The sequence below is a fragment of the Prunus mume genome, linkage group LG2 (genome assembly GCF_029339155.1).
Source record: "Prunus mume cultivar Tortuosa linkage group LG2, ASM2933915v1, whole genome shotgun sequence".
NCBI lineage: Eukaryota > Viridiplantae > Streptophyta > Magnoliopsida > Rosales > Rosaceae > Prunus > Prunus mume.
In genome coordinates, this window is record NC_142699.1 from 44,414,094 (window position 1) to 44,482,086 (window position 67,993).

General features: G+C 38.3%; 3 protein-coding genes across 8 annotated transcripts; 1 reads left to right on the forward strand and 2 right to left on the reverse strand.

Annotated features, from left to right (window-relative positions):
* Positions 1–26,362: 26,362 nt before the first annotated feature.
* Positions 26,363–38,471, forward strand: ETFQO (electron-transfer flavoprotein:ubiquinone oxidoreductase). 5 transcript variants are annotated; one of them, XM_089045648.1, is made up of 18 exons: positions 26,363–26,984; positions 27,234–27,310; positions 27,890–27,996; positions 28,640–28,721; positions 28,800–28,986; positions 29,351–29,397; positions 29,503–29,577; positions 30,472–30,588; positions 30,727–30,795; positions 31,342–31,434; positions 33,456–33,558; positions 34,398–34,522; positions 34,893–34,942; positions 35,044–35,110; positions 35,878–35,957; positions 37,115–37,243; positions 37,330–37,396; positions 38,231–38,471. In XM_089045648.1, the coding sequence occupies exons 1-18, from the start codon at positions 26,489–26,491 to the stop codon at positions 38,312–38,314; spliced, it is 2,055 nt and encodes a 684-aa protein (XP_088901774.1). In that variant the 5' UTR covers positions 26,363–26,488; the 3' UTR covers positions 38,315–38,471. The 5 variants fall into 5 exon arrangements, 2 of the variants coding, with proteins under 2 accessions (XP_088901774.1, XP_088901775.1); XM_089045649.1 differs by having other exon boundaries at positions 28,800–28,908; XR_016124002.1 differs by lacking the exon at positions 34,893–34,942.
* Positions 38,472–39,307: 836 nt separating this feature from the next.
* Positions 39,308–42,565, reverse strand: LOC148920494 (uncharacterized). 2 transcript variants are annotated; one of them, XM_008224375.3, is made up of 2 exons: positions 42,325–42,565; positions 39,308–42,200 (listed from the first exon to the last, which is right to left on the reverse strand). In XM_008224375.3, exon 2 carries the CDS (start codon positions 41,774–41,776, stop codon positions 39,698–39,700), a length of 2,079 nt encoding a protein of 692 aa, XP_008222597.2. In that variant the 5' UTR covers positions 41,777–42,200; positions 42,325–42,565; the 3' UTR covers positions 39,308–39,697. The 2 variants fall into 2 exon arrangements, with proteins under 2 accessions (XP_008222597.2, XP_088902859.1); XM_089046733.1 differs by lacking the exon at positions 42,325–42,565 and having other exon boundaries at positions 39,308–41,717; positions 41,937–42,063.
* A 2,350-nt stretch (positions 42,566–44,915) lies between these two features.
* On the reverse strand, positions 44,916–49,832 carry LOC103322460 (Basic-leucine zipper (bZIP) transcription factor family protein). Its single transcript, XM_008224373.2, has 4 exons — positions 48,364–49,832; positions 47,025–47,157; positions 46,785–46,869; positions 44,916–45,648 (listed from the first exon to the last, which is right to left on the reverse strand). The coding sequence occupies exons 1-4, from the start codon at positions 49,065–49,067 to the stop codon at positions 45,164–45,166; spliced, it is 1,407 nt and encodes a 468-aa protein (XP_008222595.2). The 5' UTR covers positions 49,068–49,832; the 3' UTR covers positions 44,916–45,163.
* Positions 49,833–67,993: the final 18,161 nt, after the last annotated feature.

Genomic DNA, 67,993 nt, shown 5'->3' on the forward strand with positions numbered 1-67,993 from the left:
AGAAAAGTCCACTCACAAGTAGTCCCACACACTTGACCCTTAGAAGGTCCTACTGCATGTATCTTTGGGGTCTGAGTACCTGATCTGTAATACGAAAAATCGATGAACGCTGCTTCAAAATGTAACATTAAAATAAAACCCTAGATTCCCGGGAGTTCCTATAGGTTTTACGAGGTCTAGGATACACGCCCCTGTCGCTTGGTCCAAACGGACGGCGGTTTAGACCGCCACGATCGCACAATTGACTCGCCATCAAAACCTCACCCTAGGGTTAGCATTTCCGAGTATCCGGGACTCCGCTTTACGATCCGTCGAATCCTACACCATCCTAAGGGTATCTAGAGGAACATACTTCAGTTTGAAAAGGATCCAACGGTCGAACATATCGAACCGAATAACGCACGATATGCGATAATTCGTTCGATTGTCAAAGCGACTCGAATCGAGATCCGCAAATCCTACGCGCGTGACAACCTAAGGATCACACTCGAATGATTTACAGCTCCACCACACTTGCCGCACGCCGCCACACGCGCGGCAAGAAGCGAGTGTGTGCAGAGAAATTCCGCTACATGTCCTACTCCAACTAGGGAGCACTTCATTCAACTACGGAAAGGTCAATTCACGAATTGGCTGAAATTCAATTGAAAACCGCCAAACCTAGGTTTTGAAATTCACTTCCAACGTAAAATCGATCCAATCGTACTCAAAAGCCTAGAACAGATAAAAGGAAGAAACCTCACCCAATCACCGGAATGGATTACCGAGTGGTGGCGCAAGGATCAAAACCTCCGATTCGAACCAGGCGCAACGCCCACAAATTTTGAGTTTTCCAGCGGGAAACCGTAAGTCTTGACCAGGACGCCGAGACGGGCTAAGGGGGATGCGTGCCAAGGTGGGTGGCGGATGTGGTGGTGGCGTGATGATTTCGCTCGGGTGAAAAGCTAGAGGGAGAGTTCGTAGGAGAGAAAGAGAACGCATACGGGAGAGAGAGAGAAAGAATAAACTGAAAATGAAAAATAAATACCCTTTTCAAATTATTTACGATTTTGCCACCGAAAGAAATTTCATCGCCAAAACCTCAAGTTATAACTCCGATTCAAGCCTACCGCCTGTCCACGAATTCCTCTCAGAACCACCCACGCAACCAAACCACTTGTGGTCCCAAAATCCTTCCGGACAAGAAAATGACCGAAAGACCCTACCCCAAGGGTAGTTTCGTAATTTCACATTTAATTTAGTTTTACCTTTTGCATTGGAAATTAAATAGAGTCGGGGTGTTACACTTGTCTAGTGACTTCCATAAAGCTTTGGCAGTCTGAATTGGACTATACACATTGTATAGTGCATCACTTAAACCATTTAGGATGTAGTTCCTGCAAAGGAAATCCGACTGGTTCCATGCATCGTAACCACTGCTTTCTATTGTATCACCAGCAGGAGGATCTGCTGGATATAAGCCAAATTCAATATGGTGATGTAAAACAACATCTTTTGTTGTCATCTCTTAAAATCTATCCTATTAAATTTTTCAGCTTCTCTGCATAATTATGGGATGAAGGCAACACAACAAAGAGGTAACTTGTCTTCACTGTATGACCCACTTTCTCAGATCTCATTCGACATTTTCCTTAAGAGTGAACAATCTTAATGTCAATAAACAAATATTTGGCAGTCTTTAATAAATAAATAATGAATCGCAATAGTGTGTTACAACAAAACACAACCTAAAAATTAATAATACAATACTAATAAAAAGTATAGCAAACGCAATATGCAATTATTCAAGGTAACAGTAATAGATAATACAGTAATACATGTCTGAATGCTATAATTCACAGGTACAGTGAAATTAATGTATATGGATAAATATAATTAGAATTTTATAAACAGAATAATAAAATGATGCCAAACAGAAAACATATTCCAAATATTAAAAAAAACGATGTTGTATAAGTAGACTTTGTCTAACAATAGAAACAAAAGGCAATCAATGTTTGTGGCAAACTTTATTGAAAGGTCCCGATTATTATGACTTAGATTTGTTTAACTTTGAATTGTATAAAACAAAAGAAACTAACAGGAAACCAATTCAATAGAATAGACAACTAATTAAAAAATGTTTTGCTGTTTGTACAAAATCAAATCTTTTGCAACGTTAACATTTAAATGCACAAACACAGATTAATGCATATGGCAATTAAACATAGATTAATGTATATAGCAATTAACACATATAATTTGTCTTAAGATTGTAGGAGATGTGAGTGCTAAATTGCTATAAAATAAATAAATAAACACTATAAACAAAACAGATTTTTACAACAACAGAATGGAATTAAAAGAACCTTAATTGAGTCGAGGCAAGTGTTGACACTCTGACCTTAAGACGAATTACGCCCCATACTGGTGCTTGTGGTTCCTAGCTTTCGCCTCCCAGGATACAACGACTCTCCTCCTTATGAAAGAAGCACTACAATTCACAAGGAACTTTGAACCAAAATTATGTAGGAAACTCTATTTATGAAACTCTAATGCTCTATATGTTTGAAAGTATGTATGTAGAGAATTGATTGAATGATTAAAACTGCAGGAGGATTGGTCTATTTATAGATGATGAAATACCTTTTCCAAAAGGTATCCCAATCTGAAAAGGCAAACAATACATCCCTTGGTCTTGAAGAGTTATCACCCCAAACAATGTATTCCTTAGTTCGAAGAGTTGTCACCCCCCAATTGAAGATGTCTTTAACCCAAGGGTCATGTCCTTAACCCAATGGATTTTATTAATTTCCATTCAAATAGAAAATTAATATTAAATTTCTAAGGAAACATATGTTTTTGCATTTCTCTATTTATGTCTGCACCTCTGAGTTTGAAATTGATGGCTTAGGTTCAATGGACACCAAACTGTTGGAGACTTTGTACTGGAAAGGTGTTCCAGTATTTGATATGGGCAACCATATGAGCACAATAAATGTTGGATGGTGATCACCAACATTCCACAAGATGGGGAGAGAATCAATCGGCCATTCATCTTGCTTCTTATCCAGTCTTTAGTGCAAGAACCAAACATGTCGAAGTTGATTATCATTTCACTATAGAATTGGTTCAACACGGCTTCTTACAAATTGATTTGTTTCTCTGCAAATCAGCTTGCAGACATTTTCAATAAACCCTTATCTACTACCAGACATGTTTTTCTTCGAGACAAGCTTTCACAGATGCTAATTGGGTAGGGTGTCCCATTGATCGAAGGTCTACCAGTGGCTGGTGTATCTATCTTGGTTCAAATTTAATCTCCTGGTCGCCTAAGAAACAACCAATCTGTGGTCTCGCAGCTTCATCAAGCCGAGTATCGTGGTCTTGCTATGATCGCAATGAGTTACTCTATTTGTCCAAGTTATTCAAAGACATTGGCTTTGATTACCTTCTCCTCCTCTTCGCTGGTGTGACAATCAATCGCCATTCATCTTGCTTCCAATCTAGTGTTTAATGCCAGAACAAAACATGTGGAAGTTGATTATCACTTTACAAGGGAGTTGGCTCAACAAGGGTTTTTGTCTACTAAATTTGTTTCTTCTGAATGTCAGCTTGCTGATATCTTTACCAAACCCTTATCTACTGCCAAACATTTTCTTCAATGTCACTCTTGTCGATATTTTTACCAAACCCTTATCTACTGCCGGACATTCTTTTCTTCACACCATGCTTACAGTGTGTTCTCCTCACTTCAGCTTGAGGGGGGCTAAAGGCAGTAAATAATTAGTTTGTTACAGTAAACCGTTTGTTAGTTAATCTTAGTTAATCATGTCAGTAACTAATCTAATACAGCTGTATTTGACAGCTATCGTTGTATTTTAATATAAAGCTTATACAAACCATTCTTTTAGTTAATGAGAATATCAATTCCTTCAGATATCATTAGCTAGGACCTGACACCTAAAGCTTAAAACCTTGTGGGCCACCTGGGAAGAGCTTTTCCACCACACTGCAATTTTCCAAGAAGCTCTCTCGTTTTCTCTTTATTCCATTATTGCCTTTGCTAAAACCTCTTCTCCACTAATAACACTATAGCATCTTCTTCTCATTGTTTTTAGTTCCTTTCTTTTTCTATTTATGTTCCTCCGTTTTCTCAGTAACCAGACATAGGTATTTATGTCTCAAAGAAAAGCACTTGCTTTTTAGCAGTGGCAATTGAGAGAGCAACAACTGGTTTCCTGATTTGCAATCTCATCTTGGAGCTAATTTACAAAGCTAAAAAGGAAAGAGTTGTCGACCACTCACCGCAAGGGCAAGAGAGGCTAGGGCTCATGCCCGAAACAAAGTTTATCTTACCAAAGGGGCACCATTATGACGATGTTGAATGTCAGGCACATCTCCAAATGCAGCTATTACCCTCGCATCAACCCCAGGAGCGAAGTGGCTTGAGGAGATGGGGAATGCTCTGGGGTTTTATCATCCACCTTCTCGACATACGCTATTTGGTACTCTTCTTGACATTTATGGACTAGTTGTTGGCATCTCACAGTGCATTTGCTCTATAGTTCAGTATGTTTACTGCCTTCGGCATGCTGATAATCCTATCAAAGCATCAATTTTGCCTGCCATATTTCTCCTGTGTGTTAGGTGGTTCAAAACTAAGTAAGAACCGTAGGAACACCAAGAGCTTGTTTTTCCAAAACCAGCAACGTGGGATCCTAGGGGCATAACTGCTCTCCAGAAGATTTCTCCTTTTTCAAAGCTCTTGTTTTTAACCCTTTTTATTTTAAGCTCTTGCCACATCCTCTTTTCCTGCCAAGAGCTTGTTGAGAGTATTAATTCTGCTTGTATCTAGTCCCTCTAATTCTAGTACCATTGCTTATGTATAGTCTTCTATGACTAAATTATGTTGCTGACTGATGGATTGGGCTGTGATTGCCATGGGCAGAATTGCGTCATGGCCATAGGTTAAAGCATATGGGGTCATACCAGTTGCCTCTCTCTTTAAAGTTCTATAAGCCCACAAAGTTTCTGATAACTTTTCATGTCATTACTTTGGATTTTCTTGAAACATTTTCCTGATGATATTGATGATTACTTTGTTACTTGATTCTGCTTGTCCATTAGCTTGAGCATAGTAAGGAGTTGACCGGAGTAGCTTAATCTTGAGCCTACTCGCCATGTCCTACATTTCCTTGGATATGAAAGAAGTTCCTCTGTCAGTTGTGATTAATTCTGGTATGCCAAACCTGTGTACAATCTATTCTTCAATGAAAGTAATGATCGCTTGAGACATCATAGATTTGACTGGCTTAGCTTCCACCCATTTGGTATAAAATAATCCGTAGCAAAAATGATGAAGCAATGATGTTTGCTACTGGCTGGATAGATTTTACCAATAAGGTCCATTGCCCATCCTCTGAATGGCCATGGCTTAACCACTAGATTCATGGGAACTGAGGGAGCTTGTTAGATTCGTCCATGCCTTTGACAAGCTTCGCATCCTTTGGAGTATTCTATGCAGTCTTTCATCATAGTATGCCAGAAATAATAGTATCTTCTGACTAGCCAACACATTTTCCTTCCACTTTGATGCGCTCCACAAATTCCCTCATGGGCTTCTCCCATGACTTTCATGTATTCTTCCTTCCCTAAGCATTACAAGAGTAGTTCTCTTTGCTTTTTCTAACCAGATCTCCATTCCACATGAGTAATTCAGGGCCATTATTCTTGTTTTCTTCTCAGAAGGAAGGGTCAGATGCTGCAGATAATTAGCTATAGGCAATCTCCAATCCTCCTCAATCATTATGGCTGAATTGATGTCTATCTCCATTCCTCTAGTTAGAATAGATGGTAGGCGTTTCTTCCCTACTTTGAGGATTCTTTAGACATAGTCCTCAGGCATCTACACTCTCGTTGCTAATGAACCATTTTGTTCGCTGCAAAATTTTCTTCCCTCAGAATATATTTGACAGAACCCACCTCAAATTCCTTGGAACCCGGGATGAATCCTGTGAAAAATCCGACATCACACCGATGTCGGGCCCACTCGCTAAAACTATAGCCTCCTTTTCCAAAAAGGAATAAGGGCACGAGACTTTCGACGGAAATTTCGGCAGAGTCTCCCCTGTAAATTGAACATTACCCAAATTTCAACCTGCACAAAATTCACAATTTAATATCCCAACAGGCAGCATGCACAATCTAATTTCATGCAATTCATATAATCGACCTCCGGCCTTCACATAGTTAGAAACAGAACCGCCAGCAGTGTTCTTAAATCAAAGTGATGCATTAAACAATGCAGATAATAAACTTAAACTTATTTATAAATGCCCACTGCAAATAACATAAATTAACTTCCCAAATTTTTAATCATACACAAGTAGCTTAAGGCATCTTAGCCCAAATCATACGACCATACAAAACGGGTCTTATACTTGTTTTGACCAGAACACATTTACACAACCCTCCCTTAGCCAAACGGGAGTATGAACAACTATTCAATCGCTCCTCGGTTTCAGCCAAATCTCAATAATACAGCATGAGTAAAGTTTAGCCCACGGCTGCACCTAGGCACTACCCTAGGCTGCCTACGTACCCTTACTAAGGGATCAAGCCACACTTAGTTCTTTCTACAAACATCCTAGTCCCAACAACATACAATCAATTACAGTAATACGAAATGATAGACTCTAGAATTTATCCCTTTCCCTTTTCTTTAAAATCACAACTCACCAAACAATCTTTTTCAAACATCTTTCTTTCCCAACTTAGTATAACAACCCTTAATTCATCTCCCTAATAATCACATAATCTTCCCATACGCCAGAAAATCCAACGTCACGTATGGGGTCTATCAACACGCCGAAAAATCCTACGCCACGTGTGACCTAACCATCACATATCACATAATCTCCCCATACCCCAAAAAATCCAACACCACATATGAGGTTTGTCAACACGCCGAAAAATCCTACGCCACGTGTGACCTAACCATCACATATCACATAATCTCCTCATATGCCGAAAAATCCAACCCCACGTATGGGGTCTGTCAACACGCTGAAAAATCCTACGCCACGTGTGACCTAACAATCATATATACTTTCCCACAATAATCATAATATTTATTTCCGATTTCCCCTAGTTTAAAACAATAAACTAATATCCTATTCCCGCATAATCCACAGAACTCAACTAATGATCAAAACTTGTCTCTACAGTCATTTTAATCATCCTGGGAAGGTGAAACTACCCCAAACTTGGTCAAATGGGCCCACAGGGCCCACGACCTCCAAATTCCGATCTGAAAGTTCCTATGTGTTCTACAAGGCTTAGGACACACGTCTTGCAAGTTTGGTCCAGATCGAACCGTCAGATCGTTCACGATTGCACGATCGGACGGTTATTGTAAACCTAGCCTAAGGGTTGGCATTTTCAAAGTATCCAGGACTCTGTTTTACGATCCGTCGAATCGTACACGATCCTAAGGATGTCCAGATTAACATATAATGAATTCAAGACCATCCAACAGTTCAAACCTATCGAACCCAGATAACGAGCAATAGGCGATATTCGTTCGAGACTCAAACGGTATCCAAATTGAAATCTGAGCACACCTACGCACTCGTGAGGATCAGAGATTGTGTCGGGACATAATGCCCTTTTTCTACAGTGCCCACGCGCCGCCACACGCACCGACAGCAAGTGGGTGTTCAAAGCGATAACCACCAGAAAATCTCAAAATCACGGCTCAAGACTCCTACCCTGGGTAATACACCCTATTTGGAACCACTTTTGTTCTTGGACCTACCCCAAAAACCCAGAACGGCCGAAATCACAATCCTAAAGACGATCGAATTTCAATTCGAAAATTGAACTCAACACTTAAAATTAGCAAAATCCTACCCAACCAACAGCTAGATCATGGAAAATAGGTGAGAAATCATACCTCACTCGTCAGAAATGGTGGCCGGATGAGGGAGAATAAGCGGCTGGAATTTTCCTCCTAAAAAGCGGTGGATTTTACGCAAAATTCGCCATTTCGCTGCCGTCGGCATTGGAGAACAGTGGGAAGGATGGCAGAGTTTGGCTGGTCATTTTAGGGCCGGTCCTGGCCCGAATGGTGGCTGGACGTGGCGGTGGCAGCCTGGAACACGCAATTGCTACAATGGGGAGGGTTTTGAGAAAGAGAGAGAGATAGAGATAGAGAGAGAGAGAGAGAGAGAGAGAGAGAGAGAGAGAGAGAGAGAGAGAGAGAGAGAGAGAAATGAGGGTTTTTCTGACTTTTATCAAACCCTTTTCCCAAAAATTACGATTATGCCACTAAGGGTATTTTGATCATTTCTTTTTCGTTTCAACTCCGATTTGAGCCCACTACGTGTCTACGGACTCATCTCGCCGTGCTCTAGGCAACGGTACAGTCAACATTCCCAAATTCCTTCCCGGTCAAAAGTTAACTTTAAACCCAATAAAATAGTCTAGGGGTAAAATGGTCTTTTACCTAAATAAATTAACAAATAAAAATTTATTTAGGACCGGGTCATTACAATGTTCCCAAGTGACTTCCCTGAATTCTACCAAGAGATTCCTTACTGCCACCAAATAAACAGTTAGAGAAGGATTTAAGCACTTGTATTCTCCTGCAATTTGCTTCAGAACAAGCATGAAATCTCCCAGGATTTCCACAAATTAGACTCCTATATCCATCAACATTTCGAGGCCAATGATCAAGGCTTCGTACTCTGCTCTGTTGTTGGTGCATTGAAAATCTAACTGAAATGAATAGCAGTGTTTGATTCCCTTTAGATCTTCTAAAACAATTCCTGCCCTAGAGGCTAGGTCAGTTTTAGATCCATCAAAATATAGTTTCCATGGAGTAAGATGGTAAGATGGATTGAGTATATGAGATTATTGAGATAGGTGTGACCTCTATTCAATAGATCTGCATTGGCTATATCCATGGAATCCATGTTCTCAATTTCTTCTTCTAGATGATTTGTCAAGAAATCTGCTACAACTTGACCTTTGATAGCTTTATGAGGAACATAGCGAAAGGCGAATTCTGATAAAACCAGAGTCCATCTACCAATTCTGCCTCTTAATATTGGTCTTGTCAGCATGTACCTAATTAAGTATGAGTTTCACAACAATGAAGTATAAAGCCAGACATAACCTTTCAATTGCAGAATATCTTCTTTCCACTTCTGTCAAAGTTCTGCTCAGGTAGTAAACTACTTGTTCCTTCCCCTCCTTGTTGTCTTGAACCAAAAGGCTCCCAATAGAGACTTTTGATGTAGAAACGTATAATTTGAGTGGCCTACCTTTCTTTGGTGGGGACAGAACTGGTGGATTTGATAGATAACACCTGATTTCTTCAAAGGCCTGTTGATAAGGCTCTTCCCACTTGAAAATCTATTCTTGCTTTAATTTTAACAAAGGTGAGAATGGCTAGATTTTTCCGGTAGAATTGGATATGAATCTTCAAAGAAAGTTGATCTTTCCTAAGAGACTTTGCAAATCTTTCTTGTTTCGAGGTGGCAAAGTTTCTATGATGGATTTGGCTTTGTTCTTTTCTATCTCTATGCCTCTTTGATGGGCCAAGAAACCTAGGAAAGTGCCTGCTTGAACCCCAAATACTCATTTTTTGGGATTCATTTTCAATTTGTGTTGTCTCATTCTTAGGAAAGCTTTCTTTATATCAGATACATGTTTAATCTTTTCTGAAGACTTAATCACCACATTATCTATGTACACCTCCAGGGAATGACCTATCATGTCGTGGAATATAGAGTTCATTACTCTTTGATAAGTAGCTCCAGCATTTCTTAAACCAAAAGGCATTACAACATATTCAAAAGCACCTATATGTCTGGGGCACATAAAAGCGGTCTTGTGAATATTTTCTTCTACCACCATTATCTGGTTATAACTTGCATTGCCATTCATGAATGATAGGATTTGATTATGAGAGGCTCCATCTACCAACATATCTACCATTGGCATGGGATACTCATATTTGGGAGTTGCCTCGTTCAGGTTCCTGTAATCTACACAGACTCTGACTGCTCCTGTCTTTCTTTTGAAAACTAGTAAGCATAATGGCTAGCCTAATATAAACTGCTTTAACCAATCTCTCAATTTCCTCTTTGACCTTTAATTCTGTTTCCATGGACATTCTCCTTCTAGCCTGCTTTACTGGCAAATAACCCTATTTTATTGGCAACTTGTGCTCTACCAATTTTTATCCAGTCCAGGCATTTCATGATAATGTCATGCGAAACAGTCTCTGAAATCATGTAGAAGTGCAATGATTTTGCTCTTTAATGGCTCATCTGGTAATGTACTAATCAAAGTTGGTCTGGGATAATCTTCTATTCCCAAGTTTATTTTTTGTAAGGGATGTTCTACCTCTAGCAAATAGTCATCTAATGCTGCTGGTGCAAATTCCAAACTCTTTTTCCTACAAACTCTCTTCTTGCTTTTCCAAACTTTCATGCATGAAGTTTTCCATGTTAAAGGCTAGATTTTGCATAGAAAGTTTCTTTCCTGCCTAATATACCAATAATCTATTCTTAATAGATCGGATTGTTACAGCTCGATCCTTTTCTTGTTAGTTTGTGCTAGACATCATAAGTTTGGAGGTTTAGGACAAAAGGTCTATTCCAGTCATCTAGAGAACCAGCCAGACCTTCTTCAATGAGTCTTTGGGCCGTGAAACCATGGGGGCGGCCGTTCTAATTGACTTCAAAGAAAGTAAAAGGGCTAAGATCGTCATGATAATATTTGGCTTCAAAACATAAGGCAAATGGTAGAAATGACCGTGGATCGGTCTCTACTATCTCTAAAAAACCTTCTTCATGCCAGAGGGCCAGTTGATGGAGAGTGAAAGGAACACATAAGCTCTGGTGGATCCAGTCCCTTCCAGCAGCGCATTGTAAGTGGTGGAAGTGGTATCTACCACAAAGGAAGCAATCTAGAGCTTCTTAGTTCCTACTATGACATCCACATCGAGTATTCTATGGGTCTAGGTGATGCCCCCAATGAAATTAGTGACTGTAAGACACGTCAGGATTAAATCATTCTCTGTTTTGCTCGGTTTAGCCAAAAGCCTGTAAGGGAGTAGATTGATCTGCAGCTACTTTCCGGCAGTTTTGTTTATTCAGTAGTTTTGTTCTGCTGTTATGCTGTTTTGATACTTTATGTTCTGTTTGAATAACCTTCTCTGGATTATTCTCAGCTTCAGCAGAATTGATTTCTGTAGACACTTGCATGATAACTTTATTCTTGAGGAAGGTGCAATACTGTCTCTGGATTCTCCTTCTTTGTGTTCTGGATAGCTCGAGAGTTGGCTTGCCATTTTTCCTCATAGAATACCACTTGGCGTCTATTATAGTTGCCAGTGGTCTGTCATTTCTTAGGATTTTAATCGGCACTTCTTTCTTTGGTTGCTCAGTTACTTTTTTAGGCAGGTTTTTGATAGGTTCTCTATCTGACTGTATTCTGGACAGATTTGGAACTATAGTCTGCTGTTGCGGTGCTTCGATTATGTCAAAAACACTTGTTGTAGGTCGATTCTGCTCATCCAAAGCTATTTCTAGCTCGCATTCACACTTGCATTTGCTGCATAGAACTACCCCAGCCGAGATAGTAGCCTTTGGTTTTCAATTCACCATCTTTGTGACTCTCTGCATGTGCTAGGGCCAATTTCCACTACAAGCTTGCCTTTTCCCTGTTCTAGCCAGTTCAGATTGACCATGTTCACTTAAGGTTGAGGGAAAGAATCTGTTGTAACTGTGGGAGGTTTCTCGGCTAACTTGAACTTTCCTGCTGTTATCCCTTCTTATATAATGTCTCTAAAAACAATGCAACTGTTAGTGGAGTGATTCTAGGAGTTATGCCATTTGCAATATTGCCTGCCTTTGAGCTCTTTTGGTTTGGGTAATCTGTGAGGAATCTCTATAACTTTCTGTAAGATCATCTTGTCAAATAGAGCATCTACTTTTGTTAACTCAAAAGAGTAGACTTTGTTCTTGTTCACCCGTTTTGATTTTGATCATGTGATGGTAGGGTATAGTTCCCCATTGGCTTGAAAACCATTGGTGGTCAACAAGTCAACTTTCTTTTGTGTATGAGCGTGCCACTGCTAGCAATAAAAACCCGAGCAGACTTCTTTAAAATAGATAACTTGCACCCCAAGTTATTGATTTCTAAATAAGCGATTGTGAATTTGGGTGAGGAATATCTCCCAAGTAAGTTCTTTTCTTGCCTCAGAATGGTGAGGACTTCACAATTTTTCACAATACAAAAAATGGTAGTTCTGGCCAGAATAAAAGAAAAAAAAGTAAATTGTTTTAGGCAGAACTGCCTATTACAGGGCTCAAAAATGAAATGACAACTCTATAACAAGACAACAGGATGGACTTCGATTTTTGCCTGGATAGCTGCCTCTGAACCGGGCTGGATTGGATGTGTCTATGCTGGATTGGCTCGTAAACACCTTCAATTGATGAGTTTCAGCTGGAAATCGATACCGACATTTGAGTTTGGTAGAGCTTCAATTTATTTCAGGCTATGGAATGCTTGCTAAATGGGCAGAATTGAGGCCTCTTCAGTTTGGAGAGGGCAAAAGTGGCTGGATTGATGATCACTGAGCTGGAGCTGCGCCATGGTGCCTGTTGAGCTTGACCAAGGCTCTCTGTAAATTTGTTGTGGTTTTCATATTTGTGAAAAACCCTAACTCTGTTTGACTTGGCTTTATGCAGAACCAAATTTGTAACGAGAGAAATCTCGCTTTGTAGAACTATTTCTCTAAACTGAATAGAACTGAAATTAGAAATTTTGAATTATAGCTGACTTGTTTCTTATGGCTCAATGAGCTTTGGTTGCTTTAGTGTTTGAAGGCTTTTGAGATCAGTGATCACTTTGAGTTTGTCAACTGCGACTTTGAGAGTTTTGTTTTGATTGATTTTTTGGCGGTCCTTTGATCTGTTCATCTCCTCTCATATTTATAGAAAATGCTAGAGTGGGGGTTTTTAATCTTTAAATAATGGGCGGCAAATATTTTCAAAAGATCTTTCTTTTTAAATGCCATTAAAAAAAAGGGAAGTTATCTATTCTGGCATAAAAGCTATCAACAGTTAGTTCTTATGGTGATCATTTCCCTGCTTTTCCTGAAAGAAACCCTAATCCCTTCTTACCGCCCTTTGTAAGAATGCAATCTGCCATGATGGTTAGTTTGCTTTTCCTCCCTGCTCCTTACTTATCTCCTTAGAAAATGTAGTCTGCTTATCCTTTGGAAATCACACCTGCTCTGGTGCAGAATTTCTCTATATATAGAAAGGGATTTTCATCTTTTGGCCGCAAAGATTCAGAGAAGTGTCCCTATAAGACCTGCCTTGATTAACTTCCTATCAACTCCTCTGTAATAGTTGAAAATTTTGACTTTTCAAAGTTAGGTAGTCACGTGGGGCTTTTCTAAAAAAAAAACCCTTTTTTTAGTAAGAAAAGATCTGCTAACTTGCTGAGATCAAGTGGTGAGAATTCTTTAGAAGCTGAGCCTTTATCCAAAACTGTGTATCAGTTTTTTAATTGCAAATAATTGTTTTTATTCTTTTCATATCATGGCTACTTTTGTAATTTGTTCAAAAGGGTCTAGGCTCTTCTACTATCTTGGGTTTTTTCCTTCTATTTCCTGTAGATGAAAGCCCAAATGTTTGGTTCATGGGCCTCTCGACAAAAAATGGGCTGACATGCAGAGTTTTGGCCCAAACACAAGGTAAACTTTGGTGGCTGTTAAAAATGGCATGGGCTTCTCTAATTTTGGGCTAGGCGTGCCAAATTAGGCCCAAACAAGTTCTGTTCTGGTTTGTTCGGGACAAATCCACCTGTGAATGGTGGTGGCTTTTGATCTTTCGGCGGCTTTGTTAGAGCCTTGCAACTGATACAATGTTTTAACTTTGCCATTTCTGCTACTGCCACCTCCATCTCTTCTGTATTCTCTTGACCATCTTCTAATTCTAGTATGTTCAGGAACAGCAACAGGGTGTTCTGCCTCCACTTCAGGCTCTGGAACAGCAGCATAATGTTCTACCCCCGCATTATCAAATAAGGCCAATTCTGAGCTAGTGGGTTTTGTCCTTTGAGCTTCTTGGCGTTGCTTGGCTAGTGCAATACTCTCTGCTATTACTTCAGCAAGAATCTTGATAGGATTTTTAGTACCTGTGCAAACAGGGTTAAAATAACGTAAAATACTTGCAAGAATACAAGGCTATTGTAGTATAGATGCTCATGCAAGGTCGTTCTCCTTAAGAACTATTTAGCAATCTATGTGAAAACAATTTCTAATTAACTACCTAAAATTAAAAGTAGAGAAATGAATATGGACTTGTGTGATACTAAAAACAAATTTTAAACAGAAACAAATGCGATTGGAAGAAAGATTTTTGAATATCAATGTATGAAAGCACTGGGGTTTCACCATCACCTAGCAATCCTATGAATTTTTACCAATTATTTATGATTCGCACATGCCACTTTGAAGGTTAGGTTTTCCTAATTTATATTCTACTTGGAACCTCCAACATAGAACGTATATCTAATATGCAATCCATCCGGATGTTCGGATCAAATCTAAACATGAAAGACTCATTAAGTTATGTGAAAACCCTTTGAAAAACCATGCAACCCTTAAGACATGGTGTTCATCTTAAGTGAAATTACAATTATTAATCACAAGAAGCTAGTGTCAACTTCAGGGAACCTTCCGACCAAAATTGCATCAAATTACTTTTCTAAAGATCCTAATGGTGATCAGGCATTAAGACAATTAGATAGTTTAAAACAGTGATTAACAATTCAAAGCATGCATGCACTCAATCATAAGCAATTAAATAAAAATCACATATTCATGCTAAGGGTCAAGGTTTCACCCTAGCAAAAGAAATTTAGTTACGCATATTCATAATTGAAATCCAAGAAAATATCATTCGAATGAATAAGAATGAAAACACTTGAAAGTCGCGAAAATCCAAAACCCTAGCAATTGCTCCAAAAGCCAAAAAGAAGTCTAAAAGGGAGTCCCAAGATTTCTGTGAAAATGAGCTTAAATATCTCCTAAAACCTAGCTGCCCAATCCCCACAAGGAAATTAAGTTAAAATAAAATAATACTAGGAAATAAAGTCCAACTTGGATTAAGAGAATCTGCCCACAATCTGGTCAGCCACGTTTCGGCCTCACATCTCCTCCAAATATGGCCCAAGATAGCTTGTTTTAAAGATAAAAATATTCCAAACACTTCTCCTGAAGGCCACGAACCCATCCGAGATCATCTTAGGCTCCAAAAACGCAATACAAGCCCAAAACGTCACTATTCCCGCACTGCACATCGCTCCTTCATTTAGTCACCAGGAAATCATCGCTTAGTGGAAAAGTCTGATATTTTGATAAGATCAAGCTAAGCGACTCACATACGTCCTCCAACTGGAATTACTCCAAAATTCATCCATTTGATTATGTTTTGCTCCAGAGGAAGTCCAAAGTCCTATATTGAAAATATAATTCAAAGTATCAAAATTCTTCCAAAATATTAACCAAAATATATTAAGAATAGGTTAAATATATAATATAAAATATCCCCATCAAATCTCCTCCTACAGATGGACAGAAGTCAGAACAGAAGAACAAATACAAGACAAATATGTTTAAGTAGTTGGAGAAAGGGGTTCACCTCTTCTTCCACTTCTTTAGTTTTCTCTTGAGGACCCTCCACGATCTCTTTCTCTTGCTCTACAACCTCAAAAGTCTCTCTCAACTCCTCATTAGTTCCAGAGGTAGTTGTAGTATGTACCTTTGGAAGAATTTATTTTCTGAGACTGAGGAAGATGGTGTTTTGTAGTATGTACCTTTGGAAGAATTTCTTTTCTACTGCTCTTCCCTTAACAACTCTTCATATTTGGAGTCCTCGTGTTGCCAGTTTTGCCAAATCTTCAAACAGAATTCCATCAAATCTTTTCCTCAAAGAAATTTTGAGAGACGTTTGAGCCATCTCGATGAAATGTCTTCCATGGGGATCCTGCATTTCATTTTGAGCTTTCTGAACCTGTGATGAAATCTTGAGTAGGTTTTTCCGTTTTAGAGTAGCAAGATCACTAATGGTGACTTCTGGCTGACTTCGGGCCCAAGCCATGCTTGTCATGGCCCCAAAGCCGAGACCGTGGCTCCACCTTCCTACACCGTGGCCACGAATGCCGCTGCAACCCGTGCTATCTACCACCACAAGCTGCAGTCACCGTAGGCCTTGCGCCGCCGCAAAGCTCCGTAACCAAAACCACTGCTCAACCTCACTGCATCGTGGCTGCAGTAACCTTGCAACCTGAAGGCCAAACTCGACGTCCCTTAAATGGCGCCACCGCAATCCGTAGTGGAATCTCCTCCCAAGGCTATTCCATCACCGCCATGAGTCATGGCTTGATCTTGGAGCAAGTGCTTCAGTTTCCCCCTTTGCCTCCACACTTGACGTATGCTCCCGCACATATCTCTAGCGAAACCCTAGCCAGTGTGCAATTGGGCTCAACACAAGTTTCTCCTCTTGATCCACAAAGTTAAGGAGACCTCAGTCTTATAGTTGACCAGCTGACTCAAAGAGTAGACGACCAAAACAACTTGGTTGGACAGCTCCTCATCCAGATTAACTTGGTCAAAGACCTTGGCCTTGTACCACAAGGTGAAAAGGATGGACGAGCACACCCATAGGCAGTTCAAGAGTTCTTGCTTACCCGTTTTGATTTAGTTATTGTGGTGGTAAGGTAAAGTTCCCCATTGACCCTAAAACCATTGATGGTCAACAAGCCAACTTTCTTTTATGACTGAGCATGCCACTGTTGACTGTTAAAAAACCCTAACAGACTATGAAATATATTAACTTGCACCCCAAGCCATCGACTTTGATCAAGTGATTGTGAATTGGGGTGAGGAATATCTCCTAAGAAAGTTCTTTTCTTGCCTTAGATGGGTGAGGACTTTTTAATTTCCCACAATAAAATTAGCAAGCCTAACCAAATAAGTGTTTGAAAATAAAATGAACTGGTTCAAAGAGAACTGCTTATTTATATAATTGAACAAAAGAGACTGCCAAGACTAGAAAGACATCAAAACATTGGGCTTCAATTTCTACTTAGATCAAGCTGGATTGGATATATCTATACTGGAATTTGCATGGCAGCTCCTTCAACTAATGGAGAACGGTTGGAAATCGATACCAATGTCAAGATTGGTAGAGCTATAATCAATTTGAGCCATGGAGAGGCCTGTCGCATGGGCAGAATTGGGATCTCTCCGACCTAGATTGGATTGGAAGTGGCTGGATTGGCAATTACTTACTTGAAATCGCACTTTAGTACCTGTTCTTTTGGCTAGGGTTTACTTGAGACTATTCTGGTGATTTCAGGACACCAAAGTGTCTCTGAAAATTTGTTGAGGTTTTCATATTATGAAAAACTTGAGCTCCACTCGATTCACCTGTTCTGAACCAAATTTCGGTCGAGAGAAGTCTCGTTTCCTTTGTGTACAACTTTTTTGAAGTGGATTAAAGTCAGAAATATGAGTTTTGCCTGTTTTGTTAGAAGCTGGATGGCCTTTGCAAACTAGATGGCCTAATTGCTTTTGAGTTTGAAGATTTTTAGGATAGTATGATCTTGCTTGAATTTGTCAATATGACTTAGAGTTTTTGTCTTCATTGGATTTTTTGTTGTCAGCGCTAGTTCACATCTCCTTATACTTATAGAAAATCTGCATAAATGACGATTCCTTAATATCTTGAGGAAATTTTCTGAGAAGTATTTGCTCTAGCAAATAAGGGACTAACAATTATTCTGACAAGAAAAGCCTACATCAAGAGTCAATTATGACGATCAGTTTTGACTTTTTGACAACCAACTCCCTTGCTTCTTGTCCGTCCTTTGCAAATTGGAATTGTACTGACGAAATCTTCATGGGTATGGAAAGGAAACTCGGCCTGTTTTCTTAGAATTTAATGGTTATGGGGAGTGGTTTCTGATCTCACCCTTTCACCAACTCCCCTGAATGTCCTTTATCTGCTCCCTGTTGATGTCTTGTCGTTGGAATCATGTGGGTATTGTGAAAAGAAACTTCATCTCTCTAGCTCTAGAACTGCTTATCTGGCTTTGAATTGATAACCAACAGTGATGATCAAACCTCAAGTCTTTGAAAATGTAATCTGGAAACTGGGTAAAAATTAAACCAATTAAATCCAGTATTTTTAGATTAAATCACCATTGATGGTAATTAACCTTTATTTTGTGAAGATTAATTCATGTAATTGGTTTCATTCTATCTCCCCTCTTTTGAGATGACCTGGGCTGAATTTCAATTTCGATAAAATAGAGCCCAAGCCTATGTCGTTAATATATCGCAATAGCCAGATGGCGCAAAAATTAGGCCCAAACAATTCCCATACATGTTGAGTAGGAGCAAGCAGACAAGGAGAAGAACATAAGCGTGCTGCTTAGCACATCGGCATGTCACAAGAATCCGCGAGCCTCTCTTAAAATGGATCGAGTCTCCAATCAATATTAAGTCCAAGGGTCAATGTGCACGAGAGGTTGGGCCCACAATCCGAATTTTATGCTCGCCTGGGCCCTCAAAGAGGAGTTCACGCGAGACTAGGCCCCAAATGAGATCAACCTCACGATCATCCCCATGAAGTACGAGAAGAAAGACGCTCACCTGCTCGGTTCAGAAGAGCCAATTGAGGACAACAAGTTGTAGAATGTTCCTCACAAGCTTAGTCCACCAAAGGCCCGCAGGCAGGATAGTTGAGGGGATCTGCTCCTTAGAGACAACGAGGAGATAAACCAATGACACTTGCATCATGGAAGACAACGACGTGAACTGCATACCACATGGGAAGAAGATGTCAAGAAGCTCGTGAATAACCGACTTTAAGACTTGAAGATTGGAGTGGATTTCAAAGATGCTCTACGCACAGAGGTAGACCAAGTGAACTCCTCACTGTTCACGACTGAGATTAAGCAAGTGGCTCCACCAAAGCGATTCTCAATGCCTTCTTTCACACACTTCAAAGGGTATTCCGATCCCGAGAGCCATTTGAAGCACTTCAAAAGTGTTATGATTCTCTACAAGGCCAAAGATGCGCTGATGTGCAAGGCGTTTGCAATGACCTTATGAGGAGTAGCCCAGGATTGGTTCCATATTGTGCCATCCAGGTTGATCAATAGCTTCAAGAAGCTAACTTCCGTCTTCCCTTTGTTAGACTGCTTGTCCCTTGTCACATGTATATTGAGGATTCTGCCATGTGACAAGGGACAACTAGTCTAATAGGGTGACTATTGCTCCCTAGACCTGCACGGTAGAATCCTCAATACACGTGCAGCTGAATCCCATCTTATGCACGCAGACACCCATGTCAAGAGCTCTACAGCACACCCGTCAAAGGTGCCCAGATCTGAACATATCTCCAAAGAGTTACTGCGTGTTCGATAACTCATGTAACAAGAACCAAAGGGGGGTACATATCATGGTGTAATCCAAAACCAATATTCCAATATTCATATCAGAAATTCATATTTTCCAATTCACAATACTCACAACCACACATATCCTGATAATATCATAATCCAAAACTCAAAGTCCATATACTCTATAACTAACAATAAGTTCTAATAATCGCATAAGATACTGTAAAGCCATAGATAAAACATATATCAAATCCCATAATCCCAATAAACCAAGTTCTCAATCAAATCTCATTTATGCATGCATTTTCATTTTGAAAAACAATGATGATTTAAAAAGAGTCCAAAGCTGTGTAACCCTGCGAGGGTCCCGCTTCCTGGTTACGTAGAGCTCGAGTACCTATATCCCCTGAATTGGTAAGAAATTTGCAATTCATCTCCCAAGGAGAACAACCACCAAAACAACACTTGGAAACAAGAATCTTATTTCAGTTTGTACCACTTCCGAGAGGACTAAACTTGCTGCATGACTACCAAATGTGGATATGTTGTAAAGAATAGAATGCTCAACAACTTTCGTCAAGGAACCTTTCTCATCTGAGCAAGGGAATTCGGCATGCAAGACAGTATCCAAGCCCACATCAACACAGCAGACAAGGATGAACAGGTTTACACTCCTAGAGAATGTTGGGATGGTTATACTTTTTGAATGAAGCTTCCATTTTGATATATTATAGCCAAGACATAGATACACAACTTTCATGAAGGGAAATATGTCATTAGATCACGGTAAAGCAACATGCAAGAGTGACTAATTTGACACTGGTGTGGAAACAGCAGACATAAAGCAAGAGATGACTAGTCTCACCTTGAACACGATCTCAGATGGTTAGAGAACCCCAATGGTTTTTCCGTTTGGATATGTTGTAGATCTCGATCTTAGAAACAACTTTTGTGAAGGAAAATAGGTGAAAAGAGCAATCGAAACTCGCATGCAAAGCCAAATCTGTGCATAACACAGAGTACTAGGCATAGTGAGTTGTTCATCTTACAACTGGGTTTTGAGGTGGTTATTTTTCTTCGATTCTGCTAATTTTCGGATATATTCTACTAGACAACCGGATGAACAACCTTTAAGAAGAAAATATTTAGCTTTGAGTTATGGAGAATAACGTTTGAGACCTATGAACAAGTCTCTGTGAAAAGTTGGGAGAGAATTGTTCAGGAAGAGGAGACAATAATTTGTGTGGGATTTACTACATGGAATCTGACCATCGTGGGAAATAAAAGAGGTAGGCGTGGGAGAGTATGACCTTGGGTTTTTAAATTTTGACTTCTCTACAAAATTTCGGTTGTGCCGCTGCACTTCCTTTCTTGTTAAAATTTCGATTTGAGCCCACTACATGTCTATGAACTCGTGAGAGCGAGCTTTACGCGATAGTGCAATTTCCAAACAAAAAGTAACAAAAATACCTTCAAGGGGAAAAATGTAACTTCAAAAAATAAAATAATTAGTCGGAACAAGGTGTTACAATCAATGTGACAGCACTATTAATGTTATGGTCGGAACCAATCATTGGTTCATAAGTGAACCCTTTCCTAACTAAAACACTCAATAACCTCTTATTCGGTGATATTGACTACATAGTTTTGGAACTTTTTTCCAAGTATCTGATTCCTTCATCTATAAGATGATATTGGTCATCAACTTTGATCTTGTATCTAAATTGATATACGCTTTTGATTTTGACTTTGATATCTCTATATCATTAGAATCATTGTCCCCAAATTTTTCCAAAATACTTAAGGACATACGCTTGAAAGTTGCCATGATTCTTCTCCTAGGCGATACATATATAATCTCTTAATATTCAGAGTATTACAGACACTTAGCTCATAACACAATACTTTTACACATGAATCAACCTTTCTCTAAGGTATATTTCAGGGCTATATTCATGTATTGCACCCTTTTATCAGTTCTTTGGTCATGCACTTTTCAGGAAAGTGTCCACCGTTCCTACTCTTAGGGTGATCCTTTTAGGGATGGGTTGAGGGATAATCTGTATTTATTTTGAAAAAAATAATAATTTGTATGGATACATAATTATTCTTAGATGCATGCTTGTTTAGTTTATCAATTAACCAACAAAATTTATTTATCTTTTTCATTTATTATTAAAGATAATTCTAGGTTTTTTCTTTTCTTTTTTTTCTTTTTTTTTAGCAAAGAAAGATAACAATTCTAGGTTTTTTCACATTAGAATTTTCTTATTGTTTTAGTTATTCTTTTATAAACCAACATTAGCAAAAATACACTTGAAAAATAGCGCAATACCATTATTCTCAAATTGTACTATCACGTTTTCACTGTTTTTATTTTTTGAATATGTTTTCCAATTATCTACCAGATACAATCGCAAATTCTGAAAATGCAAATTCATTTTCTCGTTTTAATTCTTTGAAAATATTCTAAAAAAACATTCTCCTAAAACATTAGTCGCTTTAGATTTTCTTCCTTAAGCCTCATTTTCTCATACACTTGATTGACCATATGTCTTTGTTGAGGCCCAAAAAATCCATGGTTTGGCCCGAATAAATTTCTAGCCCATGACGATATATTATTGGAAAAAGATCCGATTTGGAGCACATGAAAGTATGACATACACAAGTCATACTCCGCACGCCATGCTAAATAAAAAATCCGTCGAGCTAGGAATTGAGATTAAAATTATAAAATGCATTTAGCTCTGCAAATCCATGCCAATTATCCTATCAAGCGCCATATTTAAAAGCTAAGCAACATGCCATGCCAAGCGAGAAATTATTATTCACACCCAATCGCACTACAAGCTTAAGTGGGCCTAGCCACTCAAATGCCCGGCTTGCTTGAGTGGGTTGTGGTATGGATGGTAACGAATTGTCATGGGGCCCATTGATGGGCCGAGAAATGGAAGTCTCGGGTCGCTTTCGGGACTCGCCCATTTTTAGGCTCAAGCGTGGGTAAGCACAAGAGAGGAAATAGCCCAATACCCAAGCAAAACAATCCAACCAAAATAAAGCCCAAACTAAGAAGCCCAATGTTTAATAAAAACCCTTTGCTTAGAAAATCACCTTGGCCCATAATCCTAAAATAGTCCACAAAAACCTCAGCTTTTGTTTGAAGAAAACAGAGGACACGTGAAGAGAGGTTGGGACTCCTTAAGCAAAGTTGCTAGAAACAAGTCCCAAGCCAGAGACATCCAAAGAATCGATGAGTACTATCCGCATGTCAAAAGTATCCCTTGGACCAGTATGCATCTTCACTCCTTTCCTTATTTGGTTAAACAGAGGAAAGGAAAGAAGAAAAACAACAAACCAAGAATGGAAGCTCTCCTGGGAAAGGAGGATGTTGAGCCCCAAAAGAATTCATGTAAATAGACAGAAGCAATCTTTGCCAAGAAAGGGAAGTCAGAGAAGAGGAGGAGAAAGGAAGAAAAAACTTAGCCAAAATAAGTAGAAGCCATTAGAGTTTCTTGAAAAATGGTGATTTCCAGCAACTATAAATTGAGCCTTCCCCTACCCAACAGAGACAACCCACAACCTTCAGAGAGCAAGCTTTCTCTCTCACATGCAAACCAAAAATTTTCGTGCTATCCTTCCTCATTTTCCTTTATTTCCCCTTGAAGCTTTGTGAGTCACTATTAAACTCCAAAAGCCACCCAAAACTCTTCACCATCCTTCTCCCTCTTCATCAAACCTCCTTAGAACCTCTCTCCCTCTCTATTAGAACCTCTATACCTCATAAGGAACCCACATATCTCTCTCCTAAAGTGCTAAACCCATGATAATTTTTGCTCACATGTCATAAGTCACTCATGCCAAGCTAGAATATTTATCTGTAATTTGTTGTCATTTTCATTGGTGAAGGTAACCAAGGAGTTTCCTAAGGCATCATCACCCTTTCGAGACATCCTTGGGGCTTGATCTTCGAACTCAGACACAAGAGGACACTTGCATCAAATTCTTTCTCACTTGTTCTTTGGAAGAAAAAAGCCCTACAGTCTTCAACTATTCATTGATTGACCGTTTGTCCTTATGTGTGTTATAAGAGATTGAAAAGGTCCATATGAAAGCGGAAGTTTGTTGAGAATTAAATGAACACGTAAAGATTCAAAAAACTCAAGGGAAATTGGCGGCTTTACCCTTGGCTCACCTAATTTATTCTCTAATATCCTTATTTTGAAACTCAATCACACATGCCCCTTATAATAACTCCCTATTGATAGCTTATTGCTCATCCCTCACTTAGTTTTTTTTTTCTTCTGGGTCATTGCTCTATGAAATACTCTCATTTCTCTAGTCTCTTCCTCTTCTTCTTCTTCCTTCTGCCCCTCTTCACTTTTGTTGAGTTGTTCTGAGCTCTCCCAAATCCTTTTTCACAATTTCTCAATCTCACTCTCTCAGCCCTTCTCTCCTCTCTTCTCTCTTTCACTCACACCCACATCAGCGACGACGACCTTACCCTTTCCACCTCAATCTCTCACTCTCTGCCCCTCTTTCGACCTCCATGCATGGCGTCTCAGGTAGCTAGCTCGACTTTTCTCCTTCACATTTGGGTTTTCTTCTCCTTGATTCAATTTCATATACGGGTTTGGATTTTTGGTGCTTGATGTGAGTTCAAGTCCCTCCAAGTCAAATTTGAGTGAGATTGTGTAGAAATTTGTTGAAACATAATTGTGGGTTTAATTTAAAATTTTACTCTCTAGGTTTACAATTAATATTTTCAGCTTGTGTAGAGAATGTTATTTCAGTAGGATTATACAAGAACTTTTTTAGGAATATTATGCTTGAATCTTGTTTATAAAATTCTTGGGATTATGCAACAAATTTTGGGTTTTTCGATGAGGTCTGATTCGCAGCTCCTCTCCTTTTAGTTATCTCTTCCAACTCGCAGCTGGTTCTTTTTGGGTTCTTTGGTGAGGTCTGCAATAAACATGATATAACGATATAACATGCAATAAACAGATTCAATACACGTGCAATAAACAAGCAATACACACTCAATAAACAAGCAATATACACGAAGGGAGAGAGCTTGTACTAGAGTTATCTTGCTGAGCATGTTTATTGCAATAAACAAGCAATATACACGCAATAAATATGAAATTTCTAAGTTTTTTATTGTCTTAATATTGTCATCGTATTGGCCCTGTATTGCTATTTTATCATTGTCGTATCACTTTTTTTTTTTCAAGTATGTCTTGGAAAGTTTTTGTTGGGTTTCAGACAAATAAATGCTTTTGTTTCAAACAAAAATTTAAAGTGAATGCCAATCCACCCATTTCAAGAACAAATATTACAAATTGGGTTTGCAAACTCGTTGATGGTGCTTGTGGCTAATGATGTGGATGAGGAAGATGGGTCTTTGGACCTAGGAAAAGAAGAACATGGATAATTGGGAATTAGGGCTAGGAATCAATGAGAGAGAGAGAGAGAGAGAGAGAGAGAGAGAGAGAGAGAGAGAGAGGATATGCAAAATTGGGATTTCATCTCAAATAGAGCATATCAGAGAGGAGGAGAAGAAGAAGCAAAGAAGAAAGCAATTGGGGGTGTCATCTCAGAGATAGCAGATCATAGAAGAAGAAGAAGCCACAATTTTAAATTAAACCCACAATTATTTTTCAACAAATTTCTGTACAATCTCACTTAAATTTGATTTGGAGGGACTTGAACTCACATCAAGTACCAAACAAAAGTGAGAGAGGGGCAGAAGGAAGAAGAGGAAGAGGAAGAGACTAGAGAGATGAGAGTATTTCAGAGAGCAATGACTCAGAAGAAAAAAAACTAAGTGAAGGATGAGCAATACGCTGTGAATAGGGAGTTTTTATAAGGGGCATTTGTGATTGGATTTCAAAATAAGAATATTAGTGAATAAATTAGGTGAGCCAAGAGTAAAGCCGCCAATTTCCCAAAACTCAACATCAAGTGACTTGAGCTGTGCCGAGATTCCCTTTTCTCCATGATATGCTCACACACTCCAATGGTGTACCATTGTACCTCATTTCCCATACGTTTTTCATAAGTGCTTGCCAAACCCTTGTCAGAACTTGAAGGTAATCCTTCACTGTACATTTGAGATGAGACCTCAAATGCTTTTCCAATGTGAATAGGAAATGTTGACTTTTCGAATTTTTAATTTCAATTCCATATTGCTAATATTAGTGGCTATGTACCAATGTGTATTTGAGAATTTTATTCTTTAAGGATCCTTGATAGTAATTCATTGGTTCTTTTTTGTCTCGTTTGGTATATTATATTAGATTATGGATAGGAGTAAATAGTCCATATTAGGTGTTTAGTGTCAACTTGTAATATTTAATTACCTGACTATTATTTAGGGACAAGTAAATATAGGCCCTTACTCTACATTAAAGTTTTGATAATTGAAATTAAGAAAAATTACAAAAAAAAAAAGAAAAGAAGTCAAGCGTCTTCTTCTCCTTCATTGTGTCTTTTCCACTTCTTCTAACTAAAGCTATTGTCAGCTGCTCTTGTATGGTTGAATTTTCTTAGCTACCTAATAGGATTTTTTAGCAAATCATATTGTGATGGTTTAAGTGGAATGATACAATTTGGTTAAATTAAATCCTCTTTTGTATATGTTACTGAAGTTGTGATTTTAATTTGAGCTATGATATTGAGTATATGAGGATTTTGCCTAGACAAATATACAATGTTAATTATTTCTTATTGGATTAATGGAAAAAAAAAACTAAAAATGGAGTGCAAGTTGGAAAATTAAGTATAAAGAAAAAAAATAGAAATGTGAAGTAAAATGAAATTAATGTAGAGTAACGGTAGAATAGAAAAGAGAACTAACAAGAAAGAACAGAATTGATTAAAAACTACTTTTAAAAAGCAAAAAATGGTGTAAGCGGAGAAAAAGAGATTGGCAAAATCAGTGAAAAAAAAACAAGTATATCATTTTTCACAATAATCACAACTCACCCAGGGTCTCTCCATCACAATGCTCAGGCTTCTATCCAAATCCCACTCTTTCAGAAAACCAAGCTCGTCATCCTCATTTTCATCCAGTTACTTGCAAACCCATGTCTGCAATTCAATAGGCTCAACTTCAATCTTCCCCAATCCATCTGCATCTCCTATAGAACATTCCAATTCGCCAAAATCAACCCATATCATAAATGGGTATCCGCACATTCAGCTTTTGGGTCGAAAGTTTTGTTCTTTAGGATCGCAGATTGGTTCTCGACGGCTGTTCTCATCTGGATATTGTCTGAATTATGTAAATTTAAGGGCAAATGGATTTTTGAGGGCTCAGAGTGTTGTGGCTGAAACCAGGAGTTTCTGTAGTGAATCGGACAGAGAGTCTATTCAATATGATGTTGTCATTGTTGGAGCTGGACCGGCCGGTCTATCGGCGGCGATAAGGTTGAAGCAATTGTGCCGTGAAAAGGATGTTGATTTATCTGTGTGTGTTGTGGAGAAAGGAGCTGAAGTGGGTATGTTGCATAATATGTAGACTGTACTATAATTGGTTTTCATGGTACGGGTTGGATAGGTTGAATCTTTATAGTACTCTTATAAATAATTATACATAAATAAAAACGTTGCATGAGTTCTTTTGTGTGATAAATGGAATATCCTTGTGAATTTAAATGTCAAGATTGATTATTGACTCTTGTATAATTGAATTGAGATTACAGTTGCTTATACTTTTATCCTTTTGTCACTTTTCTGATTTCTAATAGGTGCGCACATTATTTCTGGCAATGTTTTTGAGCCACGGGCACTGAATGAACTTCTCCCACAATGGAAAGAGGAAGAGGTACTTATCCCCGCCCCCAACCTTCCGGCTGGTTTCTGTTGCCTATAAGGCACAGGTTTACTTGAACTACCCTGTTTACCGTTTTCCCTTTCATTTTGGCTAAGCAGTTGAACTCTTTACTTGCATTGATGTTGGTTCCTTTCGAGTCACTAATTTTGTCATGTGTCCAAACCACTCAAATTACAATTGGAAGGTGTTATTGTTGCTCATGTTGCCTAGTGCCGTACCCAGATAGATTTGGGCAGTCTATCGGTCTTCTCAAGTAGATTGCACTTTTACTTCTTTGTGCTTAGTTGAATAATTTTACTTCCGAAAAAAGGGTCCGATCGAAAAAGTTTGTGAGGACAGTTTTCATAATTGATTCTGATACAGCTTTCATGTTCACAGTCATATTTGAACAAATGGATGTAGGGTATTTTTTCCACATGCATTCCATTCTTTTGCCCCAAAATAAATGCAGGGATCAGGGTTTTATCCGATAATGTGAAATGCATTACTTGCTCGGAAGTCATTTGTCACTTACTAATTTACATTTAGCCTTTTATTTTAATAGATATTTTTTGCCAACTTTATTTGCAGTCACCAATCACTGTCCCTGTGACTTCTGACAAGTTTTGGTTTCTTACCAAGGATCGTGCATTTTCACTGCCATCTCCTTTTAGTAATAAGGGAAATTATGTTATAAGGTACTTCAAAATTGTACAATTGGTTGCCATGCATTTTGCACCATTATGATTTCTTTTCTTTTTTTGGTCTCTTTAGTTCTGCTGGAAGTTATCAAGAATGCACTAACTGGCAACTAAGCTATGACTTAGATATGAAATTTGTCTAGAAATTCTTCTGGGTGTTTTTCTCATAAGTCTATCTGTTCTCATCCACAATGTTGATGAGCCGTTGTTTTCCCCTCGAGAACCCAGTTCTATTTAACAGCTTAATCCGTATTGGAGCTAATGGAACTTAAGAAGATCTAGTATTAAATATGAGACCTCAACTAAAAGGGAGAAAAAAGCCAGTAAAAGTCTAAAATCAGAATTTTTGGTACCACTTTAACTCATATCTTATATGAAGTTTTCTTATCCATGTTGGTCTTGTTGCTCCTGTGTGGTTTTGTGATAGAAATAGAGTCTTCTTGAAAGAAGAGAAACATTTGATCATCTTCAAAATTTGCAACCTCTTCATAAAGATCCCTTTTGCTTTTCTTGTTTTCTTTTTTCTTTTTTCAGTACTTATTTTCATTATTATTGAATGTTGCTTTCATGTATAATATTTGTGATACATTACAGTTACGCTTCAAATTCATAAAATAGTATTGTGGGCCTTGTGATGTAGTTTAAGTCAATTAGTACGATGGATGGGAGTGAAGGCAGAAGAGTTGGGAGTAGAAATATATCCAGGCTTTGCAGCTAGTGAGGTACTCCTGTTCATTTTCTCTTGCTGTTTCTCCACGTACTGTTGAATACTTGTATTCACAAGTGATCTTATTTGTCAGATATTATATGATGCAAACGACACGGTTATTGGCATTGGAACTAATGATATGGGAGTTGCAAAAGATGGTTCAAAGAAGGAAAATTTCCAACGTGGCATAGAACTGAAAGGCAGCTCTCTCTCTCTCTCTCTCTCACAGACACACACACAGACAGAGAAACACACCCACACATGTTGTCCTCATGCATGTAAGATATGCACATATCTGTATGGACAAAAAAATATTTATATTTGGAAAGCCTCACTCTGAGCATGTTTAGCACATGTTCTGTTACTAGAATCTGGTATTTCCATTTTTTTTAGATTGTAAAGTAACTTGATGCAAGCTTTATAGCAATGCTGCATGTTCTATTAGGATTCGTAGATCTTTAAGTGATCGAGTCATGTTTTCGATCTTTCAAGGTTTCTATCTTTAGGCTTTTCTCCTTCTTGTGGTGCCTGTTAGAACTGTCACAACTCCCAAGGACAGAGAATCATTTTCCACTTGCTTTAAATGTCTCTGTGAACTGGTTTGCTTACATGTACTGATGAGAGTATGAGACTCATATGCAGGGCGAGTAACACTTCTAGCTGAAGGGTGTCGAGGATCATTATCAGAGGTTTCCAAAACATTTCCTTTACCTCCAACAGGTTCCATTGATTCTAAGCTTAAAATATTTGATATCCACATGTAAATCTAATGTCAGGATCTATTTCTATAACAGCAAATAATGAAAAAGTACAACTTGAGAGAGAAGGGAGATGCTCAACATCAGACATATGCTTTGGGAATTAAAGAGGTACTGCACTAATCAAAGAAGATAAATAACTCATATTTTAGATACCAGTTGTATTCTTACGACTGTTTTGGAGAGACATTTTAGCTGATATTTATCTTTCATTTGAGGATTAAGCACACAATGTGCTTACCATTTGTCAACTCTAACAGTCGTAGCCGAGCCGAATTGGGATTACTGACAGTGCTCTATCAATTTAGTGATTGTGGATTATTTATTCAAAGTAGGGCCCGCAGATGTTTTTCACAAATACACGTTCGGTGATCGTTTTCGAACGTTTTTGGTGAGTTGAAAACAAGTGATTGCATTACTCTATTGACAACCGATGCTACCCAGTCTTTAGTTGCCATTAATTAGTGGAGAGAGAGAGAGAGAGAGAGAGAAAGATAGGTGGGTGTATGGGATTCATGTCCAGCCTGGGAATTTCGAAGGAAAAGAAGAAGAAAAGAGGAGGAAAGAGAGAAAAAGAGAAAAAGAAGAAAAAAAGAAAGAAAAAAGAAAGGAGATAAGATAGTTTTTCTTTAATTTTTTTCATTGTTTATTAATTTAGCCTCTAAAAATATCATTTTTTTTTTGAAAAACAATTGTCTGACACTTTTATAAAGATGTATCTACAGATGATTTCCTGAAAATGTGGATTGAAATACTTATTCGAAAAGACAATGTTCTTCAAAAATGTTCTCGGGCATAGTTGAAGTTGAGGTGGCTTTTGTTAACTAAAGTAAAAGCAATTGTCACAAACAGACACACTGATACAGTCTGAGTTGAAAGCTGGTTTGTTTGATCAACCACACAAGTTTTTGTGATTCGTACAGAGTCTCTGAAGATAAGCATTTTATAATACCATAATTCAACTATTTATTGGATGTAGTTTTCCCCAACACCATATGTTCTCAGGTTTGGGAAATTGATGGAGGAAAGCACGACCCCGGTGCTGTGCTGCACACTCTGGGTTGGCCCTTGGATCAAAAGACATATGGGGGTTCATTTTTGTACCACATGAAAGATAGACAGGTAGTTATATATTTATTAATTTATGAATAATTCTCTATTTAATAATGGTTTAAAAATATTTGCTGTGCTATTTAGTACTAAAACGTGGTTCTGAGTTAGGTAGTGCAATATTAATGTGCTTTTCACTTGATTTTTCAGATTTCTGTTGGCTTTGTGGTTGCTCTGAATTATCATAACCCTTTCTTGAACCCTTATGAAGAATTCCAGGTAACTAAATCATTGGTTTTTCTGAATGATCAAAATGCATCACTTCCCTTTGGATGTAATGCATCTTTTCACGGATCAAGGGTCTTGCACCCTGTTTGTCTATAATTTTGTTTAAAAGAATTAAAAAGTGAGCAACAATTTATACTTCCTATACAGACTGGGTCCAAATTCCTATTTAGGGCTGATTTGGTGTGTATATATAATGCGGATGGTCAGACCAAAAAAGTGTCTGATGTGTATATATGCGTGTTCTGCTCATCTACCTCTGCCCCATGCACGTGCGATTGGAAAAGTGGATACATGGAGCATAAACTTACTCCTCATGTTCCTTTCTGCAGGGTGGGGTTAATATTTTTTTCATGAATTAAGTGAAATAAAAGTTGCAGTGGAGCTTCCTGTTGGATAACTGATGGAGTTAATAATTTGGGAAAATTTTCTCACATCTTTTAACTAGTGAATGTGATTTATATTTCAGTAGTGTCCAAGTCATTTATCTGACATGTTCAATCCTACTCAACTTACATGTATTTGTTTTCCTGCTGATAGAAATTCAAACATCATCCTGCAATCAAACCACTGCTGGAAGGTGGTACTGTTCTTCAATATGGGGCTCGCACTTTGAATGAAGGTGGTTTTCAGGTACATTAGTAATTCCTATTTGTCCCGTTTTATTTACATGATATATGCATGCACATGAAGAAAGTAGACTAATGGAATGCTAATACTTTGCATTTTCTGCACATGGCTGCATCATGTGCCCTTATAAATTATATTTCCTTGGAAAAGTTTTTAAATATCCAAAAGGATTTTCAGCCGTTTTACCCCCTGAAGTATGACCCTTGTAGAATTAACCCCCTGAAATAAAAAGTTGGCCAATTTAGTCCCTGACTTAATTGAAATTGCCAATTTAACCCTTGCCGTTAATTTTTTCGAATTTCATCCATTTTTCCTTCCAAAAAATCATGTGGATGACATGTGACCTATTTGATTTTATTATTATTATTATAAAAAACTAAAATAGTTAGAAAAAAAGAAAGAAAAAAAAAGTGATTCTCTCCGTCTCTTCCCCTCTCCCCTGGTCTCTTTCTCTCCTCTGGCCCTCCAACGAGCCACTGTCCATGAACCTTAAGCAGCACCTGGATCTCGCCGTTGTGGTTGAAAATGTTGTGGCACTTGACGATGTTGGGGTTGCCGACGTCGCGGAGGATTTCGATCTTGCGGCGGATCTGGTTCCTATACCTGCATGAATAAGTTCTCAGTAAGTTACTTGTTGAGTTATGAGTATCAAATGCATATCAGGCACGAGAGAGAGAGAGAGAGAGAGAGAGAGAGAGAGAGAGAGACCGTTATTCTATTTTTCTTTTTGTTTGATTTATTTATTATTTATTTTACTTGAAATTACAAATTTACCCTTCTAGTTAACAGAAAATTTGGATGAAATTCACAAAACTTAACAGCAAGGGCTACATTGGCCATTTTAATTAATTCGGGTGTTAAATTGGCTGACTTTTTAATTCGGGGGTTTAAGTTTGATTGGGGTCCTAGTTCGTGGGGGTGTACGGCAATTTACATTAGCCCCCAAATCTCTCTGCTGTCACCATTCATTGAAAATTTTACTGAAGGGGTAGAAGAATTTAAGTTTTGAACTATGTTCTATATGTTTGTACAGGGTAATGTTCTGTTGGTAAACATTCTAGCAACATAGCAGCATAGATGCTTATGTTGCTAGACTAAATCTGGACCACACATTCAGGCAAAAAGTTAACCTAAAATCAATGGTTTAGATTCACAGCTTGGCTATGTTGCTAGACTATCAATCATTCATAAGATGGATATTTGTTTGTGTGGAAACACATCTGATCTTGTCCAAAGAAGGAAGACCGTACATGCATTTGTCTTCCCACTGGTGTGTTCTAAGCAAAATGAGTGAAGAAAACGTGGATCATCTTTTTTTCACATTGCCCCTTTTCTTTAAGTCTTTGGTGGACCTTGCTGAGGGAGGTTAAGGCTGTTTGGGTTATTCCAAAAGGTTGTTTTGATTTTCTCAGTTCCCATTTTGTCGTATGGGGCAGGGGGAAGCATGCTTCAACCTTATGGGGCTGCTTGGTGCAGTCTGTATTCTGGAACATGTGGCTAGAGCGTAACAGGAGGATTTTTGATGAGTATGAGGCAGTGGGTGTTGGGGAATTATGGGATAGAATTAAATTCTGGGCTGCTTTATGGGTTTCTGTCAGTTCAGATTTCAAAGACTATTCTTACTCCACTATATTGAGGGATATGGCTGCTGCTGTGATGTGAAGTGTTTCTTTGCGTCTTGTTTATTTTTAGCTTTTTGCTGGATCTTGTTTTGGTTCTTTCTGGCTCATTTTCTATGTGTCCTTATGGTGTTGCAGACTTTGTAGTTTTGGCTGGTTTCTTTGTTTTTAGGCTGTTATTCTGTTGTTGCTCGTTTGGCTTGTGGATGCCTTATCCACCTGTGTGTTCCTTTTCGGTTCTTTCAATAAATTTTGTTTCTTTTAAAAAAAAAATTGATATGAGACATTACTCTCATGATCTCTGTCTGGGTCAATATATAGTTATATACATATGTGTGTGTGTGTGTGTATTTTTTCTGTTGTAAATGTTATACAAATACAAATATGATGCTAGTTAAATTTCAGTCTATCCCATATCCAGTTTTTCCTGGAGGAGCGGTTATTGGATGTTCAGCTGGTTTTTTAAATGTACCCAAAATAAAGGGAACACATACTGCAATGAAATCAGGTACCATTTACCAAATAGTTGTTCATCTGATTTGTGTTTCATCTTATTGTCTACTCATCATGTCTAGTTATAGTGAAAATAATTCTGCATGCCGAAAAGTTTAATTGTTGACAACAAATAATGGTAGATTATATTTGTTAAATTACATCATACTTATTCAAAGTAGATTGTATCTGTTAGTATCATGGTAGATTGTATCTGTTAGTATTCATAGTCGATTGTATCTGTTAGTATCATCCTTTCTTTTTTCCTTCTATAAAAGACATGTTGTTAACAGCTTCATCTTGTTTGGACGCCCAACCCCTCGATCACCCCACCAAAATGAAAAAACTTTTATGTCATATTTCTCTAATCTTTAATTTTTTTTTTTAAAGATCAAGTATTCTAATGACTAAATTTATATATAGTCAAGTATTCTAATGACTGGATAGCATTTTTTCAAGTGTTAGGTTACTACTAACTCACATGCATGAACATTTATGGACACAGAGGAGCTCATGTCTGTTTTAATCTTAAAAAATGTTACGTTCACATTTCAAGACACCAGTCACTTTGTGGAGCTATAGCTGGGTTTTTCATTTTACACATTATTTGGTTTCTCTAATTCACCATAGAATCTAACAAGTCTATTTGCGATGGCTGAATGAACATATTAGTATTATGAGTGGTACCACTTGATGCCTCCTTGATGCATCCACAAGGAATTCATATGCCCCCATGTGGAATGTTTATAGGCATGCATAGGAATCCCAGAATCTTTTGTGTTATACAAGTGCCTTACTGTAATGGATTACTTTTGAGTTCATGAACAAATATAACTTTTGAGTTATTACCTACAGGCATGCTAGCTGCAGAAGCTACATTGAGTGTACTACATGAAGGCTCAAACATGGAAAAATATTGGGATGCTTTAAGGAGTTCATGGATATGGGAAGAACTTTACAAATCTCGGAACTTCCGACCTGTAAGTAGAAACATCCATTGTCTTTTCCTTTGATTTTTAGTTTCTATCCCCATTTTCCCACTATAGGTAAAAAATTGGTCATCATTTTGGGACTGTACTACCTCCTTTTTTAGCCCTATACTAATGGATAAATCCAGATAAATGTTACTCAACTAGTCACCTCTTGTCATGCAGTGTTTCATGTTTGTTTTGCTCCATTTCTCATTTCTCATTTAACTAAATAGTAAGTTGAAAAGGAAAAACATTTGTTGTTTTATGCTGCTGGATAATTCTGTGCAAATTGGAGAAGATAGCCAACTTTAAGCTTCTCCCTTAGGATTTTAATTATAGTTTACTGTTACTAACCTTTTGTATAATTTTATTTTTTTAGGCATTCGAATATGGACTTATTCCTGGACTGGCCATAAGTGCTTTAGAACAGTGAGATCATATTGTTGCTTGTTAATTTGACTGATTAAGATTTCCTCATAATACAATGTTCCTTCTTCACGCCTTAGTCACCAATGTTTTCTGCCTTGCAGTTATATAATGAAAGGAAGAGCCCCCTTGACGCTGAAGCATGGAAAACCGGACCATGAAACAACAAATGTGAGACCACATTCTGAAAACCATGAATTCAAATTACAGAGACCTACGTAGTAAGGACACTACAGTTTGGCACTGAATGATTCAAATTTTGGGGATTGTTTTGGGATGGAAGGGTTAGAAAATGCAGGCCTGGATGCTAGGTCTGTGTTAACTTATGAACTCTTCAACTTTTCAGTCCACCAGGGGGAAAAATCCCCTCCTGCAACTTGTTCATTGTTGTGAGGAGGGTTGGGATTATGCCCCCAGTTACTGTTTCTTTGTGACCAATTGACTGCCATTGGGCACATCATACTAATACCTGAAATATGGGCATAGTTCTGAAATAGTTCAGTTATGCATAGAAAAAAGAGGTTGGATATCAAAACCAGTTGTGTTCTTAAACAGTGCATGAATCGTTTTGTAACAGAAGCACTGATTTGATATATTCTTCTTTCTTCTTTTCCTGGTCCATGATATAATTATTGTGGTCAACTGACATATGTACCCATCTGTCAAAAACTAGAGATAACATATGGTCCTTGCCAATTTTACTTGGAAGGTTCCTCCTGAACATCTGCTGTTGAAATTTCACTTGTTGATTAAATATCTCTGACACTGGCTATTCTCAAATTACAAATATTGGAAGAGATATCCTCTTTGGATTATTATTTTTGTTCCCCACAACCTCTAAAATAGAATCAAACTTTTATTACAGGGGTATATTAGTAGTGCAGTTAATGAACTTTTTTACCTGCTAAGAACTGATTTGTCCACATTTGCAAATGCAGGCTGCACAGTTTCACTCTCCAATTCAATATCCAAAGCCAGATGGGGTTTTATCTTTCGATATTCCAACCTCCCTACACAGGTTTTTAAATACCAATACTTACATTTTGTAGTTATGTTTCTTTTAGTTAAAAGATTACAGTGGAACAGGTTTCAGTGTTACAACCTTGGCAACATATGTTATACTGTTGGGTTTTCGTTACCCTACTTCACCTGCCTCAGAACTTAAATATATGTGAATATAATGTCATGGAATGGAGACTTTTCAGAGTTCTACGCCTCAAGGGCACATAAAATGTTTAAATGAAATCCCAGTTCTTGGTGCAATGAACAGTGCGAACATGCATGAAACTGTTGAATAGCCCAGAGTATCTCTGTGCCAATAGAGAGCCCTCTGTTATTGTAGGGGAGCTCACTTCCCTCTCACATGCCCCTTTTAATGTCTTAAGCTTCTATGACATTTGCATGCTTGTAGCATAGATCCTCATTGATGGTTGGTAGGGGCCCATATTAACTATCATGAGGTCTTTTCTTGTAGCTGGTATATTTTTTTTCCTGCCCAACATGGTTTTGCAGTAAGTTAAGGGAGTAATCCTATTTTAGCAGAAAGAGTTTGGCAAGGTCAACTTCCAGTACAAAGGTCAATCATTTCCCCACTCTTAGTATGCCAGGAAATTTAGGTTCTACCTCCATGTGGTTTAAGTTGGCAGATAAAGACATGATAAGTTGCGATTTGATAGGCTGAGAGCCTAGACTAGAAAACATTCTGAAAGCCTAGATAAAAAGGACGTATTCGTTATAAACAAAAATCAAACCAATTCTGTGCTCCTTGAGTTTTGGGAAAGGAATGATAGTTTTTGGATTTTGTCTTGTGGTAACTAAAACCTGAAGAGTAGAAAGGATTCTTTTGGCTGACTACCAATAGCTAGGAGTTGTAGTTGGTTTTAGAAGTCACTGCCCTTTTCTGTCATAATTTTCAAAATCACTATTAGTGGACTAAGTAAAGTAAAGGGGTGAATGTTTGTGTTTGGATAGAAATCAATTACATATTAGAAATGACCAATGCTGTCAATGCCAAATAATTCAGAATCATCTACATATATCTATCTTATAACCATAAGAGGTATTTTTCATTTGAGGACCAGCTATATTAGATTAACATAATTTTCTCACAGAACTATATTTGTCCTTCCCCACTTTTGTTGTAAGTGATGCATGTATCTTTGTTTGCTTAAACAGGAGCAACACAAATCATGAACATGACCAACCAGCTCACCTTCGGTTGAGGGACCCCAAGATTCCTGAACTTGTAAATTTGCCAGAGTATTCTGGTCCTGAGTCACGATATTGTCCTGCGCGTGTATATGAGTAATGTCCATTCTATTTTTTTATTGTACTTGAGTGATCATCCCTAAATGGATTATCTCTAATTCATCTCAAGTTTTGAAATGTAGGTATATCCCAGATGAAAAGGGTCAGCTGAAGTTGCAGATCAATGCTCAAAACTGCCTACATTGCAAGGTAATTTGGAAGGATAGTAGGAGCTACCTTTTATGTATTTCAGATGTCCAACATATATGCATCTCCATGCACACATAAACATGGGAATGTATTATAAAGTACTAGACTTAAAAAAGAGAGTTTAATAGTTTATTTGTGTACCTGGCCAAGATATTTTGGTAAACGTTCTGTTTTTATTTTTTATTTTTCTTGAATATTCATATATATAGCATACCTTTACTGGTTTTGCTTGCAATTCCACACACAATTGTAATTTGGGAGAGGTTTTTGGACTGCATTCCATTCTAAGGCACACCCCTGTTGCATGATTCAAGAGACCAAAAAAAAAAAAATTTGTGAAGCATTCTTTGGTGTAGTGTCTTCTTTTGCCAACCCTCCATCAAATGAAAGGTTTTACACCTCTTCTTATCCTGCACTCCTGTTATTCGGGAAGTGGTAACCATGTGCAGTAGGCGAAAGTCTTGCTTATGACAGCTACAACAATCCCTCTTACATCTACCAGTCACGTGATCAGTGCACAAGGGATTGGCTGTGAGAGGATGCTTGTATTTAGTGGTTGTAGCCAAACAATTTCCCTATAATACACAAGAACTCCTCTTTAAAAATAGGAGGATCTTAAAAGCCTAAGTGGTAGCCTATAAACTCTTTTAATTTACATTTTAACCTTGAGGGTGCAATTGCACAATTGTATGCTGAAGAAAAAACCTGGCAATATGTATTGTGTCATTGACTTGACCAACTTGTTTGGCTAATTTTCTGCTCATGGTTTAGACTGTTGCTACTTTTTTGTCCCTTGGTTTGAAGATGTACCAATTTTGCTTTGATATGTTTCAGGCATGCGATATCAAAGACCCAAGGCAAAACATTCAGTGGACTGCGCCAGAAGGAGGTGGTGGCCCAGGCTACTCCATAATGTAGAATCTATTTCTTCTTCTTTTCCTTTTTTGGTCAATCTCAAGAATGTAGAATAAGAACTTGTTTTACTATTGTCACTGCGAAAGGAGAGTTCAAGTTGACAACAATTTTACAGTTTTACTCCCATATAAATAAAAGAAGAAAGTAAATGCATAGTTTACTGCAGTCTCGCATGCTACAAGCAGAGCCATTAATAAATAAGATGCGCCTCCAACTAAAAAGGACACAAAAACTAAAACTAGTTGGTAGCAAATTTGATATATAAGCATACACTTTAATGCGGGATTGGTACTTTCAATGTTATGTTGGTGTCTTTAATTGTAGAGTTCAAGTTTTTTTAATGAAGTTCATCTTTGGTTATAAAAAAAAATGGCACACTTTAATGCAACTTCTCTTATATAGGAAACAGACAAATGCAAAACCAAATTAGAGTAGGTGTTTTGTAAACTATAGTTCAATTTGTACATAAATTTGTTCCAACTAAATGTTAAGCATGTAGCTTTACACCGATATATAATTAGTGGTGCGCATTAGTCCGACCCCTTGGAATTATAATGGTTGATTTGGTTTGGTTTTGACCATTAAAAAAAGTCAAAAGATCTAAAACTAAAACCTAATCATAATAGTTTGGTTTCATTCCATTTTCTCGATAATTTTTGTTAAAACTGACTTATCTAAACCATTACATTATAATTGGTCCAATTTTGATTTTGGAGTAAAACCGATCTAATTCGAACCGTACCAACCACTATATATAATTCTCTTACTAATTGAAAAGGCCATCAACCAATTATTTTGATGCATCCACCATCAACCAATTATTTTCATCACAAACAGCTCACGAAGCCTCACTCCCTCATAACGCAAAACATTAACATCGAGTCCATGCTGGAGTTTCCATTTCTCAGCCACTGCAGCAAAAATGATTGAAGGCCCTCTTTCATTAGCTACCTGCAAATCATTTTCTATTCAATCGTGTTGTTGAAAGTCAGAGAATTTGAAAATAACATTTTCTTCTTCTTTTGTTACACATCATAAGAAAGTATTATTAGCTTTTAAACCAGCCCCAAAATTGCTGGTGCTGTTGGAAATTACAAAGAGCTTGATGAAAACCTCTCGTATTTCCCTATTGCCCCAATGTTTTAAATACTATTTCAAACCTGGGTTAATAAATACAAACATTTTCAACTACAATTCAAATTCTTTCATCAGCCAGCATAAGCATCTCTTCTCCAATGAAAGTTGTGCCTCCGCCTCAGACGTATCAAAATCACCTTTCGCCTGATTATTCCTGAATCCCATGGCAGTCAAAATAAATAGGACCCTCTGATGCAAGTCTCAAAGACAAAAGAAAGGAAGACCTTGTGCAACATATCCACTGTTGGTTCATACCACCTTCACGGCTATGTCTACCATCCTAGCCAATTCAACAGCTGCTCCAACATAACTATGTGGTGTTAACTTTAGTAGATTGGACTTTGCTTCATTAGGTAACTCCAAACCTTGCATAAAATCTACTATACTTTCCTTGGTTACTGCTCTTCCTCTGGTTAGTTCCTTCAACTTTTCATAGGGCTCAGGAACACCATATCTTCGCATAACTGTCTGTATTGGTTCAGCAAGAACTTCCCAAGTAAGGTTCAAGTCCTCACTTATGCAACCTTCATTGACCTGAAGCTTTGATATTCCCTGAAGTGTGCTTTTGTAGGCAAGAAGAGAATGCCCTAATCCTAAACCCATGTTCCTTAAAACAGTTGAATCCGTCAAGTCACGCTGCCAACGCGAAATAGGCAACTTCATGCTCAGATGATAAAAACTGCCATTAGCCACACCAAGGTTACCTTCACTGTTTTCAAAATCAATAGGGTTTACCTTGTGAGGCATTGTTGAAGACCCAATCTCACCAGCCTTTGTTGTCTGCTTAAAATAACCCAAAGATATGTAGTCCCATATATCTCTATCAAAGTCGATCAATATATTGTTGAACTGGCTAAATGCATGAAAAAGTTCTGCCATATAGTCATGAGGTTCAATCTGCGTAACATAGGGATTAAAACTCAACCCAAGAGATGTTACAAAATCTTCAGCAATTTGGGGCCAATTAATATCAGGATATGCGACAAGATGAGCATTGTAATTTCCAACAGCACCAGCAAATTTTCCCATTATTTCCACCCGAGAGATCTCTTGCCTTTCTCTGCTTAATCTGACTGCAAAATTTGCCATTTCCTTTCCCAAAGTTGTGGGTGAAGCAGGCTGTCCATGAGTACGAGAGAGCATAGAAATATGAGCATTGTCCTTGGCCATGTTACATACTGCCTCAACCAAATCATCCATGACAGGATATATGACACTATTCACAGCTTCTTTCAACATTAATGCATGGGCAAGATTGTTGATGTCCTCGGATGTGCAAGCAAAATGAAAAAATTCCAGCACCTTAGCTATTTCTGGATGTGATTGGAATCTCTGTTTCAAGAAGTACTCCACCGCTTTCACATCATGATTTGTCACTTTCTCAATCTTCTTTATTTCTAATGCATCATTGTAACTAAATCCATCAATCATTTCTTGCAAATAAGACCTAGCATTTTCACTGAAGGTGGGTACCTCTGTGACTTCAGGAATTTGTGAAAGCCATAGCAACCATTTGATCTCAACTAGAACACGGAAGTAGATCAGACCATACTCACTCATGTAAGGAGCCAAGTCCTTGACTTTACCCCAATACCGACCATCCAATGGTGACAAAGCCATCAAATTCACAAGCTCAGATTCACTAGAAGAGTTGCCAGACACCATCTTCACCTTCTCAGTGGAAACATTGGTGTTTTTTCTGGTGGCTCTAACAGCTGTGTCTACCATCCTGGCCAGTTTAACTGCTGCTCCAACATAGCTATGCGGTGTAAGATTTGATAAAATGATCTTTGGTTCCTCAGGTAATTCCAAGCCTTTAATGAACTCTCTTATTCTGTCTTTGGTAACTGTTCTTCCTCTTGTTAGTTCCTTCAGCTTCTCATAAGGCTCAGGAACACTATATCTTCGCATAACAGTTTGTATTGCTTCAGCAAGCACCTCCCAAGATTGGTTCAACTCCTCACTTATGCGAGCTTCATTAACCTGAAGCTTTGATATTCCCTGCAGTGTGCTTCTGTAAGCAAGAAGAGAGTGTCCTAGTCCAACACCCATGTTCCTCAGAACAGTAGAATCAGTCAGGTCACGCTGCAAACGCGATTTAGGCAACTTCTCACTCAAGTAGGAAAGACTTCCACTAGCCACACCAAGATTACCTTCACTATTTTCAAAATCAATAGGGTTTACTTTGTGAGGCATTGTTGATGAGCCAATTTCACCAGCCCTAGTTGTCTGCTTGAAGTAACCCAGAGATATATAGCGCCATATATCACTATCAAAGTCAATTAATATATTATTGAATCGGTTGAATGCGTTAAAAACTTTAGACATATAATCATGAGTCTCGATCTGAGTAACATAATGATTAAAACTCACTCCAAGAGATGTTACAAACTCTTCAGCAATTTGGGGCCAATTCAATACTAGGATATGCAGCTAGATGAGCATTGTAATTTCCTACAGCACCTGCAAACTTCCCCATTATCTTTACCTCAGAAATTCTGTGCCTTTGTATGCCTAGCCGCACAGCAAAAATTGCCATTTCCTTCCCCAAAGTTGTGGGTGAAGCTGTCTGACCATGTGTGCGAGAAAGCATGGGAATGGAAGCATTATCCTTTGACATGTCACATATTGCCTCAATCAAATTGTCCATGACAGGAAATATAACATTGTTGATAGCTTCTTTTAACATCAATGCATGAGCAAGATTGTTGATGTCCTCAGATGTGCAAGCAAAATGAAAAAATTCAAGCACCTAAAATAAGAAAAAGCATTATGTGATTCTCAAAAACTAGAAATAAAGTGATCAATATAAGTGTATCAAATACAAAGGAGCAGAGTGTTTCAGAATTAACAAACTAATAGAGGGGAATGTCAACCTTAGCTATTTCTGGATGTGAGCTGCATTTCTGTTTCAAGAAGTACTCCACTGCTTTTACATCATGGTTAGTCATTTTCTCAATCTTCTTGATTTCTAATGCATCACTGATGCAAAATCCATTTATAATTTCTTGCAAGTAAGACTGAGCATCGTCACTGAAACCGGGCACCTCTGTGACTTCAAGAATTTGTGATAGTTTCAACAACCATTTTGATCTGTCATACAGTTCATTAATATAAATGACACCTTCACCCCAAAAAAAAAAAAAAACTTCATATTCTTCTAAAAAATGTGATGTTTTGATACTGAAAAACATAATTTATATGCTTGGGCAGTCCAACAAAAATTGAAAAGGTTCACTGGTTCATTACAGTAGTAATATATAGTACAAAAAACTACCAAAGCCATATTACAATTTTTTTTCTTACATTTCCAACTTTAAATATATTAACAGATTAAAAAATTCAGTTGTCTAACAGAAAAATAAAATAAAAATTGCAATAAATTAAAGCAGTACCTCAACTAGAACGCGGTAGTAAATTAGCCCATATTCACTCATATAAGGAGCTAATTCCTTGACTTTACCCCAATAACGACCGTCCAACGGCGACAACGCCGTCAAAATCGAATGCTCGATTTCAACAGAACAATCACCATTCACCTTCTCCGTGGTGACATTGATGTCTTTAACAGTGGCTCGTAGAGCACAATCTCTGCTAGAGAGTGCCAAGGAAGCATTTCTAGGATGATGAAGGCAGTAAAGGCTTGAGGGCTCCAGTGGCCTTTGGGATTTGGATGGTACATAGCTGAAGCACGAGAGCTGGTTGCTGTTCACAACCCTAGAATACGAAGAGGCTCCAAAGTCCATGGATTGAAAGGTGTTGAGGTCGAAGATATGGCAGCCACAATTGGAGGAGCTCATGTTCGCGCTCTTTTTGACCTGTTTGGTTCCCGTTTGATTCTTGCTAAAACCCTAGTTCAGTTTGAGACGAAGGGATGTACGGCCCGTTTAGTGGTTCACTACATTTTCTTTTCTTTTTTTGGGACAAAGAAAACTCTACCACTCGATTTCCATGTTATTCACTGTTTCTTTTTTTTTTTTTTTTTAAGCCAATTATTATTTCTTTGTTGCCACAAAAGAAAAAGTTATTATTTCTTGAGGGCATAATTATTTTCCCATTTGGTATTAGGATTTTTATCTTCGGAAAAAATTAATCTTTTTATTTTATAAAATCCCAGTTTTAGATTGGATTATGATTTTTTTTTCTTTTTTTGTGAGTACTAAGATTTTGGTCCTTTTTTATTTATGAGAAATTAGGATTTTTTGTCTTTTTGTGTTATTTACACTATTATGAGTTTTCCAACACAAGGGACCAAAATCAAAATCTAATCTAATGCTAAAGTTTAATAATAAAAAACAAAACAAAAAAGCTTATACCATTTAAGAATGAAATTTTAATTTTCTATTATTAGTTACTAGATATTCAAATGTACTTAACTACATTTGCTTATCTTAATAAGGTTTAGTTTGTTATGTGTTTTTTTTTTTACAAACGATATTTGGGAAAGAGATAATCGAATCAAGGGCCTCAAATGCAAGCGTCAATGCTCTTAAAGATTTGAGATAAAAACTCCTTGTTGTTATGTGTTCCTTTGTAACGAATGTTGTGATATTCAAATAAAATCATGATTATAGTACTTAGATATCTGTGATATTTTTGTTTTTATCATGTCTGATATTTTGGCAAATGTATTTTATCATTAATTTGTTTTAATTTTTTTCAACCTGATATTTTATCGAGATGTTATTTTCCAACACCAAAATATTGAATTTGGTTAATTTATCGCCCAAAATATCGAAATATCGAAAATATCTCACGAAAATATGGTAATTTTCCTCGAAGGATGGCAAGTAGAATTTGGTCAATTTATTGTAGAAACTATCGAAATATCGATCTTGCAAGAATCTGGCAACCTTTCATATAGGATAGCAACCGCACAATTGTCCAACACATTGATTATTGTTTTGTGATATATATTTCTATTTATAATGCATTTATACAAATGACATATTTTTCTCTTTCCATTTTTACTTACAACTTTTCTAATCTCTCTTGTGCATATAAAAAATACCTCTGTCTCACAAATATTCTAAAGTCTAGGCATAGAAAATCATTTGATTTCCGATGTTTGGTAAGCTAAGTATAGAAAATGAATTGCTTGATAGGCCAATATTAAATTCCCTTCATCCCTTGGATTTCATTTCCTCTTTGCGACCAAAGCCAGTATTAAATCATTTGATTTCCGATGTTTAGTAAGCTAAGTATAGAAAATGAATTGCTTGATAGGCCAATATTAAATTCCCTCCATCCCTTGGATTTCATTTCCTCTTTGCGACCAAAGCCAGTATTAAATGCATTTTTTTCATGATCAATTTGTTCCTATTAACAATTTATAAGTACAATTTTTATCCACCAACAAAAACTTGGTATTCTTTACTTTATTTTATTTGTTTCATATCCCTAATAGGGGTATAATTTGAAAACTAAACAAATTTTGTACAAAACCACCCTCTACTCGGAAAACATATCTCCAGAAAATTGTAAATAATCCACTTGAGAACAAATCTGCATAATCTAAATCCATCATAGTTACCAGGGAAAAAACACAATGACAAGGTGCTCTATACCATCGGAAATATATAACGCATACCATAATTCAACCTAAAACTAAAATCATATCTATGGAACAGCCTACAAACAAATTTCATCTAGACGCATCATCTAACCGGACTCAAAATGAAAAGGGAGGGAAGGGGGGTTGTGATCAATCAGGACTCAAAAGAAAGACGGGGGAGTCCTAGCTGGATACAGCTGTTCAATTACAACTTTTGAACAATGTTTGACCCATCTTGATCCACCATTACGTTTGGCCAAGTTGAAAACTTCTCTCAACAATCTTTTCGTTACAGATTGGTTAACCTCTGATGCATTATCCTTCTGGCTAGGAGATGGTATGGATCCTCCCATTTTCAAGTCCCCACTTTGCGGTTGCTGTTGCTGTTGCTGCTGCTGCTGCATCTGTTGCTGTTGAAGTTGATGCAGTTGATGCTGCTGAAACTGATGCTGCTGCTTCTGAGAGTGAATTTGGAGCTGTTGAAACTGTTGTGCAGTTAGAAGAGTGTGCATAGCCTGATTGTTTGGATAGAATTGCTGGCCAGAACCAAAAGAAGCAAAGTTCATCATAGGTCCACCATTTGGCATAGCTTGGCCAGTCAGAACTTTCAGATGCTGAATTTCCTCTTTCAGTGCATCATTCAGTGCTACAAGACAAACAAAACAATACTTTTTTTTATAAGTCATTTTCATTTGCAAAAGGACCAAGAACAAACAAGAAGTTATATGGCCCAAAGACAGCAAGAAAACCTATATTACAGTGCTGTTCCAATACTCCATGAACAAGATGTTATTGTTTTTCATTTTGTTCCCTGTGTGCCAGTATCAGAACGAAGTAAACTTGTGCATTGGATGTCAACCGTTCAAGAACCATATTGGATTACTTCATTCCTCCATATTCAATTTTCAAACTAAAGTAATTAAATTTTCAATGATGGGGGTAGTTCACTTCAGGTTGGCCAACTCATGCAATAAAAACACTAAACCCATATGAAAATATACAAAGAACCCTTTTATTTAAGTTAATTTCATTACCTTCTGGATCAGTTGAGTAAACAAACAGATCATAAACTCATGACGCAAAAGCAAATATCAAGCGAAAACCAAAGTTCTTTGTATAATCTTATAACATAGACTATGAGAAATTAGATATTTTGTAAATGTACATGCAGCAAGATGTCATCATAAACAGAAGAAACCGATTTTTATTCAAGTTATCAATAGTAAACAATGTCTGCTAACCTACCTTGTGGCATCTTGTCAACTTCCATTATGGATTATGATCTCTAACAAAAATAAAGTACATTCACGTAAGCATCTACTTATTAGATTGTCCATTTTGTACAACATTTATTGTCTCAGCGTCCTTGCATCATGCTAAAGGGAGAAAAGCCTTAGAGGTGAAACTTTCAAAATCCCGCAAACTACCCTTATTTAATTAAATTACTAAGAGATGACAATTTAATATAATAAACAAAAATTAGTAAAACAAAATCGTTCAAATAAAAATTCTAAAGAATTACAAAATTAAACCCCCGCATAGTGGGGTGTTACCACCTCCCACTCCTTTCTTTTCATTAGTTTTGTTTTTGGTCTTTATTTCTTCTTATTTTTATATTAAATTACTCTAAAAATAATTCTTCACAACAGTTATTTTAAAAAGCCAATTCGGGCACGAGTGAGAGTGTGCTAAGAGGCTCGTATAAAAAGAACATGAAAAAGATATAGAATATAAAAAGAACATGAATATTAATTCTAATCATGAAAGGAAAAGGGGCCTCACCATCTTGCAAGTGAACCTGTTGCTCCATTGTTTGCAAGCGCAGTTTCAGTTCACTGTTCTCAGCAGTCAGACCATTTGTATCTCTCTGCTCATAAGAAATCCATAAGAACAGTCATTTACATCCTCAACACGTAAGCAAGATAAGAATCATAAGTTAAGACATCCAGCTGCACAGACCAATAAAGAGAAACTGAACATTCATTTTTTAACAAAAAACTATGATAAGCCGATGCAATTTACCTGCAAGAGAGTCAATTGAGCAGACAAGGAAGTAGCTTCTGTTTGCAAGGTCTGAACTTTCTGCTCAAGCTCAGCAATATACCGCATTTTCCTTTCCTTTGACCTTGCAGCTGACTGCCTATTTGCCCAGATCCTAACGCATGGCAATCAAGGGGAAAATATTAAGCACAATGATGATGTTAAAGTAAAAGGGAAAACAAGGTACACGATCATTTATTTAAATTCCATCATGGGAAAATAACAAGGGGAATATATATATGCTTGATAGATAGATAGATAGAAAATAATTATTAAAAAATCATAAAAGTTGCTTGTGCTCATTGAAACACCATTTTCAAGGTAAGATTAATATATGCTGAGTGAGACTGATATCCATTTAGGAACTATGTTCTACAACATCTTGGGCAAATGGTTTGAACAACATGACGATGGTTTTGATATCTTAGGATAGAACAGAAGTATATAAGATCAATACATAACAAAGGAATGTACATAAAACTAGTTTTCAATTACCAATGACGCCACAAGGGATGCCTGTAGTAATTTTCCTACAAGAACAACGTTTCTATTGAACTCCTATTGAGGTATCTTAGTCCAATCAAGTATTAACAATTCTATAAACAATCAACCTGATAGGCTCCAATGATGGTATTGCAGTCCAATTAGAGGAGCACATTGGAAGGAACTTTAAAATTTAAGGGAAAAAAAGCCTAGTCAATTAGTAATAGAAATTGAAAATGCATTGACTGCCCTTCTGCCACTAAACCAATGTCAAAGATCTCAAACATTAAACTACTTGAAACAAGTAAGCGCAAAGTTACTCACCACCACAACCTTGAATAGATTCTGAAATAGCTAAGAACTTTGATTGCTAAACTTAAAGAAACAATTACGTGAACTCAAAATGGAAAACATAGACTATTGTTTGGAAGTACATAAGCTAATAATTTCAAAATACCAGAATCCTTCAGCCACACAAACATGTCCATGGACCCACAGAATAAATTTTTATAGGGTCTTCATACTTGCATATGAGACACTACTGTCTAGAAATACAGGAAAATTTAACAAGAAGAAATTTTATTTTTTTAAGAGATCAACAATACAATTAAGCAATAGAATAAAGTATGATAAAAAAATAATAATAAAAATTGTCAACCTAGAATTGAGGACACATGTTCAAATTAAATGCAATAGCAAGGGCAAACCTAAGAAGTAACAGATGAATTCATAGTTAATACAATACAAACTCAAAGTACCATCAAATTTTTTGTATACACAGATCAAACAAACATTAGATGTAGATTCACATGATATATGATTACTCAAGAATTGGTACCTCTTCGCACGTTTTGGATCAATCAGGGCAAGTTCTGCAAGCTTAGCAGCTGAGAGGGCTTTCTTGGAATCAGCTGCAGAGATATCTTCTGAACTGGAGACCAGCATCTCAGGTTTGATGCTTGTTGATCCATCCATCGACTGGCTATGTTGGTGCCTGACTCTGGGTCTCTCATTAGAACCGATGGCAATATTCTCTGCAGAAGAAGTGGGCGCTCTCGATGCTGGTGTTAATGCTGGAACGGGTGCTGCTGCAGAAGATGATGGCTCACCGAATTGAAAGGACGACGTAGCAGACGATGAATTGAATTTTTCCATATCAAGGTACATAGAAAACAAGTCTTCCTCAGTCTCATCTGAAAATGAAGGACCATCGGCACCACCCACAACACCAAGGTCACTATCAAAGCTAATATCATCTGGAAGGGTCAAGATTTCCGAATGGGCACGTCTATGACCCAATTTCCTTGGTGGGTTATCTGGCATTCGGCTAATGTCATGACTAAAGTGACTAGATTCGGCAGACATCCCATGACCAAAATGACCTGAGTCCGCACTAGCACCCGAGGCCAATGGAGGAAATAATGATGATGAAGCTGGCTCGGGTTTCACATTGAAAGGAGTTCCAGCAGGCAAAAAACCTGAGTACCTGCCTGATGGGGGTGGTAAACCCCCACCATGGGCAGGAGACTTGTCCTTATCCATCTATAAGAAACACAAACCCTAAAATTTACCCTCACAAATAGCTCAAAGATACCAAAATCCAAAAAATGCTAACTCGTTCCAAAAAAATCAAAAGCTAAGCCAAAGGATCCAAGATATAAAAAAAGCTAATGTGTTTTCTCGCTTTTGATATATAAGATAAGGGGGTCTCCAATTCTACTGAGATGAACAACAATAAAATTTGATCTTGAAGCTATAAACTCTACAAAGCCTTGAATTCAACACATCAGAGAGCAATGAAAATCCCAGGATACATAAATCTTTCTCCAGACTAAGAGATTCAACCCAACTGAGATACAAAACAACACGTACACACACTCTACAATCAAAAGACTGATACTTGCATAGATACAAACCCTAGGAAATGGAGATCTGATAGGTGCAAATACATACAAGAATTTCAAAAATGAACAAATTGAGCCAACACATACAAGAACTTCAACTCAGCAAACCCTAGAAACCATCATAGAGCAAAGCACAGCAGCTGAACATGGAAATTTTCCGGGAAAATATTGGAAAGTTTGCGGGCATTTTCTCGGAAAATAGGACATGGAAATTGGGATTATTCTTACAGAGGCAGATCTTCAGATTGGGAGCTGGAAAGTCAAAGAGAATCCCGCAACTTTTGAAGAAAGCGAAATTCGAATGAGAGCAGTCACATGCAGAGCGAAAGAGATCTAAGAGACAGACGAGGAAACGAAGCTTCTAAGTGACGATATAAACATCTTATATATAAATCTTGATTTCGAGTTTTTAGTGACGCGTTTTTCTAGTTTAAATTAATAAAATAGACAATAAGTTTTTCATAAAAAAATAAAAAGACAATATGTTTCTATTGCAGCTCAAAACGTTCTAGCCACGTTTTGTGTCTCATTCGCACAAGAATTTTCTCTTCCCATTTTGGTTCTTTTTGCGGTAAGGTGTTCTTCAAACTTTGAAATTTTGGCAATTTTATTTTATGATTGTTGTTGTTTAACATGCACTGGTTGTACACGATACATTCAGAAATACATCTATTCAATTCTTTATCTTATGATCATAATCAAAGCTGATTTTTAGATTTTAAGAGCTCCGAATCAACACAAGAAAGGAACTCACATGCCTATCATCACATGAGAAAGTTATGTGTTTCATTTGATTTTTTTCTTTTTCTTTTCTATTAGTTTTATAAGACCGTCTCTAGTGGAAAGAGGCGAAACCCAACTTTTGGAGTTTAAGCCCTATAGTCTCCCCAACGCATGTACGGTCGAATGGTGTTTGGAATTCATAAACAGTGGTAGCCCAAATTCCACCTCCATTATCAATCAAACATCAATTACACTTGACTTGACTACTTATCTAAGTTAGCATATCTCCCGGTCTACAAGTCCATTGAGTTCACTCTGCACGTGTGAGGCTGGCAGGGCCGATCCATTGATTTTGGAGGCCCCATGCAAAGAGAGATGCCGAGGAATGTATATACAAGTAAAATGTATTCATAATCCATAAATAGCACCAAACACATCCTTAGTATTATCAATTATATCATAATTCATAAATAGAACCAAATCCATTCTTAGTTACGTCAACTACACTTACTTTCTCATATTCGTAGTCCACTCAATTGACTTTTATATATATATATATATATATATATATTAAATGAAGGCAATTCAAAAACTAATAAAAAAACAACAAAATGAAGCAACCAACACTTCAAAACTCAAACTATTATAAACAACACTGAGAGAGTTTTGGTCGAATTGAACCACAAAGCTTCGGTTGATTTGAAGAAGAAAAAAAAAAAGTTCAAAAGATAGATTCAGTTTGTGTGAGAGAAAGAGAGGAGGGCTCAAGAAGAAGACATTCGGAAGAGCAAAACTCATTATTAAAAAAAAATTAATAATAATAATAATAATAATAATAAAAAGACATGACGTGGCTAGAAAACATGTTAAAAGAATTTCGTAAAAACCATTTTCTTGTTTTCTTTTGTCACAAGGCTTTTTATTTTTATTTTTTTTAAAAAGTTAAGTGTGGAGAAGTAAAGGCTCTTTTGGGTTTCTTTAATAAATGGGCTTAAAAATATTTGGAGGCCCTGTGCAGTTGCCCAGCCTGCAGCCTGCACAAGCTATGGGTCGGGCCTAGTGGCTAGTCAGCTTAGTTCCCTCTTCCCTTCCCCACTTTTTTGTAGTGCCCCCAGCATGTGTGGTTGTTAAGCTCAATCTCCATGGGACAAGTGTGGTGTGATTTCATTTTAAGTATGTTTATGAGTTTAAGCATTGATATCTATTGCTAAGCATGATTGATTTTATACTTCCAACTATGTCAATTGTTGAGAGGATTTTGGGATTGCAATGCTTATATTTAGCATATACATTATTGAATTAGCTATTTATCTTTATGCCCTTACTAGATGTTATTACTTTCGGTTTGAATGACTTTCACTTGCATCCTAAACTCAACCGTTGTTGAAAAGCATTTTAAAGAGAAAAAATTTCAAAAACTTTATTTTCACTCCACTCATTGAGTTATCTCTCTTTTTTTTTTGGTCGGTTTGCCAAGGTAGTTTATCCTAAAGTTGGGTCGTCAAACCATGTTGAGGCATTCTCTTCTACTCTTAAATTGTCATGTTATCGTAGGCGTCACGCCCCTAAATCTAAGGCCAATATTATACTGAAATATGGCACATGATTATGTGGTGCGAATTTAGGAAATAAATTCTCCCCGTTTTAAAACAAATAAACACCAAAGGAATTTCCAACTGCAAATTTTAATTCATAAATGTAAGCTTATTTACACATAAGCTTAACATTTCAAAGTAAAACACTTGCATTTTCAAAATGTGAAAATAGAATATTTAGTCATCGTTTAAATAAAGTTCATCCCATCCCAATGAATATACTCGTTGCTTGAAAATAACAAAGGTGCAGCATCATGAGTCACAAAAACCCAGTAAGTATAAACAACCAAGATATATTAATATGCCTTATAAAATGATGATATTAACACAAACATATATATCATATACTCAAGTACAGCCAATCTTAAATAAGATGATATTTTCTTCACGATAACATAATATACTTTTCTTCTTAGTATATAGTATAATATTTAATCTTCGTAATATATATATAATACGCTCTCTGCATAATATAACACAATACTTCTCTTCATAGTGAATCTCATAGATACAGTACTGGTAATAAATCATAAGTCATGTATTCATCACATGATAAGCCTCAATATACTAGTAAACAACTTAATTGGAATGCATGATTCCGATGGTTAACCCGATTCCTACTTACCCTGATTCTCGGTTACATCGATTCCTTCTTATCCCGATTCTTGATTAGTAAACATCCCCTAAACTCATTCATATCCTTTGAATTATTGTTTAAGCACATAACTATTGATGAGACATTTTCTATAAACAACAAACTTGTTGTTTGTGAAAATTTTTAATGGGAGAATATTCACTTGTACATCCTTCACCCTTTGAGCTTCCTTTTCTCTCTTCCTCAATTCCTGTAAAATCAAATAAGAGTAAAAGACCACACCCGGGGGGTGTTGGCCAAAGGACCTCTGATGCCTAAGTTAGTACAATTGAATCATTGAGAAATAATAGCTAAAAATAGGTACAAATTTTTCTCTATGGGGAGAACTAGGTGGCCAGAGCCATGTGTGGTGGCACTTGGCAGTGTGGGAGAGATGAGAGTGGTGAGGTTGGTGGCTAGGGATGCCGTCGGCTAGGAGAGGAGAGAGGTTTCGGGATTGAGTTTCAGATTACATTATGTGTTGTAGCCATGTATTTGTAAGACTCTAGCAATCTAGGGTTTTTCAAAGAATATCTTCTTATTTGGAAGGAAAATATTCTTTCCTTTGGGATCAAATCACCAATTAATGATAATATTCCAAAATGAGATAATATCGTAAAGGCTTAATTACATCAATGCCCCCTGAAACTATGGTCAAATCTCACTTTGCCCTCCAACACTTAAAGTGACCCACTTTCCCCGCTTGACCAAGGTTTGGTGATTCACTTTACCCCATGGCGTAAGAGCATCCACAATGGGTTCCCTAAACCACCTCCTTAGACAAATTTTAGGGAGGAATTGTAAAAATGCAACTTCAACCACGCTCCCTATCTACCTCCTAAAATAGGGAGTCCTCTAGGAGCTCCTAAATCTGAGGAGAGAGAAAGGACTTCTAGTGGCTCCCTATAATTTAATGTTGCTTTATTTAGTGAGTATTTCAAACCTGTATTTAATGTTAACTATTTTTTATTTTATTTTTTAATATAGATGAACCAATCAAAAAAGAGTTATAGCATTTATGACTCTCCAAATTATGGAGTATGGTTGGAGTTAAATTTTTTTAGAGAGCTCCTAAAATAGCTTTCTTATATTCTTAGCCAAATTTTAGCTAAGAAATGGAGAGAATCATGGTGGATGCTCTAAGTCTATCCAAAACTCTATTAAATTTGATGATGTGTCAAGGGTGTTTTTGTAATTTAAATATGCGCCCAGTTTTTTAATGAGATGGACTCCATATGGGCAAAATAAATAATAAACAATTCTTCAATTCCAACAAAATAAAATAAAAATTACTGAGCAACCATTCTCCCCTCCACTCGAGTATCAACCCTAAACCCATCCATTTGAGCATCCCTACCCACCCAGTCCCACCTCTTCTTTCCGATGTGCAACCTCTTCATCCCCCGTCCTCTCTGTCTATCTCTCTATCTCTGTCTATCGCTTAGCACTTATATAATACGCAATTCGTGCGTGAATGTACACGATCATCAAATGTGGAGGAACTTCCTCGATCGCCCCTTGCTGCACCACCTATCTTTCAGAAGTGAGACCCACAAAGATCTATATTGATTTAAGAATCGCAGCACGATGAGTGAACACATCCAAGTTTGGAATTGAACCTGCTGACATGGTGTCGGCGGAATGCCCACAGCCGGACAAGAACCATAACAACCTTTTTCGGAACCATCGCTTGCCCGGGCACCAAAAAAACTGCCAACCTTGATTAAGAGTATTTCTCTCAAATCATTTACCTTGCTTGGTTTTGTACAAGATACAAATCAAAGGCTAATTAGCACTTAATAAATACAAGATTAAGTCTACTAATCAAGTGCTAGGTTTTCTTAATCACTTGAATTTTCTTTCTTTCTGCCTCTCTGGTGGTCCAAATTAAAGAAAAAAAGTTGCAAACTTTTCTTCCAGTTTGCATTAAAACACTGCAATATTAATGTCAACCGAAAAGCTATATATGCAAGGTTATAAAATATAGAGCAGTAAATTGAACTTTGGCAGCACTATTGCTAGCTAAACCCTGTTCCTCACCCAGCGTTGCATATAGTCATGGTGTCCTTGAGCTGCCATATCAGATGACTTGAAATTGTAGTAGCTGCAAGAGAGGGTGGTAGAGAGATAAGGAGGCGATGGTGAGTTTGATTGGGAGGTGCGCCTGCTAGTTTGGGTGAAAAAGAAGAAGAAGAGGAAGAGGGTTTGAAAAAGGCAATGATCTTTAATTGCATTTCATGAATGCATCGAATTTGATATGGGGTTCGATGTGATTACATTACGCCTCAATCATCATTTACTTTGATTTCGGGGATGTGGGTGGCGGCAAATGTGTGGGTGAGTTGATACGCAAGGGGAGGGAAGAATTTGCTGGGTTTGCTTTCTTTTTTTATTATTTTATTTAATTTTATTTAATAAATTTTAAAGAATTGTTTATTATTTATTTTGCTCACATGGAGTTCATGTCATTAAAAAACTGGGCCCATATATTAAAATACAAAAACACTCCTGCCACGTCATCAGTTTTAACAGAATTTTGGATGGAATGGGGTAAAGTGAGTCACCAAACCTTGCTCAAGCGGACCAAGCAGGAAAGTGGATCACTTTAAGTTTGGGGGGCAAAGTGAGATTTGACCGTAGTTTCAGGGGGTAATTGGTGTAATTATGCCTATCCTAAATTGATGATATTATCTTTTAAATAAAGATAATATCCCATATTTAAGATAATTTCCCTATTTTTAGTATCAATTAAATGGCCAAATAAATGGGTACAATTAATTGACCTAGGAGATAATCTTCTTGTCCACATGGCACCTTGTAATTGGAAGCTGAATTATTTGCTCCCATAAATGCCGCTAGCTTCTGCATGGGGCTTGTGTGGCATGGAGGAGATGAAAAATATTCTTCGGGCTTTCCAACTGCATTTGAGTTTTCTTCTTTGACTTAGACTCCTTTTGCAAATTGGGCTCCCAACTAGAGTAGGCTTTTGGCTTTTCTTGGAGTTGGGCTCCCAATGGGAATAGGCTTGTGATTTCTTTTGGACCTAGGATGCCCAAACTTTATAAATACAAGGCTTCTCTTCACTCTTCTTCAAATTGTGAACTTGTTTTCTCTATTTTCTAGCTTGAGAGAGATCTTGGAGAATCGTACTACTTGTCTGTGAAATAGTATTTAATATATATATATTAATTAATTAAATATTTTTTTATTTAATTTATAATATTGGAAGAAGGAGGTAGCTTTAGTACATGCAAATTGCTTAAATGTCTTACAAGTGGCTACCATTAATGTTAGAGTATGAAAGATATTTTTTTTCCTTTACATGTATATCTTTTTCTTACCATCATTAATTTGAAGAAGTTATCCAAAACTTGGATAACAAGTTGTTACCAGCCAATGGGTAAACATTGGATTGCCACCTCTTTTGTAGTTTAAATAGGAAACCTTCTACGTTAAGAACATGCATAGTAATACATGCGAAGAGAAAAAGGAACAAAGAGAAAAGAAAATAGAAAGAAGGAAGGATAGTAAAAGAGGTAGAGAGAAGAAGAAGTATTGGAGGGAAATAGAGTAGAAGATTGAGTGGAAAATTAGGAAACATCTAACATTTCTAGCAAAAGCTTTGGTGTCAAGGTAGGGGGCTTCTTGGGGGTCTTTATAGCGATTGATTTGATTAAATTTCGTGAGCACTATATTATGTGTAATATGATTATTTGGTTAATGTTCTTGTTACAATTGAATGGTTTCCTTGGAATGTTTATGTGTTATTGACTGGTTGAATAATGTTGGCTTAATTGTATATACATTAGTGATATTTTAAATGGTTATATTATTGTGAGATATATGCGATATGTGAAAGGCATAATTATATTATGTCATGGAAATTGGTTAGAGTTATTGGGTTTAGAAAATAATGATGGAAAAGAGGGTAATGGAAATAATCTTTTGTGTAGTTAAGTCTAACTCTTGGTAGGTACCAGATCTTAGGGATCCCACAGTGCAGATGGTTTTTATTGGGTTATGCGGGACTAGCAACAGGAAGTTAGACGCAATGACTAACAAAAGGGGAATTATGGGATGATTGAGATGGGTGTTAGTTCATATAAATAGGCATTCGGGACGAAGTGGTATAAGCATGGTATGAGATGTGCAGGTTTGCTTGTCCAGTTATATGAATATACGGGAGTAGTTGAAGAGCATTTGTGCACAATAATTATTAATGTGATATTTTTATGTGGGACTGCATGTCACTTAATTTAGTTATATCAATTTACTGTGAAAAGGTTTATGTCCTTACTGAGCTGTGGTTTCACTCACCCCATAACATATTTTGTAGGTATTGAACCTGAAATCTAGGATTTGAGATGAAGTTGGCATGTCTATAGTGTGTTTAGTGTACATAACTTGTGGTTGAATAAATGAACTACCTTTTTAGTGAACTCTTGGGTGGTTCTAACTTGTAAAATATTGTAATGGTGTAATATTTCGAATATTTTCCACGGGGAAATTTTGTATGTAGAATATTTATTTATTTATTTATTTATTTTAGCGTTCTTCACATTTTAGTTATAGTTTTCATTAAACTCTGTAATTAAGGTATGAATCACATCTTAATCCAAAATTAAGTAATCCATGGGTTGGGGCGTGACATTGTAGAAGAGAGGACTCGCTGTGCACCCCAAGGTAAGTCGAATTTGATCTTTTTTATTTATTTATTTATATTCACGACAAGGACCAACTGGGTGGCTTGGCTGGTTGTCTTCGTGATCAGCAGTGGTGGCGATGGTGATGGCGTTGCAGTGGCGGTGGCTGGCGTGATCTCTTTTTTTTTTTTCTTTTCTTCCGGTTGCGGCGAGGGCCAGCTGGCTCGGGCCTATTGGCTGCCCTCATGGCGCAGTGGATGTAGTAGGCGGGGTCCACCTTTTGGATGTAACGCAATCGTAGTCCGCGGTGAAGGCTACAATTGCCTTTCCTTTGTTTGAGCATCAAGGGGAGGACCAGCTAGGCGATCCAGTAGGTCGTTGTCGTGACTACAATGAGTTGTCGATGTGCCTAGATGGCGGCTATTGGACTGCGGTTGCTGGCTATTGCCATGGTGGTCTTGGTTGAGGTCGCGATTCTTTGTTTGCTTTTTTTAATGAAGTGGCTGCACCGTGATCTACTAGATAGGTTGTGGTGGGCTCGGGCCGAGGTGCTTTGCGCCGGTGGCTCAGGTCGCGTGGCCTTTCTTATATATTTTTTTTGAACTGCAACTTTAGGGTTTTGACATGCTATCTTACTTGCAATTTTCTTCTCTTTTTGCAGCTTTTTACTGATCATGTATTCCGAGGATGGTAGCCGATCACCGAGTTCGCAAGTACCTCTATACTTGTGGGGTGGTTCCAAGGTGCACAAGAAGAGATTTGTGGCTAATTTGCATCGCATTACGTATGAAGTTTAGTTCCAGAAGTGGCGTGCCACTTATGCTTCGCCATACTAGATGACGTGCATGTCAAGCTGGCGGAGTCTTTGACCAACGATGCACCTTATGTGGACTCGAGTGATCCAGATGCTAGGATTATCACATTGTTTGTGCCTAATAAATCACGGTCATAAGCTGATTGAGGGGACTTCCTTTCGACCGGCGCCTACCATTTAAATCGAGCATTTCGCCTTCACGAAAACAAAGGAAAGCGCAAAGCGAGAATCCTCTCGGCCTCGCGACCACGGCGTTGAAGGTCGAAGCCGAAGGCCGTAAAGACACGGCCGAAGAAGCGTGGTTAAATCGCCACGTGGCCTCAGGGTCCCACGCCCCATTTAATAAAGTAATGCCTCTGACTTCGCAGCAAACCCACTAGTCGCAAGAAGCATTTAATGCACAAGGGAAGTGACTGAAGTCAGGATTTGGTGATGGAAATCAGGGTGGTTAGGCGCAGAAATTCTCATAAGTAATCTTACGACTTGAGGTCAGATCACCAACCACCAAACTAGGGCATTAAATGCGTTCCCACGACCAAGGGGGCAGAATCGACGATCAGGGCGGTGGCCGAGATTTATTGAGATTTATGGGGTTCACACCAGCATGCTTCTCAACCCTAAGCCACCATACTTCACGATCCCAAATGCCGATTTGACTACCCACTTGCCCTGGTCAGGCTCCACCATGCAGGTCTTGTTAGCCTCGATTGTCCCTCTAAGACTCCTCCTATAAATACTAAGCTCAGGACTACATTCAAAGGGTTCAAACACCAAACCAAAAGCCTCCCACGGAGCAAATTATATTTTCCTGTAATGCACTTTCAATACCTTTATTTACTTTCCTAGGAGTAGTGGTAGATTGTAAGGAAAATCCATTCATCAATATATCATACAACCCTTGATTTTCAAGGCGTCGGAGCACCATCCCTGTTGTCATCTCATTCACCCCATATATCATACGACCGTCGCTCTCTGAGCAATTCGCCGGAGCACCGTCTAAAACCAGCCACCAACATCACCATTAAATGGCCTTGTAGCTCGGTCGTGAACTGACGGCCGAGATCAGTTCCTCTCTCGCCACAATCGTTTGATCGAGTCGAACTCGAAACAGGCGCATCATTTAAACCATCCTCGACCCAAACCTCATCACCATCTCGACGCACGGTAGACCGTCTGGCACGCCCGTGCACAACCGCATCGCATCCAAAAGAAGGACGTCACGTGTTGCGCACATCCCCTCGGCCCGGAGCACCAGGCCGTGAGATTCGCAACAGCCAACACACATTCTGTCCCTTCTATTTCTCCTTGGGCTTCACGTTCCTATTATCAAAGTTTATTAGGAAGATTTTCTGCATCATGGAGTGTGCCCCCAACCAATGTACTTGAACATCTACCGGGCGATCATGTGCTTTAAGAATTAGCCTTTTCTTCAAGCTAGAGCTGACAGTATGGGAGTTCTTTTACTTTTTTGAAGTGAAGCGCTACGAAAAGTATGCTAAAGTCTGTGCATGCAAAGCCAAGCTGTTTGATGCAGTTTTAGCCAAGGTGATCAAGTAATGCATGCCGATGTCTTTGGAAGTCAGTGGGCGATGGTCGATGATGGTCCACTTATTCCATCATTTACTACGACAGTGTGTCATATTGCTAGTTTGATATGTTTCCTTTTTGTCTGAATTCTTTGATGTGTGACTAACTAAATTCTATCTCCTTCTTGTAGAGATTGACATCTGCGAAAGACTGGATTTTGGGCCAGACATGGTTAAGGTTCGCCGGGCTCTGAACATCCTTGCGAGGTTTCATGAATGACGTTGGCTGTTGAGTTAGTATTGGGAGAAACTCGGGTCTGCCTCCTGCCAAAGAAGTTAAGAGATGGAAGCAGTATTAACATGGATGATCTACCCGCTGAATAAAAGGAGTCCACGATTGAACCCCTCTCAAAGAGGGAGGCCGACACTAAGTCTTCCAAGGATGAAGCTGCAACTTTGCAGGATGTTTCTCTACTAAGGAAGAAGCAAAAACTCCCTTATGCTGTGATCAAGTCTTCTTCAAAAGATGTCTCGTCTAGTAGTAATACTCAAGTAGGAGCTGCTCCTTCATCGTTTGCCAAGGTCAAGCATCTCATTGGTGTGGATATCAAGAAGGTTAGCTGTATGCGGAATGTTTAGGACATTCTGCTTAAGTATCCCACTGACCAACTTAAAAACTGCAATTTGCCCTACAAGGAAGTTCATTCATGACGTTCACCTGTCGAGAAGCAAAGAGCAGCTGATGTTCCTCTTCGAAGTTCGAATCATCTGCACCAATCAAAGGATAAGGATTCAATTGGGAGGGCTGTTTCTCCACCTAGCCATTGCGATTCATCTGTCGAGGCACGAGCAGTCAAACATGGAGTTGATTCAGCACCGTTGACTCCTTTGGAGATGAGGATGGCGGCAGCTAAGAAGGTGAGGGAGTTGTCTACTCTGATGAAGGGTTCTTGGGAAATGCAAACAACTAGTTCAGAGGTTGACAAGTCCAACTTTGTAAGGGATGCATGTGTGTCTGATTTACTCAAGATGAATTTTCTGTCAAGCCCGTCTGCTTGCATCAAGCTGGTTGATCATATACATCATGTTGGCGATCTTGACACCTTCTCAAGTCTTTCCTTGGAGAAGTAAAAAGAAATGACTTCTCATTTGCTTAAAAAATGTGGAATTTTATTTATTTATATAGAAGCTATCTAGAACTCATCTACTATTGCCCTTTCTTTTGCTCAGCTCAGCAAGTTAGACAAGAAGAATGTTGATTTGACTAGCAAGTTCTCAGCCGAGTTGATCTGTTATGAAAAGAGGATGTCTTAACTGAAGGAGATTATATCTGAGCTAAAGAGTTCCCTTGCTAAAATGGATAGTGAACTCAACTATTCTACTGCTGCCCTGCATAGTTGAAAAGAGGCCTACTTCCATTTTGAGCGCAAGAATGCTGACATGGCTTATAGTTATGATAAACTTCTGGCCAAGTTTCACTCCTACCACAAGGCTGCTGAACAATCCAAGTATGAGGCTATCATTGACGCATACAATTGGGCTACTTGACTTGCAAAAGTGGAGCTGCTCCTTGTCATCATATTGCAGATGAGGATGTTGACATGCTCTGCTTTAACATGCCTCTTGCTCAAAGCGTGCATATCTATGTTACAGACATGGAGATAGTCGAAGAGCAGGTGGTTAACGAGATTGCAACTGAGGAGGATGGTGCCAAGGATGATGCAACTAATGATGTGGCGGCAAACTTGGCTGAGCAGGTAGCTAAGGCTGATGAGCAAATGGCCGCATCTAATGAGCAAGTAGCTGAGCTGAGTAGAGCCATGGAGGGTGGGTGTAGCTGATCAGGTCGAAGTTGAAGAGGTCACTAACTAGTAGATGAAGACTCCTTTATTTTTTTCAAGCTTTGTAATATGCTATTATGTTTGAAATAATTGGTCTTGTTTGACTATCTTTCTTTTGTTGAACTCTGGCTAGTTAGTCACTTTGCTATGGAATTTTTAGTTATTTAAATCAAATTTTGGTTGAGTCTTATGGACTACTTGAGTGACATGCTGGTGCCTTGATTTTACATCTCCCTTAGGACGCTTGAATGTTTACCCACCATTTACTTTAAACAGTGCTCTTCTACTTCTTTCACAAGACACTTCATGGTTGTCGTCCTGCATCTCCTTTAGAATGTTGCTTATGGGCGATGCCCTGCTTGGCTTACATCTCCCTTAGGAGCTTCATAGTTTTCACTCTGCGTCTCCCTTTTGGACGTTGCTTATGGCCAATGGTATGCTTTACTTGCGTCTCCCTTAGGACGCTTCTTGGTTGTCACCCTGCGTCTCTCTCAAGGTGCCTGCTTATGGGTGACGGCCTGCTTAGCTTGCAAATCCCTTAGGGCGCTTCATAGTTTTCACCCTGTGTCTCCCTTTAGGACTGCTTATGGGCAATGGTCTACTTGACTTGGGTCTCCCTTAGGACGCTTCATAGTTAACTGTACACTTCTTCTGAATGAAAAACTGAACTTGTATGACTACATCACTTTATTTGAAATGGAAATAGGTGGATAAATAACTTGAATTCATCAGTAGCTGCTTTTCTTCTTTAGAAGTAGGCAGAGTTCAATCGCCTACTAGGGACTGGGCCGGTAGGCGGAAGCCTCATGGGTAACATCTTTGGGTTTGACAGGCATTCCATTGTCTTGGAATCTCATTTCCTTTCAAAGTGTCAAGTGTGTAGCTTCCTCTACCCCCAATTTGGCTAATCACTTATGGACCTTCCCAACTAGGTTTCATCTTCTTTGATCCTTGCCTTTGTGATGTAATGAAGCCTTTTCTGAGCACAAGGTTTCTAGGTCGGAACCATCTGACTTTGGCTCTTTTGTTGTAGTAGAACATCAACTGTTGTTGATAAGCTGCAACTCGGACAATGACCTTTTCTCTTTCTTCTTCAAGGAGGTTGAGGTTGACCTGCATATGCTCATAATTCTGATTAGGGCTACCCACCTCAATGCTCATGGATGGAACAATAATATGAGGTGGAATGATTGCTTTAGTCCCATAGGCAAGGGAAAATGAGGTTTCGCCAGTTGATCTTCTTTTGGTGGTGCGATAAGCCCACAAGAGTCTACGCAGTTCATCGACTATTTTCTTTCGACACCTTCTAGTCTATTCTTCTGGCAATCTCGCATGATATTGTTAGATGCCTTTGCTTGGCCACTGCCCTTGGGATATCTAGGAGTTGACATGTGTTGCTTGATGTCGTACTTTGTAAAGAATATGGTGATTTGCTTGCCAATGAACTATGACCCGTTGTCAATGACCAATGACTTAGGCAGCCGAAACGGCAGATAATGTTTTTCCACACAAATCACTTCACGTCAGTTTCTTTAGTAGAAGATAGAGCTTTTGCCTCGATCCATTTAGTAAAGTAGTATATGGCGACCATCATCATGTCTTTCTTGGCAGGTGCTGGCATCATGAGTCCCACTAAGTCAATGGCCCACAGCATGAATGGGCACGGGCTGTTCTGTGGATGCTACACTTTGGTAGGTAGACTAGGTATCAGCTTGTATCACTAGCTTCGATCACATCTTTTTTACATACTCCATGGAGTCGTGTAGCATGGTAGGCCAGAAATAGCTTATGCTTAGAGCCTTTTAAGCAAGTGATCTCCCCTTAGAATGGTTGCCACACTCACCTTCGTGGATTTTGGAGAGCACTTCAAGAGTTTGTGGATACTTCAAGAGTATAACCTTCAAACAAGCTTGTTGTCCTTCATCTAGTATCTGGCAGCTTTCTGCTTGATTTTTCTGGCTTCATAATTTTGCCTTAGCAAATTTTCGTTTACCATGTAGTTGATGACGGGGTTTTGCCAGCTGGGATCCTCATCGATCTACATCATGTCCTAATTGACGCCTGAATTGAGTATCCAGCGCAGATCCAAGACTTGCTAGCACATCTGCATGTGTGTTTTCTACTCGGGGAATTTTGTTGGATAATGAAGGTAGGGAATGCCTTCAAGAGCTCTTGGACTTTGTTGAGGTGCTAGATCATTCTCGGGTGTTTTGCTATGTATTCATCTAAACCTCGATTTGTGATCAGTTGGGAATATGAGTAGATGGCTAACCTTCTGATCGACAACTCTTTTGTCGCGAGCAGGCCAGAGTGCAGGGCCTCGTATTGTACTTTGTTGTTTGAGGTTGGAAAGCCCAGTGTGATGGCTTGCTCCAACAAAGTTTTGTCTTGGGTGATTATAATGACGCCTGCTCTAGCTCCCTTGTGATTTGACGCCTCGTCTACGCGTAATTGCCACATGTCTTTGGGCAGGTCTCAATGGGCGTAAGAGGTATCTTCTGCTCTAGAATTTTTCTTATTTTTTATTACCAATTTCTCTTCTTCGACTGTTGGAGTAAACTCTATAACAAAATCTGCTAAAGCCTGAGCTTTTATACTAGTCTTCTCCTGGTAAAGGAGATCGTACTGACTGAGTTTGATAGCCCATTTCATGAGTTGCTCAGAGGCGTCAGGGCTATGAAGAATCGATCTCAAAGGAAATTATGTCATGACGATTATCCAGTGAGCTTGGTAGTAGGGTCTTAGCTTTCTTGTGAAAAGTACAAGTGACAAAATAAGCCTCTCCATTTTCGGATAGCAAATCTCTGCATCAATGAGGGCTTTTGACTGTAGAATACCAGACGTTGTGCACCCAGCTCTTCTCGGATGAGAGCTGAGTTGACTGTTGAGTTGGACACCACCACGTAGATGAATAAATCTTCACTTGGTATTGGTTTTGAGAGTAAAGGAGGTCAAGTGAGGTAGGTCTTCAAGTTTTTGAAAGCTACCTCGTAGTCCTCATCTTGTTTGTCTCTTTGTCCTTTCTTCAAGGCTTTGAAGAACAACCTACACTTGTCGGCAGATCTTGACAGGAATCAGTCGAGAGTTGCTGCTCTGCCCATTATACATTGTATCTCCTACATTGTGGCAAGTGACTTCATGTTGAGGATGACCTTGATTTGATTTGGATGTGCTTCGATGCCTCTTTGGGTAATTAAGTATCCCAAAATCGGCCAAATGAGACCACAAATGTGCACTTGCTCGGGTTCAACTTCATGTGGTAATTTTGGAGCAGGCTGAATGTTTCAGTAAGATTCTTGATGTGGTCTGCTTGTCGAGGAGCTTTGAGTAGCTTATCATCTATGTAGATCTCCATAGTCTTGCCAATTTGCTCCTTGAAAATCTTGTTTAAAAGCCTCTAGTATGTTGCTCCGGCATTCTTCAGCCTTAAGGGCATGACTTTGTAGTAGTATGTGCCTCTTTCAATTATGAACAAAGTCCTTGTATCTTGATTTGATTGTAGCCGGAGTAAGGGTCCATGAAGTTTAGTAGTTGATTGCCGGAAGTTGAATTCACGAGCTAATTAATTCTTGGTAGGGGAAAGTTGTCGTTTGGGCATGCCTTGGTTGGTTGGTTGGCTTGCCTGGTAGACTTTTTCATGGCAATTCGATTGTCGCCCCTAGAGCTCGTAGTGTTTCGCGGGCCCGAAGGCCTCTGCCAGAATCTGGCCTGGGAGCGATAGTAAGTTCGCGGTGTAAGTCGTGCTTAGTTGGCAAGTCCTTCTTGAAAGCAGAGGATGTGATTCGGCCATCGTGAACCTACGATGTTTGCCTTTTCGCTTTGAATCTGCTGTAGTCCCGGAAGGACTCATCATGCTTTTTATTCAGCTGGAACAAGTGGTCACGGTTCTTTTTAATCGTCTGATAAGTAGTGTACTTCTTGGTGAAGAAAAGCGCTAGTTCCTTGAGGCTGTTGATCGATCTGGATGGTAGGGTATGGAACCAATCCTTGGCTGCCCCTCGTAAGGTCATGACAAACACCTTGCATATTAGCGCATATCGGCCATGTAGAGAATCATAAAACTTTTGAAGTACTCATGTGGCTCTCGAGATTGGAATCCCATTTGAAGTGTGCGAAAGAAGACGTTGAGAATTGCTTCTGGAGCCGTTTACTCGATTTCGGTGGTGAATGGTGAGGAGTTTACTTGGTTCACCTCTCCTATTCAAGTCTCAAATCCACCATTGACAAGCTTCTCGACATATTGTGCCTGCATGGCTCTGCGGTTCACGTCGGTGTCCTCCATGATTCAGGCGCCATTGGTTTACCTCTTCGTTGTCTCCTAGGAGCAGATTTCTTTGATTGTCCTGCTTGCGCAGCATGTTGGTGGATTGAGCTTGAGAGGGAGCCTCCGCAATTTGTCATCGTGAATCGGCCCCTTGGGACAGAGTAGGTGGGCGTCTTTCCTCTCGTATTTCATGGGGATGATTGTGAGGCTGATCTCCTTGAGGGCCTAGTCTCGAGTGAACTATTTTGTACGGGCCCAAGGGGGGCTTGAACATTGGATCGTGAGCCCAACCTCTCGAGCACATTGACCCTCGCACTTAGCCTCGATCGGAGACTCAATCTGCTCTGAGAGTGGGTCAAGGATGCATGTGATATGCCAATGTGCCTGAACACGCTCCTACCTTTCTCATTGTCTGTTTTAGGGATGGTAATAATACCCTTCGGGTCCCCGGCCCTAACGGGGGAGTTTTTGGGAGAAATCCGCCGGGTACGGGATCCTAGAATTTGCAAAATCCCCGACCGGGGATGGGCCGGGTATGAGATTGTTATCCCCATCCCCGAACTCAGCCCGATTAAGTAAATATATTTATTTATAATTAATATAATATAATATAATAAACAAAATTACCCTAGAGAGTCGCTGTTTGTCGCTCCTTATTCCTTCCTCCTACACGGACTGCTATCTTCTCGAATTCTTTGAGCAAGCGACTGCACTTCAAGTTTCGACTGCACATTAAGTTTGCTGTCAGCAAGGTTCTCTCTCTTTGATAATTTAATATTGTTTACTTTGTCTGATATGCATGCTTTGTTCTGATAAAAGCTGTGCCTTTTTTTATATGCATGCTTTATTCTTTCCCTTTTGAGAGAATAAAAAGAGAAGAATTAGTTCAATAGAAAGAAAAAGAATTAGTTCAACATGTACATATTTTTTTTTCAATATGATATAACAAAAGGAAATCTAACAATGATTAGTTCAATAAAAGCTGTACCTTTTCGATCTTTGGAAACCATGCAAAACCATTGTATGGAGTGTCCTTCAATACCATGCCAAGAGGCAACCTTGCTGGGAATATTTTTTTTGTCATGACTAATTCTTTTCTTGCTGTTTAATATTGTACCTTCCAATTGATGTATCAGCCTTTATAATTTTTTTTTTCCTAGGTGGGTTATGACAATGAAGAGACTGAAGTTCCTGAAACCCAAATTGAGGAGGATAACAACCCTACACCAAATGAAAATGATAGCAATCCTACAGTAATTGAGAATAACAACACGGAAGTCACAAGTTCAACTCAAGCTACTGTGAATAAAAAGAAAGGTAGATCTCCTGCTTAGGAACATCTTGACCATAAGTTGTCTATCTTAACTGTAGATAATTGTTTTACAAATGATTCCATGATTGCGATAGTGTTAGATAAGATTTGCTCCAGTTCACTTATGTTAGATGGACGTTTATTCCACATGCGGTGTTGTGCTCATATTTTGAATTTGGTAGTGAGAGATGGCTTAGAAGTGATTAAAAGGAGTATTGAGAAAATTAGGTACAGTGTTGTATTTTGGCTAGGAACCCAAAAAAGAGAGGAGAAATTTCTTGCAGCAGCCAGGCAGTTGAGAGTTCTAACCTCTAAAATGTCAGAACTTGATTGTAAGACTAGATGAAACTCTAAATATTCCATGCTTAAGACTGCAATGATATAAAAAGATGTTTTTCCTCGTTTGAAGCACCGTGAGCCATTGTACAAAGAAGTATCTAGTGAAAGTGATTGGGCAAAGACAAAGGAGTTTGTTGATAAGTTGGCCATGTTTTATGATGTGACTATTCTTTTTTCAGGGACCAAGTATCCTATGCCAATCTTTACTTTAAGAATATTTGTGCTATTAGATTAGCAATGTATGATTGGCTTAGTTCTGAACAAGAAGAGGTGCAAGCAATGGCATTACATATGCAAACAAAGTTTGAGAAGTATTGGGATACAATGCTTGGTTTGATGGGAGTTGCAAGTATTTTGGATCCAAGGTATAAGATGAAACAAATTGAATTTTAATGCCCTCTAATATATCCAAACAATGCAGCTCAAGAGATTAAGAAATATAAAGATATTCTCTATGACTTGGTCAGGGACTATCACTCAAGATCTCAACAAAGTCAACAAGTGCAATCTGAATCTTTGATTCCTACTTCTTCATCTAGCCCATCTATGCCTAAACTTGATTTGGTAAAGCAATTGGATGTGTTTGTTTCTCACTCCACTACCCATGGGCATGTTAAATCTAAGTTGGATCATTATCTAGAAGAGTCTCTTTTACGTAGGAATGATGATGATGATTTTGATATATTATGTTAGTGGAAATCAAATGGGATCAAATATCGTACTTTGCATGATATTGTTAGAGATATTTTGGCCATTCCTGTATCCACAGTTGCTTCAGAGTCTTGCTTTTGTACTAGTGGAAGGATTATAAGCCATTATCGTAGCCGGCTTCATTAAAAAACAGTTGAGGTATTGATGTGTTCTCGTGATTGG

What these genes read in the sequence shown, in the direction of transcription:
- ETFQO (XM_089045648.1), top strand. Translation starts at nt 26,489, where the DNA reads ATGCTCAGGCTTCTATCCAAATCCCACTCTTTCAGAAAACCAAGCTCG. An exon ending in TGAATGAAGGTGGTTTTCAG is followed by an intron (nt 31,435 to 33,455) that starts GTACATTAGTAA and finishes GTTAAATTTCAG; the next exon opens with TCTATCCCATATCCAGTTTT. An exon ending in CGGACCATGAAACAACAAAT is followed by an intron (nt 35,111 to 35,877) that starts GTGAGACCACAT and finishes TTGCAAATGCAG; the next exon opens with GCTGCACAGTTTCACTCTCC.
- LOC148920494 (XM_008224375.3), bottom strand. Translation starts at nt 41,776, where the DNA reads ATGTCTAAAGTTTTTAACGCATTCAACCGATTCAATAATATATTAATT.
- LOC103322460 (XM_008224373.2), bottom strand. Translation starts at nt 49,067, where the DNA reads ATGGATAAGGACAAGTCTCCTGCCCATGGTGGGGGTTTACCACCCCCA. An exon ending in GATCCAAAACGTGCGAAGAG is followed by an intron (nt 47,158 to 48,363) that starts GTACCAATTCTT and finishes GCCATGCGTTAG; the next exon opens with GATCTGGGCAAATAGGCAGT. An exon ending in ACAGGTTCACTTGCAAGATG is followed by an intron (nt 45,649 to 46,784) that starts GTGAGGCCCCTT and finishes TTTGTCTTGTAG; the next exon opens with CACTGAATGATGCACTGAAA.